The 67,671-nt window shown below is 35.6% G+C and overlaps 5 protein-coding genes across 8 annotated transcripts in view; 1 reads left to right on the forward strand and 4 right to left on the reverse strand.

The window, feature by feature from the left end:
• LOC113495741 (facilitated trehalose transporter Tret1-like) overlaps positions 1 to 2,464 on the reverse strand; it is a 3,335-nt gene extending 871 nt beyond the window's left edge. The window contains exons 1-4 of the mRNA XM_026874652.1: positions 2,071 to 2,464; positions 1,486 to 1,621; positions 528 to 673; positions 1 to 448 (exon numbers count right to left, since the gene is read on the reverse strand). The exon at positions 1 to 448 is cut by the window's left edge and continues 871 nt beyond it. Of these exons, the coding sequence (XP_026730453.1) occupies positions 1 to 448; positions 528 to 673; positions 1,486 to 1,621; positions 2,071 to 2,115 (775 nt within the window). The 5' untranslated portion in view covers positions 2,116 to 2,464. The remainder of the gene's footprint in view (positions 449 to 527; positions 674 to 1,485; positions 1,622 to 2,070) is intronic.
• Positions 2,465 to 6,214: 3,750 nt separating this feature from the next.
• Positions 6,215 to 9,156, reverse strand: LOC113495742 (facilitated trehalose transporter Tret1-like). Its single transcript, XM_026874654.1, has 4 exons — positions 8,751 to 9,156; positions 8,213 to 8,348; positions 7,616 to 7,761; positions 6,215 to 7,532 (listed from the first exon to the last, which is right to left on the reverse strand). Exons 1-4 carry the CDS (start codon positions 8,787 to 8,789, stop codon positions 6,345 to 6,347), a joined length of 1,509 nt encoding a protein of 502 aa, XP_026730455.1. The 5' UTR covers positions 8,790 to 9,156; the 3' UTR covers positions 6,215 to 6,344.
• Positions 9,157 to 12,851: 3,695 nt separating this feature from the next.
• LOC113495858 (facilitated trehalose transporter Tret1-like) lies at positions 12,852 to 26,163 on the reverse strand. The gene is made up of 4 exons (XM_026874854.1): positions 25,657 to 26,163; positions 17,475 to 17,610; positions 16,055 to 16,200; positions 12,852 to 15,729 (listed from the first exon to the last, which is right to left on the reverse strand). The coding sequence occupies exons 1-4, from the start codon at positions 25,690 to 25,692 to the stop codon at positions 14,596 to 14,598; spliced, it is 1,452 nt and encodes a 483-aa protein (XP_026730655.1). The 5' UTR covers positions 25,693 to 26,163; the 3' UTR covers positions 12,852 to 14,595.
• Positions 26,164 to 34,084: 7,921 nt separating this feature from the next.
• Positions 34,085 to 39,190, forward strand: LOC113495833. 4 transcript variants are annotated; one of them, XM_026874803.1, is made up of 5 exons: positions 34,085 to 34,476; positions 36,592 to 36,891; positions 37,235 to 37,412; positions 38,018 to 38,255; positions 38,637 to 39,190. In XM_026874803.1, the coding sequence occupies exons 1-5, from the start codon at positions 34,363 to 34,365 to the stop codon at positions 38,767 to 38,769; spliced, it is 963 nt and encodes a 320-aa protein (XP_026730604.1). In that variant the 5' UTR covers positions 34,085 to 34,362; the 3' UTR covers positions 38,770 to 39,190. The 4 variants fall into 4 exon arrangements, with proteins under 4 accessions (XP_026730604.1, XP_026730605.1, XP_026730606.1 ...); XM_026874804.1 differs by having other exon boundaries at positions 38,652 to 39,190; XM_026874805.1 differs by having other exon boundaries at positions 37,235 to 37,397.
• On the reverse strand, positions 38,956 to 58,296 carry LOC113495832 (facilitated trehalose transporter Tret1-2 homolog). Its single transcript, XM_026874802.1, has 4 exons — positions 58,030 to 58,296; positions 42,617 to 43,140; positions 41,636 to 41,771; positions 38,956 to 40,946 (listed from the first exon to the last, which is right to left on the reverse strand). Exons 2-4 carry the CDS (start codon positions 43,130 to 43,132, stop codon positions 39,730 to 39,732), a joined length of 1,869 nt encoding a protein of 622 aa, XP_026730603.1. The 5' UTR covers positions 43,133 to 43,140; positions 58,030 to 58,296; the 3' UTR covers positions 38,956 to 39,729.
• Positions 58,297 to 67,671: the final 9,375 nt, after the last annotated feature.

Consider the following 67,671-nt stretch of genomic DNA (forward strand, 5'->3'; position numbering starts at 1 on the left):
CTCTCTTCTTTATCGTTTTGATAGCTGACTTCACGGGATTTGGTTTCCTGCCGATCATCTGCGTCGCTTTTGCTTTCTCAAACTCCTGTCTGGCGTGAATCATTTCTTCCAGTTCCTCCTCTTCGTCATCACCCCTAAGCCATCGGAAGACATCCCGACACTCCTCGTACTTTCCTTTTGTGACGAGCCAGCTTGGGGACTCTGGGCAGTAGAGGGTCATAACTAAGCTGAAGAATGAAAAAAATACGCAGACCAGCGCGGTCTGCTGCCAGCTGATGAAAGAGCCCAAAATGTGCACGAACATGATACCGAAGGCTTGAGTCAGGGAGACCGTTGTGAGGAAGGCTCCTCTGTTCTTTGGGCTGGCGTATTCTCCGATGAGGACAGAACGTAGTGGAGAGAGCATGCCAATGGAAAAACCATGGAGTATCCTTCCAACCAACAAAGGCTAGAAACAAAAGAAGACGAGTTAAAGTATTGTTGGTTCGGAATGAATTACTTTTGATTTAGTTAAATGTTGTGGTTACCTCGAATCTAGTAGCCATAATAGTAGTGAACCACCCTATAAGCGCAGGCATGGTGACGGCCAGGTGGGCGACTCTTCTGCCGAACCGGTCCATGATGGACGGCGTGATGAAGCTGCCAATCAGCTGGGTCACGCCTAATACTGATGCTGAGCAAAAAAATACTAAATGTCAAACTCTTATCCTTAGCTTCGTTTCTAAGGCTGTATTTTATAAACACTTTTAATCTGTTTATTCATTATGTATGGAAAGCATTGTTATAAAAGTATTTTGACACATATAGATAGCTGTATAGGTCAGTAATCATGTGAACACCAACTGATTGCAGTGTTTCTTGCTTTGTCATTAACATGAGGTTTTAGATTAAATATTATAATAAATAAATATTATATATATCATTTATGCGGAGACGTGGACCCTACGTGAGAGCGAGCGGAAGAGGATAGACGCTCTAGAAATGTGGTGCTGGAGAAGAATGCTTGGGGTGTCGTGGAACGAATTCCGAACAAACGCCTCCATACTGCAGGAACTCGGCATCAAGCAGCGTTTGTCTTCCGTAGTACAAACTCGAATCTTAAATTTCTTTGGGCACGTTTCCCGGCGTGGCGATGAGTCGATAGAGCGCCTAGTAGTGCAGGGCAAAGTTGAAGGCACTCGGGCACGAGGTAGATCGCCTATGAGGTGGACGAACCAGATAAGTGCAGCTGTGGACAGTTCCCTGCACGTCTGCACCAGAAAGGCGGCCATCAGACAGGAATGGCGGCGTATAGTTAGGCGAGCCACTAACAGCTGAAATGACGACCACGACCACGCTGCCAAGAGTGCAACGACTAAGAAGAAGAATATATATATGTCTGGGCAGTTAGTTGAAGATTTTTGAAGGAACACAGGACGGACAGAAGATGAAAAACATGCAAATCTGGCAAGAAATTTAATCCGATGCTTTTTTTGGAAAACTAACTTAGCCATGATGCTGCAGTCTTCGATATCGGTATCTCCGAGTCAGGGGCTAGGAGTTGTGGCAGCAGGATGGCAGGGAAGCCGAGTGCGCAGCCGTGGCCGATGATGTTGCTGCCCACTGCCGCCGTCACGAAGCACTGCGGAAAACTACTTGCTTAGAAAAGAAGGAAAATATTTTTTCCTCCTCGAAGATTTACAAGCCTGGTTCCAAGACTGCTGGCACAAATAGCTTTAGTCTTGAATTCGTTCGATTCATTTTAGATCCTGGTTTCCAGAAGTTTTAATTTTGGGCATGGAAGGATCCGGTTAAAAGAGGATATCAGCCTTTTCATTGTAAAGCTATTTTTATAAATTTAATAGGCAAGTGGGTTTCTATAAAGTCCTCCATGAAAAATTTCTCGCGAAGTGCTTGCTCGTCTCCATCCGTGATCAGAAAGCTGGTAAACTTTTTGCACAAAGAAAAGAAATTGCCATTAAATGTGGCAATGCTGCTAGTCTTCTCAGCAGCTCTTTTTTGACACATTTGGAATAGTTAGTATAATTTATTGAAATTGAGAAGAGCATAAAATATTAAGATAAAAATTACTTGTTTAACAAACGGTGACACCCTACTTTTCCGAGTCATCTTCATTCTTCTACTTTTCTTATTGTTGATGTACAACTTGCTGTTTTAACCTCAAGGACGCCTCTAACGGAGCTTAACACAGCCATAAAATTTTCAAGTCTTCCGGATTCCCAACGATGTTTTGACTCACCGTTTCAAACAATTGATAACTAATTTCATAATAATTTTCACACTTAAAAACTACAAAATTTATTTTAAATACTAATATCACTAACAAATAATTATCACAAGAGGAAAATATCAAAACTACTCCATAATTTTGTTTAGTGGCACACTACCTGTCACATATTTGTGACAAAAATTATGGAAGTTACATCTAGTCAGATGAGCACTGTACGAAACTCACAAGTATAATAAATAAAAAAATAGGTGCATTTTGGCTTCATAACATTAAATAGATAATTCTGCTCCAATGACATTATTATAAACATTGATTTGTGTGTGTGTTGAGATAATACTATAATAGTCACTGATATTTGGCTCATCAGATAATTTTACGCGCTTGGATAAGCTTCACAGTGGCACAGAGTAAGTGGAGGGTAACAGACGTAGTATTTGTTTTTATTTACCAGCGGTTTACTCACGCTTCTTTGTCGAGCTATCCCGTCTAGTTTCAGACGCAATCGGAGCTCTTAATCATGAGCTGACGCTGCGGTAGGGTAGCAAGGCACAAATGCGCCATGGGAGCGTTATTGCAAAAATAAAGATGTAGTTTCGAAAAAATCCCATTTGTACACACAGAAAAAACACGCTTTTCGCGGTGTTTTCCTTCAGCGTTTCTCTAGTCCTCTAATTTATGATTTGATGATCGATGAATGTTCCTAAAGATTTAATAGATTAACTGAGATAAGTATATAGATCATCAATTTGACTGAATACTACATGGTGTGTGGTTGATTTCACTCCAAACCCACGGAGCTCGCACGACGTGCTCATCGGCGCGGTCGGTTCGATCCCCGCGTATGGCAAACGAATTCTTGTTCTGAGTGTGGTTCGACTTGAGAATTAACGACACAAGAAAAAATTCCTTAATGTGGAAATCGTTTCTATTTTAACCAATAACGAATAGCTAAAGATTACAGGATTAAACCAAGTATGCTTAAGAACACTCATGATAACTAGAAGACGTTACCCATTGATTGCCGTTTAACGAACCCCGAAATTCGTACAGGTATTATCTAATCATTTAGTTTAAATAGATAATAATTAGTTCCAGATTTATTTATTGTTACAGTTTGTGATTATTATCAGGAAGTGGAAATTAACTAGAACGATAAGACTACTTACTTTATGGTTTTCAGAACCCGCCTACCTAGGAAATGTTAAGATACATATTTGAGTTCAAAATGCAAAAAAAAGCGAAAAATGTAACTGAGATTAACTGATGTATGAAATTATAATAAAACTAGCAAATGCGCGAGCTCCGTTTCGCCACCAGATGGTTTTCCCGCCTTTCTGTTGAAATTTTTCCTGAATTTTCTTTGCTATAAACCTCACGGAGCCCAGGGCCTTTGCAACGAATGCAAAACCGTGGAAATCGGTTCATGCGTTCTGGAGTTATATCGTCAGGAAGGGAAACCCGACTTATTTTTATATAGTAGATTGGGATATTGGCGGGAAAAAGGGGAATGATGACTAGTGATATATGCTGGCCACGGTAAACGATTTAATTTCAAGCAAATAGTATAAAACATAGTTCCTTTAGTTTTTCGCATTCGAATGAATGGCAATTACATTTTTTACACTTTTTGCCAACTCAATAATCGGATATTCACTGTATGGAACGTGAGTGTTCAGTCCTGTATTGAAGTTCCAATTCTTGTGTTGGAAATTGCTTACGAGACTACGAATAGTATCATTATTTTAATCCAATTGCCATTCTTTCATCGTAGTAGCGGTCTGATGCGAGCCTGACTTTGAGGGATCCTTGCAAAGAGGGAATAGAAAAATAAATATTTTTTGCCCCGTCCGTTTAACACTAAATATTTACATATTAAGTCGAATGCTTCATTGAATATGTTAAGCCTCAATTATGGTCAAGATTAAGTTAATAATCCAAGAAGCCTTAGTCTTAGTGTCGTCGTGTAAAAATATATTATCAATACGAATCGCGTTCCTGGATGGTGATCGCGGATCACGATCAAGATTGAGTGTTTACGATGTTCTACTATTGAATTGTTTTCATGTACAAATATTTCTTTACTAAAAGGTTATAAAGAATTAAATAACCTTTTTCAACGCTCATTTATTTTTTATTTTTTGACGGCTTATGTTGTTATCTATACTAATCTATACATATATATAAAGCTGAAGAGTTTGTTTGTTTGTTTGAAGCTAATCTCAGGTTCGAATTGAAAAAATATTTGTGTTGAATAGACCATTTATCAAGGAAGGCTTTAGGCTATCTAGGAGCGAAGATACAATGGAAAATGTAGAAAAAAAACAAGGAAAATTATTCATCTTTGAGGGCTTCCGTGCATGAGCTGCGACGGTTCAAGATCTTCTAACCACGTGGATGAAGTATATACATAAATCTCTACTGTATCTACATAGATTAGACTTGTGTCCACTGTCAATCGATCGCAAATCACATGATTACACTCGACTCGAGTGCGATGTGGAAATTGTAGATTGTAGAATGATTGCAGATTGCTTTCTGTTCTTTGTTAGCGATCAAATTGTAATGCGTCATGCAATAGATAAAGTGTGTCAAACAGATATCGACGAAGTCATTCGGATAATGCCGAAAATATCGTAAGAGATAATCCAGCAATTTTAACCATTTTTCCGCTTCCTGAAATTGGAGAAGGACATCATAAAAAAGTAAATGTCCATCACCATGGTCCTCATCCGCAGTCATGTTGAGGTTCAAAACATGGCATTCAAAAGTTATTGTAGTCTAAATAAACTTTTATAGACTTACATTATCACATAACATACATCCTCAGGAGCTCGTGGCTAAGCTATAACCGCGTAAGTGATTCGATCACAGGTTAAGCTATGCTTGACGCGGTTGGTCCGTAGATGGGTGACCATCTTTGTCATAACGAGTTCCTCCGTGTTTCGGAAGGCACGTTAAATTGTCGGTCCCGGCTGTTATTCCTACATCTTTGACAATCGTTACAGGTAGTCAGAAGCTTGAAAAAGTCTGACAGCCAGTCTAACCAAGGGGTATCGTGTTGCCCAGGTAACTGGGTTGAGGAGGTCAGATAGGCAGTCGCTCCTTGTAAAACACTGGTACTTAGCTGAAACCGGTTGAACTGGTAGCCGACCCCAACATAGTTGGGAAAAGGCTAGACCAATGATGATACATCCTACTTCACACATACTTCCTATTAATTTTGGACAGCAAAATATGATTCTGAAATTCGGATAATTGAATTCAATCAATCACTTCATTTGTATTTAAGGCCGCTGCTAAGTATTCAGAATGTATTTATCTGTAGAAGAATATTTCATTATTTTTAATGTAGCGGAGGGCCCTCTTCGGGTATGTCTCGATTCGAATTCATAAATACTTACGTCTGAAATTTCCAAGAGAAAAAACTACTATGCTCTTTTTATAAACACGCCTCATTCTAAATTTATAGGTAGGTGTTATCCATTAACACATCCATATCTTAATTTGATGCTTAAGTATTTATAGAAAAATAGTTTTAAACAGCTTTAGGTACTAGGTACGTTATAAATACAGAAGCTGAAGTGGTTTGCTATGTATCTCCATCAAATATATCACTTCAAGTTCAAGCTCAACTAAGTGCTTCTTAAAGATAACTGGTTGTCCTCGCATTTGTTTTGTTGTTTTTCCACTTACAATGTGGCACATGTTTCAAACTACCAAGCTGCTAGGTAGTAAATACATAATAATATCTATCTACATAATAATTACGAAAACACTTTTATATCATCATCGTATTATTACATACCTCAAACAAATTATGATGTTCTAAAATTATACTCAAGTTGAAATTTAAACATCAATGGCCAAAAGGAATCAAGATACATGTATAAATTTTTCAAATATTTAATCAGCTTATTTTTTAAATTGACGCCGAAAGTAATATATAATATAAAAGGTATTATCTCGATAAAAAATCAAACAAAATTAATAATTCACTCGCCATATAATATCAATCTCAAAGTAATAGGATTTACAAATATTGTATACTTACAACTTACACAACTTATTCGAATAATATCCACTTATTTTAACTAGAAACAGTTCAGGCTTCAATCTAATGCAGCAATGGAGTACTGAGCCTTCGCGAAGACATGTTCCGCTTATAAGTAAGAACGGGACAGGACTGGAACACCATTTTCTCTTCTATCTCCCTCGGCGCCAGCGGCCTGCCCCGGAACTCATCCTCGATCTGCTGCAAGGTCTTCCCTTTAGTCTCTGGCAGTAAAATTGAGATCACCAGCAAACAGTACGTGAGAAGAGCCGCGTATATCGTGTACGTACCGTATATACCCACACTCTCGACTAAACCTAAGAAAGTTTTAAGGACTACGAAGAAGGAAGCCGACATGGTGGCCAAGCTGATGCTTCCTCCTATACTTCTATATTCTAGAGGGAACACTTCTCCACTTATCACGTTTGGCAGCGGCAGCATGCCGGTGGCGACTGTAAAGAACTGCACGTTGATGAGCAGAGCCGGGATCCAGACGGCGTCGTAAGTCAGCAAGCCTTCCTTCCTGAGATACGTGTAGGAGGCTATGGCCAGCTGACTTACAACACACAGCCCTCCGGTCAGGAACATCATGGTTCTTCTCTTTACTTTGTTGATTACGAAGACAGCTATAGTGTTGGATATAAACCTCTGCGTGTCCAGGAATATCATCCAGAAATGTGCGTTGACACCGGGACCCATGATCAGGGTTATAATAGTGGTCGAGTAAGCCGCCATGGTGGTGCCTCCAGCGAACTGCACCATGACGAATGCGTGCATCATTAGTATGATAGGTTTGTGGAACTCTTTCTTCTTTATCGTTGTGATAGCTGACTTCATGTGATTTGGTTTTCTGCCAATTTTCTGCGTCGCTCTTGCTTTCTCAAATACCTGTCTGGCGTGAATCATTTCCTCTAGTTCCTCCTCTTCGTCATCACCCCTAAGCCATCGGAAGACATCCCGACACTCCTCGTACTTTCCTTTCGTGACGAGCCAGCTCGGGGACTCTGGGCAGTAGATGGTCATGACTAAGCTGAAGAATGAGAAGAATACGCAGACCAGCGCGGTCTGCTGCCAGCTGATGAAAGAGCCCAAAATGTGCACGAACATGATACCGAAGGCTTGAGTCAGGGAGACCGTTGTGAGGAAAGCTCCTCTGTTCTTGGGGCTGGCGTATTCTCCGATGAGGACTGAACGTAGTGGAGAAAGCATGCCAATGGAAAGGCCTTGGAGTATCCTTCCAACCAACAATGGCTAGAAAAAAATTGGTAGGTGAGTTAAAATATTCTTGGATTTGGAATGAATAACTTTAGATTCAGATCAAATGTTTTGCTCACCTCAAAGCTGGTAGCCATCATAGTGGTAAACCACCCAATGAGCACAGGCATGGTGACGGCCAGGTGGGCGATTCTTCTGCCGAAACGGTCCATGATGGACGGCGTGATAAAGCTGCCAATCAGCTGCGTGACGCCTAATACTGATGCTGTGCAAAATCAAAATATCCATCAATTAGATCAGGTCTTAACTTGACTGTTAAAGCAGCATTTCATTACTAGTCTAAGGTTATTAATTATGAAAAAATGTTTGAATTTGATTTGACCTACATAGATGATACAAAGATGTTAAGCGGAAGTAAGCATCGATTAGGTTTTGGTGGTTCTTGCTGCTTCTTCTCCATACGAAGGGAGGACATTTTGGAACCTCACACATAGAGCCAAGTTCTATAACCTGACGATTTTGAGGTACTTATTTAATACTTAAAGTTTTCCAACTCAAAAATATGAACGTACGACAAAGACAAAGCTCTAGATATTTCTGAAGAATGAATAAATAAAGTGAAAACCCATGATGTTTTACTTCATGGTAGAAGCTTAGGAAAGTATGCTACGAATGACAAGAAATGCTATTTGTACATGTTAATGTTTTGAACTAACTTAGCCATGATGCTGCAGTCTTCGAGAGCGGTATCTCCGAGTCAGGGGCCAGGAGTTGTGGCAGCAGGATGGCGGGGAACCCAATGGCACATCCATGCCCGATGATGTTGCTGCCCACCGCCGCTGTCACAAAGCACTGCGGAAAATTTCTTGGTAAGCAAAGAAGAGGTTCTTCTTATACTACGAAATTATTATCTATAGTGAATTCAAAGTCAGTTTGTTCCATGGGATACTTCGAGACTACCCATAATCTTGATGGTATTCGTTAGTTATCATTGTCAAACCAGTCCCCATATCCGGGAGCTGCAAAGGGTACAGGTTGTGTCGAATATCAGGTTGTGTCGAATGGCAGCCTCGTGCGTTGAATAGTCATTACACAAAAGTGCTTACTTTTTTTTAACTTTAACACGGTACCCAATATTTTGATTCAGGAGAAATTCGTTTGCGTCAAACCTTTCTGTTTTTGGTTTAATTTTGAAAGTTGATTCAATAAAGTAATGAAATACAAAAAGTGTTAAAATTAAATTAGATTATTTACTTGTTTAATAAACGGAGAAACTCTACTCCTCGAAGCCATTTTCTCACTTTAAAACTACAACATTTAATACTATTCCTAATATCACTTTCAAATAATTATCACGAGAGAAAAATATCAAAACAACTCCATATTATTGTTTCAGCGGCACTAATATCACAAGTCTTGTTCACAGCGATTAGCTGTCACATATTTATGACAATAAAATAATAAATAACGTCCACTGTTTATCATTTTAACTGCACTCAAAGGATTATGGAAATGATATCTAAAGTGAGATGTGCACTGTATGAACCACACGCGAATGTATCGAGAAAAACTAACACTTCGTTCATTAATTTGTAATTAACTTGAAAAGATTAATTTGATTGATAATCCGGCTCTAATTACGTGATTATAAACATTGATTTGTGTGTTGCTGGGCAGATAATGTTAGACACTGATTTTTTGGCTCGCACATAAGATAATTTTACGCACTTGGCTATGCTTCATAATTGCGAAGTGTGGGTGCTCGATGTAAGATTGATCTGAATGAAATCCACTTTCTTAACTCTATAAAAATGAGTTTTTATAATATGTGATCTGTATCTGTAATATTATTGTATTAAAGTAAACTTGTAAAAATACTAAACTTATACAGGCCAGAAGTTTATCCAGTCCTACGTTATTTTATAAAAGCTCCACGGGCTCTTAGACTATAGGCTGTTGGACTCAGGACTATAATATACCTGCTGATGGACTGTAGTAGGGACAGTAGTAGTAGGGTGATGAACACACATGATAACTCCAATTTACCAATTACTTACCGTTTAACTAAATCCGAACTTCAAACAAGTTTTATCTAATCATTAGTTCAAATAAATAGTAATTAGTACCAGATTTATTTATCGTTATCATTTGTGATTATAATTAGGAAGTATAAGGTAACTGGATCAAGAGGGCAACGTTTTTATTCTTGAGAAACTACAATCATAGTAACACCTCTCGTGGAATACTTGTAGTTTGCAGTTGTGGAAGTGGGACAACGCTCTATATCATGTAGAGCGGCATGTCTTGCCCTCTTGAAGCGAGTGTAGAAGAATGCTGAGAAATGCCGCTGGTCGTGCTTGTACCGGTATAGCATCAGCTCAGCTACCTCCTTTTGCTACTATTATACGTTTCAAACGGTAGTGCTAGGTTTAAGTGTTTATAGTGTAATTTTATGATATTATAGTATCTCGGTCTAGTAAGGATTAACGTATTCTTTTTTACTTTAGGTTTGGGCAGGCTTACATGGCCTTGCACCAGCATATTTGCGGCCGAATTCAGGACATTTGCATTAAAATCTGGAGCGCCATTACTGTAACGGTTGCCTCGTCTTATACCCCAGTCTAATTTGCTACTCCTATACAAATATAGTATACAAATTTCTGCATGTATCCAAACTTTACAAAAAACATTTAGTTATTTCTTTCTCAGTTATAATATTTCCATCGTTGTCCACTCAGCTTAATCCAAAGCATCGTGTGATAACATGTACAATTGCGAGCGAGGAACTAGGCGACGCGTTTTGTTGTTTTATCGTATTGATAAGGGGAGAGCTATCGAGCAGGTGACGCTGCCCCACGCCGCTGCAGCGTGCTGCTGCTCAGACAGAATCTAGATCGAATTTGTTGAAACTGCTGGTCATTCATAATTGTACGGACTATGTTTTTTTTCCATATTGGTGTCAGGAGGTTTACGACGATGCCTTATAAGAATGTTGCAGGCTCTGTGAAAAAGGGGCAGGGCGCTTGTAGCGGAGCCACAACTACAGCAGTCCTAGTTTATAAGTAACGGCGGTAGTTTCGCTAAAATAGTGGCAAGACAATTGCACATTTACTATTTATGGTTTCTTTCTTGGATTATTTTGATTTCGAACGCTAGTCACACTTCTGGTTCACACAAACTTTGTAAAATTTGGTTTGTCCTAGTGAGCTGTAGTTTGCTTATAGGTTTATTTTTTTGTACTAATCAAGTATAAGTGACACGCTATTCCTCATTGACGTACGACATTGCGTTCCTATCCATCTCAATATGCAGCTTTGAAATGTGCTCTGTAGGATTTCTGGAGACTTTAATCTGTGAAGGAATCTGCAACGCATTAAAATAACTCAATTCCTAATATTTGCTAATATTTTTTCAATAAGGCACTTGACCAAACAGGGTAGTGTAGAAAGCTGCTAAAAATCATAGTTATCTAGAGTCAATCATTATTGTCTAGAGCTTCAAGAAAAAAACTTTTGTTATAAACTAGGTCTTTTCCATCAAATTAAAGATGGAACTAGGAATTTGTTTATAAAGTTGTATCATAAAAACATTTACTTATTTACTTACCTTCAACATTTGTAAATCGTCTAGAATCTTTACTGCAATCTCCAATCTATGTAGATCAAGGACGATGATTTAAATATAAATGTGATAATGTCTTCTTCCAGACAGACTTCTGATCATAATCTAAGCTGTCGGAGAGTTCTCCCTTTATAGAAAAAATAGAATTTATTGTCTTGAATTTTGTCTGAAAAAAAATGCCTTTGTGCCCGTATTTAACTACGTGTTACTGGAGAGGTAGGTAGGCACTTTTTCGTAGTACAATGACAATTACCAAAAAGCCATGTTTTATTCAATGTACTACTAAATTGTCATTTCCATTGATATTAATGAATTAATTGACTCGTCAACAATCATACTGCTTTTCTAATGGATTATGTTAAATATTGTTACACTTTACACTACTTATATGCTACAATAGCAAAAAAAAATCTCACCAATCAAATGAAAATGATAGTGTAGAGAATCATAGGTACGTTTATGGTGTTTTATTTAGCTAACTCAGTCTGTCTGGAAGACGAGCCCAACACAGTTCCGAAAAAGGTTAAGAAGCTTAAGAAGTTATGTTCTGTAATTATATTACTTAATACAGTTGATGTGCTGTTTACTGACAGTTCTATGACCTAGGGTCTACCGCCACGTCTTTCAGTGATCGTAAAAATGGTTGGCGAAGCTGACAGCGCGGCGTTCTCTTGCCCAATAATAAAGTTTCAGAAGGATCTCTCAGTTTTCACCAGTTAATGATATTTTTTAAGTAGTGATTGGTGAACTCAAGCTTTTGTTTTGTAGTTTTTTTTACTAATAATTTGGGGACTCCCAAAATGTATCTCTGATGAGCTTTTCTTCTTGCTTATTGTTGTGAAACGTTTCAACGGTTCACCTACATACTTGTTTATATACCTGATACTGTCTTGATACCTTAATAATTATAATCTATTTACGACACTCAAAATGGCAAAAGTGATAACTACGTCATAATCTCATTTTGACAATTGCACACGATTACAGCTAATACTTTAAATAAAAATAGCTATAGAGTTGGGATAAGTATGGCTTAATTTGAGCCATGATTAATGTGGGACTATCTGTAAATATGAGTTTTAGATAGATATACGTTTTGATAAGACATAGTTATCTTGTGTAACGTATTTTTGGCGATGATTACGCATTTGATATCTGGTATCTTGAATTAGGTATGTAGTATCTATAATGGTGTTGTTTGACGTCATTAGACTACTTTTTTACGTAAGTTGTAATTTTGAGAGTCATGTGCGGACTAAATGGGTAGTTCCTTCCTTCCTGACCTTGTTGTGTTTTCTTTGGCACCGCCACAACACGCTTTTTTGCTCCATTCTGTTATGTTCGTTGCGCTATCACTAAGTCCCTTTTTCACCGATTCTTTCCACTTCCCATTTATAAACTCACTTTTCTTGTTTGTTTGTTGTTCCGGTTGGATTTTTGCAACTCAATTTTGAGGCACTTTCCAATAAGCTAGCAGGCAGAAATTTTCAGGGTAGCTTCAAACCCAATGACAATGCAATTTACAAATATAAAAACGATTAAACCGATTTTGATAAAATTTGAATGGAATAACATTTAAACACGTGGGTTTTTAGGTTTTTGAAATCTATTAATTTATCACATTTTCACCCAATCCATCCAATAGAAAGGTTGAAGCTACCAAATGCAGAAGTTGTCTAACTTTATGGCCTATTTATAAAAAACCAGGAATTTGGAAATAAATTGTAAGACAAGTAGAATAATTACTTCATTTATTACACAATTTATACAATTATCTTAAGCGGCTATTACAAAATATCACATGAATGTAAAGAAATGCTGATGATTCCTTCGCTCATTTATCTTCTAATCCTTATTGCCTATTAGATTAATTTAATCTCTACATTATTGAGATACTCGCTATTGAGTAGGTTATTGTTCTCTCAGCTGCAAGAGTTTTGGTAACTTCTTCTTTGTAAGTGCTTCTACAATAGGGATGATGACAACTCGTTAAATGGTCCTCACCTACTTTGTTGAATAATATCAGATACCTAGGTTTTTTTTGTTGTCCCGATAACATACATTGTCAAAATTACACTTCTGTTTATCTATTTTGCTAAGTCGTAACACTACAAGCTGCCTCGCCGAAACTATGTTTTACATATTTAACATTTAACATTTTTATTAACTATCTGACGGACTAAATACATTTTACTTTTTACATCCAGTCGTCATCCCTATCCATGAAGCTTGGCTATCAGCTGCCGTTTTTTTTTGAAAGCCTGAGCCTTGGTTAGAGAGATACTGCTGAAAACGAAAAAAGAAACGGTCAAGTGCGAGTCGGACTCGGACATAGTTTCAAAGAAGAATGCTCAAGAAGTGTGAACAAATACCCTGCCCGGCTCAAAAGAAAACCACATAAAATAAAGGCAATTATAAGTACATAATTAAATACCACATAGTCATCGAAATCGATGACTTGTTATGTGAAATTGCTATTCGAATTTTCACAGGGGTAAAATATAATGTATTCTATAAAGTATGGACCAGTTGGTTTGATCGTGAAAAGGTGACGCACGCACATGCTCACAAACACACTAACGAACTTGCATTTTTGTAGTAGTGTGATGTTTTCTATGTTGAAAGTGATCCAAAAAATCATATCATAAGTGGGTATTTATTTAGGTAAATAGGACATTCAATTTGCTGACCCTAATTTTGCGATTCCGATTGGCGTTTCCAAGAAAATAAATAGCTTTGAAACTGCTTGCGCGCTGCCATCTATGGGGTATTTTATTACTTAAATGTATCTATATTTTGAGTAACTTTTCTGTTGCTCCGGGCCTGGTTTCTTCTTTTGAGGATTGTCTTTTGCCGTTGACGTTAATTCACATCGACTTTCATTTTTATAATTTTTATCACCATGTTTGAAAATTTTAACTAGATATCATAATTTGTGTCCGACAGAGATCCTTAGAAATGGGTTACAATCGGGTTTCATTTTGAGCCTTTGGATATGCAACACTCTTATAAATAACGAGTTGTCTCAAAAGATTATTAACCTGTGACCGTCCCTCAAATCTCATGTTTATTTCTGTGATTGTGTTGTAAATATTGTAGTCAACAAATCAGAATCGTAAGTCCATAATATTGCAAGGTATTGAAGAAAATCAATATTTTGGAAGCCAGTAGAGTAAAATGTTTTACAAAAACAATCTCGACGATCGTTTTCTACTTTTAAGAACAAGAATTGTCTTTATTTTTAAGCAGGATTGGAGGCCATTCTATTATATTCTGAACATAATATATTTAGGCTAGCAAATTCTTTGTACATCGTGGCACAAAACTGAGGATTTTCGATGCTTTTTTGGCGTCCTAAATTCGCCAAATCATCACAAAGGTCTACAGCCTGAGTTTTCTTTATAGATTTCTATAAGCATAGCAGTTGCTTGCCTCTTGTCATGATTTATCAATTTCTTGCTATTTTCCCGCTATTTTATCAACTTTCATCTTTCAGCTTCTCTATATCTGTTTTTCCTTTCAAGTTCTGTCTGACTTCGATATCTTCAGCCTTTGAAGGTTTTCCTCTGAAGTAGTCTTCAATCTGCTGAAGTGTCTTCCCTTTGGTCTCCGGTAACAAGGACATTATTATAATAAAGTTGTAACACATAATTCCAGCATACACCGCATAGGACCCATGCAGACCTATGCTGGCTATCATAGCTGGGAACGTTTTAGTGACTAGAAAATATCCAGAAGCTATGGAAATTATACTGATGCTGCTTCCGACACTTCTATACTCCAATGGGAAGATTTCTCCAGCGATGACGTATGGGAGACAAACCATACCAACAGCTACGGTAAAGAATTGTATGTTTATAAGTAAAATTGGCAGCCATATTGCCGTGTAGGTCATCACTCCGAGCACCTTCGCGTAAACGTAGCAAGCGATGGCAATGTTGCTGAGGATGCACAGACTGCCGGTCGCCATGAACATGGTCCTTCTCTTGATCTTGTGGACGACATACACTGCTGTGACGTTCGAGATGTTTCTCTGAATGTCTAAAGCTATCATCCAGAAGTGAGGGTCTACCTCTGGTCCAACCAGAAGAGTGATCACAGTGGTAGAGTAACAGGACAGCAGAGCGCCTCCGGAGAACTCGCCCATCATGTAACTGTGGATCATGATAACTATAGGTTTATAGAACTCCTTCTTTTTGAGCAACACCGGGAGATCCTTGAAGTTGGATATTGTTGCTCTGTTACTCTCACACCTTGCTCTTATCATTTCTTCCAACTCTTGTTCTTCTCCATCACCTCGCAGCCATCGAAAAACTTTCCTGCAATCATCGTATCTGCCTTTAGCAGCTAACCAGCTCGGGGTTTCTGGTGTGAAGAAGGTCATGAGAAGACTTGCTAGAGGGAAGGCGAGCACGATGAAGACTGTCTTCTGCCAGGAGACGAGGGACCCTATGAGGTGCACCAGTAGGATCCCGAAGGCTTGCGCCACGGATACCGTCGTGAGGAAGGCTCCTCTGTTCTTGGGGCTGGTGTACTCTCCGAGGAGAACGGAGCGGAGTGGCAGCATCAGGCCAAACGATAAACCGTGTATTATTCTTCCAACAATCATTGCCTGGAAAAGAAAACATTTATTATGTTTAGTTATTAAGCTTTCATTAATTCATGAATTTTCGAGACCGCCAGGAGACGTCGGTTGATTAGCTTTATTGTTTGCTTACATTACAGTCAATTTATGTAGATTTGGATACTTTTATTTTCTGTTGAAAAGTGTTGTCTTTTAGTTAAATGAACAATAACTAAATCGCTTTGTTTCGAATTTTCCTCTTATTCATGGTCTAACTGGTCTATTGTTTACTTATCAGTATATTTATCATATTTTTTAAAAATAAAAAATAAGTTAATCAATTGCTAAGCTGTATTTTTAAGTAAACTCTTACCTCTAAGCTCTTGGCTAGCAGTATAACAGTCCACCCGATGAGGATGTTGGCTATCACCACGAAGTGCGCCACTCGCCGCCCTAGCTTGCCCATGATGGGCGGCGCCAGGAAACTGCCCAGCAGCAGCGTAATGGCTGTCACTGATGCTGGAAAAAGAAGGTAAAACATTACTGGAAATAATTTTACCATTTGTGCTCCACGTTAGCTCATTAATAAGAACTTTGGAATTTAGAACATTCAAAATAATGGGAAAGTGTTTAAAATAAATAACATTTTAAATATTTAGGAAGTTGCATAAGTAATAGCAAAATCACTTAATTTTTAATTTCCGGTATACATATAGCCGAAGGTGGATGACATCGGAATAAAGATACATATAAATACATGATGGTGAGTAGAGTCCTGGACAAAATTAAATATCCTTATTGTAAAATCATCTACTGGAAAGATACAAGAATATGAGATTAATGATTCAGTTTTAATGATAACTTTGCATAGCGTGTGATTATTAATCATTGCCATTCTAAAAGAGCAGTAAAACATTGAATTAAGGATTTAAAATACATGAAAATTTATGTAAATGCAACTAATTATACAATTCTCGGTAAAAACAATGGGTAATGAGGTTGAGAGATTTTCTCAGGCAGGTTACGGACAATGTTTGTTAGGATAGCAGAGATATGCAAACTGCGTGGAAACTAACAACTAATGTATGGCATTAATCACGTCCAAATGTTGATAAATAATGCCGATTTGTTTCGACTCCAGCTTTTAAATTTATCTTACTAAGAATTACTGATCAGAGGAATCTTCTTCCGCCGCCGGAAAGCGGGTGAAGGATGGTAAAACTGAATGCAAATTGAGTGGTCTTTACTAAAGAAAACTTGCAAAGATTGTTCAAATAATTCTCTTTACTTATAATACATTTTCTGTATTTCATACAGCGAAATAATCACTGGCAATTCATTATAAAGTACGAAGATACGGTCAGTCTGCAGTTAATGTTAAATAGATAATTATTAATTAGGTAATCATATTTATTTTTCAAAAAACATTTTCAGAACCGTGAGAACATGTGATCTGGAGTGACCGATGTACATAAATTAAAAAATCAAAACCTTCGTAAATCAATCCTACTTTTGTTTTATTTAAAAACATTTCTATTGATTTCAGGGTCAAATCGTAACTATAAACCAAATAAACAATGGGCAATATACTTTTAAAGTACCTATGTCATCCACTCAAGAAAATAATCAAATCCCATTTATTCCAGTTATTTCACAAAGTAGCACTTTTAGAACGCCAAATTATCATCTTTCCTACATACATAGCACCCGGTATCGCTCAATATCAAATTACATAACTCTAAAACATCGCTGGCTTGATTCCTACGTAAAATTAAGTATATCATGGTACTCACCGATCCATGATCCCTCTTCCTCGGTGAGCTTGATGTGGGAGTCAGGGCGCTTGAGCTGCGGCAACAGGATGGCGGGGAACCCCACCACGGAGCCGTGCCCGATGGTGGTGCTGCATACTGCCGCAGTCACGAAGCACTGGAACAGAGCGGTAATGGTCTTTTAATATTCATTTATTAGCATGGATTGAAGTTGCTCAGGGTAGAAACGTCGGAAGTCACATAGGGAAGACTTTTTTGATATCTATTTAATTTTTAGATACGGGTGTGTTCCAATACCACAAAGATTAAGATGTACTATTGTATTTTGTTTTAATTTGTAATAAACTTAAGTATATTTAGAGAAATGGTTTCGTTTTAAACAGGATATAAGTTACATAAAATCAAAAAGTAACAAAAATATCGTTGAAATCCGACCACTTTCTACGTAGCACAAGAAGGTCATAATTAATGAGGTTATCATAAAGTCTTATTTTGAATTAGAAACCAGTTTGGCCTCAGTATAAATTAGTCTTGTTTAATCCAACAGTTATTACTATCATAATACTTATTCAAATTGTTAGCAAATTCGTCCTTGCGACCTACCTCAATGTTAAATAGTTTAAGAATATATTAAAACAGCAGGCAATAGAGATTAGGGAAAACCCTGACTGTTGATAAGAAAAAATATTTCCCATTTTTCGTAGACTAAATAGTACATTTTTTACATCCATTCCGTTTCAAAAGAATGAGATTGAGGTCATAAGATAAAACGCATTTGCAAAAAAATACAAATATTTTAGAGTAATCTCATACATTGAGAAGATAGACCGGTTCGATAAAAGCGCTAAGGAAAACGTTTTGATATAACGTATTAGGTCAAAATCAGTTCTTTTTTTCCAACTCTTTTATTTAAATTAAGACGCTTCTGAGGTCAAATCTGGATCGCAAATCTTAATTAAAACCAGTTATTTACATCCGATTGTGATAAAATTTTGCATACCTACTTATGCTTAAATAACTTCAGTGGCAATGCAATGTTATGGGTCTAACGAACTCTATTTTTTTGTGAGGGGTGAAAATCATACGATTTCAATTCACTCCGAGTTGAGAGATATGTCGGACTGTCGCTGACCGATACGCTAGAGTCGGGACCGCTCACGCATGCTCAGCGCGACTCTGGCAAGCCCTTGTCGTTTTAGACTTCTTCTTTAGAAGTGCGTGTAAAGACACCACATCAAAAGATTCTATTAAGGTGAGGGTCACCCCTCACTTCTCATTTTCGTCTTTCAACCTGAGCGAGCTTACTACCGAATCTCAGAGCCTGGCAGCACCAATATGGCTTCTTCTTTTCGTATGGTTGATGTACAATCTGGTGTCAAAGTTTTTAAACATACTCTTGATAAAATTTCAAGTATGCTAATTCCTCATGTTTCCCTTAACCGTTTTTATGAAGTTAGTGATGATTACTTTGTAATCACAAATTATGTCTGCCGATTGGGCCATAAACAAATGCAGCAGAGTGACCTCTAATGAAGAAAAGTGGCAACCTGTCGTAACTCGTAAGGCGTATAACATCTACCTGAACCACTACATAAGGAACACGACCTCTCTGTCTAGAGGGTAGCGGATAAGAAAAAGAAGAATTCCTCAATTCACACGTAAATGCGAAAAGACCTTGGATCATGCCAGGATTTGAACCTAAGACTTCTGACTTGGCAGTCCAATAGTCATACCAGTAGACTATTCCTGGTATTCTACAATTAACTACATGACGTAAGATAGAGACTGTTCGTATCTGTTAGCTTTTATTTTATGCCTTATTTTAACAGAGACTATGGTTTAATATCGGAGCCAGAAAGCCATTTGATTCCTGGGGAACAACCTAAAGCAATCCTAACATCACTATAGTTTTTTTTTTATTTACCCTCACTCTACTTAAAATCTAGCATTCAAAAACTATCAAATTTCGTCTTATTAACTAATTCACTAATGTGTATCGTATGAGAAAAATATTTGCAGTTCACATATTTGGCTTTCTCAGCAAATGTGCTGAGTGACGTTTTTTTATTCATTTAAGTTTGCATTCAAAATTAAGACTTTTTGACATGTGAATGTTTAAAAAGATGTCAAGGAACCCGAAATACCATTCCAAAAAATTTGAAATCCTTTTTCTGATAAAAATAAACATTTACAAGAATCTTTGGAAACTTTAAATTAGTTTTTTGGTTTCATGCGGCTTATTTCTTTTCTGTTTTTTTTTTTTATCAGAACTTGCCCGGATCTTATAAATAACAAATTTATTTTTTCTTTTATTTAATATAGTAGGTCCTGGTTTTTTTCTGCGGGTTATCCCGAAAGGGTAACCGTTGACCCGGTACATGAAGGGCAAAGGAAGGAACATGGGTGGGATTTAGTTAGTAGGAGTCTGACACTCCCTTTCGCTCATTCTAAAGGGTAAGGAGTTATTTGATGATTTTCTTTCCAAAAAAAGGTCCTGTTTTAATGTTACATTTTTTACTATTGAAACTTCGAATTATCATACAAATTAGTTAGCTAATATAAAAACTTGTATGAAATAAGAAATATTATATGAAAAAATAGCTATTATCTTGCTTGATGAGGTTCTTAGAACGACGTTGGAAAGCTCTATTGCATAATTCGCATAACCTAGTTTATGACGGAACCCACATTACGACCGTGATCTTAAAACCACACGCATGTGTTAACCTTATCGACTCAATGTCACTTCCCCTTCAAGGCAAGTCACCTAACTCAATACAAACATTTAAATACACAACCATCGGAGTTATCCATCATAGCATCTATAAAATGAACCTTATGGTCTATACAACAAGGGTGATATAATCTGGTCGATTTGACTAGGTGGACTGTATTAGACATTTGCATAATTCACACGCCGAACAATGTGTGATTATGTTTCGTTTTATACTTACTGACCATCTCATTTGGTGAGCCTGCTAATTAAAATTGTATACTTAATCCGACTTGACATTTGGTAACTACGAGTTTTATGCAATATTATAATAAAAATATTATACCAGTCAATAACTTTGAAAAAATGATATTGGTATTTAGCGTTGGCATCGAACCTGCACTATACAGACCCATGCAAAGCACGGCAACGCCACAACCATGTTATTTGTACTTTATTAATTATACTAAGACACCATCTGATAAACAGTGAAGGTAAAACATCGTGAGGGAACCTAGATTCCAAATAATGCTATCTGAAATTGCCACTCTACAGTGATCGTAGCCGTGGTGATCAATGCTCAACTCCTTTTCCATTCCTATATGCGTTCCATTGCTGGGCGCAGGCCCCTTCCCCAGTGCCGTATTATCCATAAGGCACTTTAGGCCAGAGCCTACTGGCCCACTATGACTAGGGGCCCAGCACTCCCGATAAAATAAAAAAGAAGCCAAGGTAAAATACCCCACATTATTGAGACTATAAGATGGGCAGTGCCTGTCTAAATAACTGCGCCCAAAGGCATCTAAAAGAAAAGCCCGATAAATTTGTCACTGAATCAAAATAGTTTTGATCAAGGGGGCCTCCACTCCTTTGTTGCCCCGAGGCCTCTGGGCCCCTAGACCCGGCAATGCCCTTCCCATATAGGCCAAGATTGAGCATCGGTCACCGCGTTAGCTCACTGTGGGTATAACATCTTAGAATAACCAATAAGGACATATAACTTTTTTACAGTCACATTAAAATTTTGCCTGCATTAGGATTCCGAATATCCCTTTTTTTTTTGGGGCTTCATTGTTACCGCGCCTTATAAAAGAATTTCACGGTGAATTCAGCTAACCGGAATTAAGCTAATGTAATGTAAAAAACTATTTCAAAGCCAACGGTTGGAGCTGATATTCTTGTGTAAGGCCTATCGGACTGTAAGTACTGAAGCTCTGCCCGTCCTAGCAGGCGTTTAACCGGTTAATCTCGAAATACAACGACGCGCGGCTATGTATTATTCCACTAGAGAATTTTTGAAATACGACTTCCTGTTTTATCGTGACCGTAGAAAGATCGACAGATTATTTAAACCACTAACGGGCGTCTCCGAGGAACTGATGGCAGGTTAGATCGGAACCTTCTATTAAGGGCCGACACCTCTACCAGTTTTTTCCATCCGTTCATGAGCGGCTGGAGAGGACTTGGATGGAGATTGATCATTGTGTAGCTCAGTTCCTTACAGGCCATGGTAACTTTTCGTTTCACCATTATGTCAGTGTTCAACAGCAAACAGTGAATATGAATATGGCAGGTTGAACGTGACATCTTATTAGATAGTTTGCAGCCGATATCCGGTGTTGTTTACTGCGGACCATGTTGCAACAGAGCAAATTTCCGTGCTTTCAGTCGTTTTTGCCATACCTATCATTTGAATCAAAAAACAGCTCCTAAATTATAGGACCCATTAAATTGTAAATTCCCGTGGTGCCTGATAACTGAGCCTAACTCAGTCATCAATCTCTTTTCTTTGCTACAACTAGCTATTTCTTCTCTTGTCTCCTGCTTGCTATGGAGGGAAGTGGAACATTTTTTCTAACTCCTCCTTTTCACTATTTCTGATTAATTTAGTTGCAAGTTCCAAGGCAGTTAAATGTTTCCCCCTGGGACACACCGAACTTAAGTGTTTCGGTGATTTTAGTTGGTTTCATTGTAGATCCTGCCTTACAGGAGTTGCAATGGCGGGCATGTGTGGCGGGCTAATATTAAAAGCTTTTGATACAAAAAATATAAGAAACAAGTAAATATCATAAGCAATTTCAAACTCCTGACACCTAATCAAATTAATTAATCACTAAGTACTCAGGATTGTTCCACATTGATAAAACATGATATTATTCTAGTTCCGTGTGAACTAGAACAAAATACATATATTTCGGAGAGACTTCCGCCGAAACATCAAGAAAGGAAACACAAGTAAAAGTTGTAGAATTTACTAATGATGGAACCAGCCTTCAGCGGAACTAACCGTTTATTTACGACTCTAGGTAAATTCTATGGAAATCTATCTCACATTTTGGAAAATGGCGTATTTGAAATAAAAACTTTTGATTTTGATTTTAGGAGATTTTGTAATATTAATGTTAGTTTTTTTAAACTTCTGATGAACCTTGTTAGTAAAATAGCGCTGTTTTTCAGATTTTGTATTTGTGTTGCTGCTGCAGATTGCTCCATTTGATATCGTGATAACAATCTCAAATGGAGATTGCCATTTTCCATCGACTCTTCATATTTTATCAAAGGCTTAGGAAAAATGCACTTCTGCCAGGTTTCAGAAAATAATAATTGTGAGTTTTCAGACGCATAAGGATCAGCCATACATAATTTTACACATTGATTGACACAACGTTTCACCTCCACAACTCTCAACAACAACTCATAACTGCAATTAGGATCGCTTTGTAAAATATTTTTAAGATGAGCTAAATACTTGACGTAAAATAGTTTTACCGCAAAACGGTAGCCGGCATGATCAAAAACGATAAAATACGAATGTTGTCCTATCGGTGTAATATAAACAGGAAAGCTTTTCATATGCATAGATAAGGTTTGTCTGTATGACTAGCACCGGTTATCACGCTGTTATCAATGAAGGGATATCACCATAGTCTGAGTGTATTGTTCCTTTGAGGTAAATATCGGTAAACTCGCATATTGAGCACATTTTTATGTGCGATGTAGATGGCAATGAGTTGTGTTTGGCTGTTATTTCGAGCTTGACCATTTTCATTGCTAATTGTAACTTGTTTTTTGTTTTGAAATTAAGTACCTTTTTGTTAATCGAATTGAAAAAGGAAGAGGTTCTTAATTCATAGGTATTAAGGGAGGTAAGGATTGGATAAAAGATTTTGTTGATTATTTTTTCTTTTAACACGAAATAGATGTCATTTGGTCCCCTAAACATTTTATCAAGTATGGTACAGTAGTTTTTATTTGAAGTCGGTTATGAGCTGATTTTTAAGAATTAATTTTGATTATTTTATAGTAAACATCTAGTAGAAATTGTTCATGGACTATAATTAAAACATTTATAAAATTATAAATACGCACCAGTTATAATTATAATAATTAATCAGATAGCAATAATTATCACACTAATGTTTGTTATTTTATTAGAGCAGCCTAATTTAAATAAGTTTGTCATAGATTTCATAGAGAGTATCGTCCGATAAAAACTGTCTTATCAGATTAGTGTCAGACAAGACACACGTGATTGACACGTCTGCAATATCCCTAGAGCTTATGATATCAATGCAAAAGATCAAAAATAGATAAATTTAAATACCAGAATGAGGAAATTTTGAATAAAAATAAATCAATTGCGATTAAAAATCATCTGATTACTCTTACGATAGTTGTCGTAACAAAAACTCTTGATGCGTTATAGAATTGCTTATAAGCTCTTTTTTATCATTTTCTGCGTGTTGAGAATAAATAATTTGATTTCAATTATATATAACTTGATATGCTTTTGTAGTTTGCATCATAATAACTTTAAATCATTTAAAGTCAACATCACACTTTCAGAACAAGAGCCTCTTTATTTTTCACTAGCTGTTGCCCGCGACTTCGTCCCCGTGGGTAGAAGATATAAGTTATGATTTACCAATACCTGCCCTGTTCTTTATCACATTTTTCATTATATCTTCGCTCCTATTAGTCGCAGCATGATGTTTTATAGCCTAAAGCCTTCCTCGATGCATGGTCTATTCAACACAAAAAGAATTTTTCAATTTGGACTAGTAGTTCCTGAGATTAGCGCGTTCAAACAAACAAACTCTTCAGCTTTATGTATTAGTATAGATATAGATTTATAATAATGTAAATGTTCAAATCTACTTTGGATTGTTCATTTCTGTTCATAGAGCGGAGGTTGAGCATCAACAAGTCCTTTGGGCCCAGCCACGCCCTTGTTGGACCTATGGGTTACACTAGCCTTTAAAAGGACCGACACCATCCTTTACAGCTAATTGCAAATATTTATTTTTATAAATAAAAATGAAAATTCCAGCTTCCATATATAAACGTCATATTTATCCCACTGCTGGTCACAGGCCTCTTTTCATCAAGGTTTGAGCTTTTGATCACAACGCTTGTTGAACTGCGGGTTGGCGATTTCAGATTAAAATATTAAGAAGCAAAATGTAACTTTGAAAAAGTCACATCGGTAGGTACTTTGCCCGGGTTGGGATCGAACGTGCAAATCTATCCGAATAACCGCAACTTAATATATATTTTTTTACTAAATCTACTTTATTTTGAAACAGACAAACCAATTAAATATAACTCCAATATTAATTACAATAAAGTTTAATTCAGGAATAACAGAAAAACTAATCAATAAAATATCTTACAATTTTTTACAAGAATATACAATTTTTTGCCTAATGTTATTGTTTTTACGTTAGAATTGGAACTGGAAAAAAATTATAAACAAAAAAATTTGCATCAGATATTAACAATAGTTATTTTATAAGAGTGTTATTATGATATTTCCAAGGTTTCCCGCAACACCAGCCAATAATTATGGTGTTATATACTTTAAATGTGAGTTATTCATATGTGTAGTTGATACATAATTACATAATTACCCATTTAATAACACATTGGTAAAGTGGTAAGATGGTTTAGGAGGAAAACTGCGGGGATTTACGTATATTATGTTATTTATTTATATGATATTTCTTCTATGGGTAAATCTGTATTTAAATATTAAGATATCTATGGTTAGTATTCTAGCGGTATTTTTCAATATTCTTTATCAAGAAACACATAATAAAATAAACAATCGAATAACTGTAGAACAATTTGTTGGCGAATATCGCGCTCTTGTAAATTTAACAATAATATATTTTTTACTCATTTAATTTTAGTCAAAAACTATTAAAGTTATTCAGCAAATATTTCGTCAAATTTTAATGACTTTATTGTATTAATTCAAATAAAACTATTAACATTCCATACGTTTTAATTAGTTATTAAGTAATTAACATAATTATTAATTGTGGCTTTCTTTTATAGATTTTAAAATTACGTTAGGATTTTTTAGTTTAGTTAAATTTTTAGACAGGCTCAAAAAAGGGGCGGTTCATATCCTCAAACGGTATCATTGCAAAAAAGGAACAAATAAAAAAGAGACAGAAGATGTTGCCATAATTAAAAATAACAAACCTGTTTAAAAAAAGGCGAAATCCTTAATTTAGACATTTAATCACTAAACAGCGTAACACAAACAGACTCACACGTAATATTAATATAAATATAATTATTTAAGCTACCGACAGCTCAAACGACGGACACCTCACAACTGAGCACTTCGGCTAAAACCAATGCTTAATACCCCAGCCCCCATCCCCACTCGAGTTTCAACCGTAGCTGATTGTAACACGGTTCATTTTAGAGGTGTTCAATAGTGTGGCGCCGACCGAATAATAATATGACCGGTTTCGTAAATACTTGGTTACATTATGAACATAGTTGTGACCCCGGATTTGCTTATGTACGTGATTCGCGCGAGATGGCTCCCTGCTTGCTTTGTATGCGGTGAAGGTATTTGTAAGAGTGGCTGCAGAATATCGAATATTCTTTACAATAAAGTTATATATTTTAAAGTCTAACTTCCATAACAAACTCTAATTAGCTGGGTGACGTTCTGTCTCTATACCCATCGCCCTAACAATCATTTTTAATGTGAAAAACAACGCTCAAATGTATGAAATTGACATTTCGTTTCGTTAAGTCACGTGACATTGACCTGTCATCTCCATACATTTGAATTTACATTAATGTTAACGATTTAAGGAATCTCTCTAGTCTAGAAGGGTTTTCAATTTATCTCTAAAATTCACGTGATTTTGACGAACGCATGACAGCTGTGTTCGAGAGTTTGCATTACGTCATTTTTGATTAACTTTGTAAATATGACTTTTTCAAAGTCAAGGTCAAAGGATAAGGATAACAGATTACACAGGTGAATAACATAACTTAATCTTTTTATGAATCGAATTATATTTTCCAAAAAATCTTTAGATAGGTTTAAAGTAAAATCCTTTTAAAAATAGTTGTAAAAATATACACCGTTTTTGTGTTAAGCTTACGCCATTGTATTAAGCTTCTGTATACCTATATAGTTATTTAGTAAAAGTTTTCATTAACCTAGCCTCTCAAGAATATAGTTTTCTACAATCGTTAACGTCAATGAAACACGCAAATGTATGGAATTGACAGACCAAAGTCACATGGTATATCGAAACGTAACGCATTCCGACATTGATCATTGTAAAATTGCTCCTTGTTGAGAGGCAGAAATCAATTGTTATGAATATTAGACAGGAAAGAAGATAAAAGAAACAAAAGTGCATTTTAAAAGTATCAATAAACAAAATCTTTCAAATTTTATCGACTAACTCCTGAAATATCGGAAACCGGCAAGTATTATAAAATGCTCACCGAACAGCAGGAATTAGTATGGTCATGTAACATCTTGTTATTGGGTTATCCACCCTGTTCGGTTCACATGCGTGCATCATTTACACAAGTATTGCAAGCGGATAAATCGGTTTCTTTTGAACTTCCTTTAAGATTTAATTGTAGGGTATAGTGAGATCTATAGGTACTGTGTGATTGAGGAAACTGATGCAACAGGATACACAATATTTTAATGTATGGAGGCGTTGCAGAATTTTGAGACTGTGATACTCGCTTTCTTGTAAAGCGACATCGTAATCGGTCCATCCGTTCAAGAGCTTCAATGCCACAGACAGACATGCAGATAAATATTTAACTATATTGATTCTTTTCGTGCTAGTTTTAAAAGTATAGACACACAGAAAGATGTGCTTATTAGTAGATAGTAAAGTTACCGTTAGTCCTTTGGGGACAAATCCAAACTAGGATATTGCAAGATATTAAAATACTGGTGAGTCAAGATATTTAAGTCACCGCTACGCCTGATTTGCAAGGCTGTATATAATTATCTCTATAAGATAGCTATCCAAAAATAAATGTGAGTGATAAATGTGTTTAAATGTGTTTTTGCTGGATCAAGTATACAGTTGAATGTTATTGAATCATCCTTAATAACGTCGTGGCGACTTTTTTCTATCAGAGATTGTAGGGAAATGAAGTATCTGCATCGACTTAAACATGCCGTCCATACCTTTTCTGGAGTCAGAGGATACGGGGATCTAATAGGGTATACCTATTAGCTATAGCTTAAATGAGGATCAAATCCAGTCACATGCCCATCATTGCAACTCTTTTGAATTAGGATTAATAATAATAGCCAACGAAAATCACCGAACACTAAAGCGTGGCGTGTCCTAGGAAAACGGTTTTCTCTTTCGGAAGAAAAAAACTGTAAAAAGTAGGAAAAAAATCTACATAAGTCCACAGCGGGACGGGAGACTAGAAGAAGTTTGCTATAACTGAGAAAAGACAACAGCAATCGAGTAAGGCCGAGTTGTAAAGAACCACGGCTAATATATATAGTGAAACTTCTTTATGGAGAAAAAATTATCGTCAAGTTTCGAGCGAGGGTCGAGGCGCCATATTTATTTTTTATAACTTAAATGGTCCTCAGATTATAGAGTGGAGCGGTGAGTTAAGGTTTTTAACTCTTCCTTTAACAAATTTTCCTTCGTAAGAGGAAGAGTTTCTTAATTCGCCGGTGTTTTATATGTAGCAAATACTCCGAGATACAAGTATCTAATCAGATTTAAGTGATTTTTGTTTGATGCCATTTAGACTTAAAACATCTCATGGTCTTGGGTCCAGTAATTTTTTTAATGTCTAAATGTTATAAATTATAGATAGCGTAGTAATCTTATCTGTGAAGAAACTTGACGGAGTCAACAGAATCTTTCGAAATATTAGAGTATGTAGATTCAAAGACAAATAATGTGATACAAACAGACCTACATAATTATATATTTGTATAGTATTGTCTTGTATTCAGTATCAGTATTAACTATCCTGCTACTTACGGTCAAGGGCAATCAAACGAATTGTGAGTACTGTCGCGCTCAGTGGTGACGCAAATTAATTAATGATTATTTTTATATGCTTTGCGTGAGAAAATACTGTAATATATAGGTATATATAATATTATAACAAATTAAAGATAGATAGAATATTCTTTATTGCAAACCACATATGTATATGTGGTCAGGTAAAGCTTTAGAGTACTGATGAGATTGAAAAGACGAAAAAAACGTGTTTCTTTCGCAATATTCTTATGCATTTAAAATGGTTTCTTTTTAAAAGACCAATTTCTTGGTATATTTTGTGTGAACCTAAGACTACAACTTATATTACCTATAATGTATTAGGTAAATAGGAAAATTTATGTTAACCCTCTAATAGAAATTGCTCCTTTCATGTATAGCATGAAATATTATTATATTACTTACTGTTAAACATTTAATTATCTTTCTTGTTTCATAATAACTCTACATGATAGTTATAAATTAAAAGTTTCTATAAAAAATATCTATGTTCCCTAGTGTTGTATTTTTATCGCTATTCACTTTTGTACGTAACTGTACTTGTCTATTGTTTCAATGATTGGCAATTACAAGTATTTCTCACTTGCCTCGTGTGTACATGTGGTCGCGTACCCCGGGGCTATGGGTTCGATTTCTATTACAGATAACATTATAATTATAATGTAGAGCTGTTTAATTACATTTACATGTCCTTAATTAAAATTGCGAAGGTTTGAAAAATAGATTAAAAAAATTACCGATGACTTTTTTTTTAATTTTTTTCTTAGAAGACTAAAGCGACTTTTCCTATAAAACAAATTAAAAATATGCTAAAATTCAAGACAAAGGTCCAAATAAAACCCTTTTCTTATCTACCATACTTTAAGCAGGGATTTCTGAACTGTATTTTACTATATCGCAGGGCATGAAAGCTCCTATTTAAAAAATTATAATTGTAATTTTATTTTTGCTAGAAAGTGAAGTTGACTTTGTTATAAATGCCCAAATTAGAAAGAAGAAGGTTATTATTTACAAATGTTTACCCGACACGCAACAATGTCTTTTCAAATTGATGTGCGCACTACAAAATATATTTATCTGTTCTCACACGGTCTGACAAAATACCACAAGGAACTGGACTATTCGATAATTTTTCAAGGGTATAAGGAGGCAAGTCACAGGCCTAGTGGTTCTTCAAGACTCTGACACCAGGGGTACATAAACCATTCCCACCGGCTCGCACTGCTGGCTGGTGGAAGCCCAAGGTCGGTGTATGAAGGATTGCAACGTATTGCCATTCACCGACAGAAAACCGCGGATGAAATAGCACGGTGGTTCAGGTCTAGTCAGCAAGAGTCTGACACTACCCATTTCCTCTCCCGAGGGAGCATGAGGATTCTCCCGGCTTACCAAAAAGGGGTGCGTAAACTGTACGAGAAACAAAACGGTCAAGAGTAAGTTGGATTCGCGACACAGGGTTCCGTGCAATAAATAGTCTATAGAAAATTAACCCCACAAAGAGATTGTAAAAATCGTTTTTTAATCTCGGCGTTTATTTTCATTTATTACACACGTTTTCACTCACACTTTTTAACATTGTATAACCAACCACCTTTAAAAACGCAACGCGAGATAAATTCAAAAATTGCAAGCTAAAAATACCATTTCATCGGAACATAACAAAAGTCCTATTTATTCAAAAACAATTGTTTATGGACGTCATTGGCGACTGCTTAATAGTAACACTCAATAAATACTTGAAACAATTATATTTATACCGTTTTAAACATGATACCGTAACGAAATCTCTCAAAAGGCTGATTTTTCGCGAGTACCGGGAAAATGCGTCAAACTGTTGTTCTGAACGTTATGTAATTGAATTTTGTTAATTCCTTGTTTTATTTTCATAATTTTAAAAATAAAGGCTTTTGTTTCTTTCTTTGGAATTTCGAATTACTATTGTATTTTTATATCTGCATGCTTTTAATACCTATTACACACATTGCTTTTATAGTTTTAGGGGTCCGCCGCAAAAGGTTAAAAATATGTTTATATTATGCCTGGGTATTTTTTTTGTGATAATGTTTATTTAAGCCCCATGAAGAGTTTACATCGTAGAGTAAGGGAGTATTTTTTAAAGAAAAATATTTTTATAGTTTCTACACCTTATTTGCTTTAAAAAAACGAAAATGGATTTTTATTGACCTTCTAGATAATACAGGTGACAAAAAACAAGTTTTAAGAAGAAAAAATGATTTTTTTTTCAGTCACGCCTCGATCAAAGTCTGTGCGTCGACTGACATTCCAGGATTCGATTCCCGTATTTATTGTAGGAGCACACCTTGTATCAGCTTCCGTAAGTAATCAGTGGTTGGCCTCAGTTATATAGTTAACTATATGAAAAGTTGACCGATTTTATTAATGAATATAATTATGTTTGCAGACGTTTATTAATAGTTTTAACTTTCTCCTGTAGCTTTGTCATAAATCTTGGGTAGGTGAAATGCCCAGATAGCGATTAAGCTGAAATTTCGCATGCTCGTTTATGTTGCGAGACTACGCAATATAATAATAACGGGTGTATTTTGCCAAATTGAATATAATTGAAAGGGGGGTTTAAGGTGGCTGGAAGGTTAACTTGATCACAGATCATTTTATTATGTTAATTATACGTGTCGCGGGCAACAGATAATTCATTAAAATACAGGAAAGGCTGTCGCTCCAAGTAAATATACTAATACTGCTTGGAACTGACACGTAAATACAGGTAAATACTGGGAAAAGGCTTAGCAGATAAAATACATTATTACGGGAAGAACCTTTGGATCGCGAATGGATATTTCTAAAGCATCTTTATCTTCGAGAGAAGATCGAAAAACCTACCTAATCTATACTAATATATAAAGCTGAAGAGTTTGTTTGTTTGTTTGCACGCGCTAATCTCAGGAACTACTGGTCCAAATTGAAAAAATATTTTTGTGTTGAATAGACCATTCATCGAGGAAGGCTTTAGGCTATAAACCATCACGCTGCGACTAAAAGGAGCGAAGATACAACGGAAAATGTGAAAAAACAGGGCAGGTATAAATCATAACTTATATCTTCTACCCACGAGGACGAAGTCGCGGGCAACAGCTAGTTATTAATATAATCAATATTAAATCCGTAATTGTCTCCACGAATAGATTTCTGCCATTCAGACCAATATTTGCGGAACATATTTTGCAAGGTTCGTTACCATCCTAACGACTATACATCAATCTGAATATGCCGAGGGGATGGGCAGAAAACAAAAAACTTATGTCATCGGAAAACATTATTGATGTCCTATGGGCATTTCATCAAACCGCGTCACTGTACAGTTTAATGGACCCTACACATAAGCTGTTTGAGAAATGAGAAGATAATGGCTTGGTTAATTTAGAATTTTTTTAAGATTATTTGGCTGAATAGGTTTTGAAAATTAAGTATAAGCAATGTATGATAAATTTTTTGCATCACCCCAAGTGGCACATAACAATCATATATTTTTTTTTTTTTTACGCTAATTACTCCGTATTTTGTATCGTAATATTTTTAGTATACATAAATGCTAGCTACCTCCAGAGGTATATGATTGATAGGATAGGAGATTAAGATAAAATGGATAGCCGAGTGGTATAGATGACCACGCCAAACGCACTGTGCACGACGACGTGACGCGGCGGGTTTGATCCCGTGTTGCACAAACATTTGTATCATCCACGAACGTTTATGTATCTTTGTACATGTGAGTGGAATGTTTGAGAAATCTCCCGGGACATGAAGATTGAATGAATGAACATACCTTAGAAGACTAGATATTTCGCAAATAACAATACTTAAGACATAGTTAAGTCCTTATTCAAGTTCCTAAAGGGTATTGCGATTTATGAAGTAGTTCTAACGATTTAAATATCCAATTAGTAGATAAAGATCGTAATGCTAGTTATTGTACCTAACATAATTTAATACAATTACAACAATAACTTGTTAATGTTACGGTAAGTTTACTAATTATTTTATTTTTTATGTTGTTGCCCCGTTTCATGTCTCGCAGCAAAAGTACTTGTGAAGTGGTAAAGGGTGGGCAAATCTGGGTGCTGTCTATTTGAAAATCAAGAAATTCTAGGTAGCATTTAAGCTCAGAAAGGGAGTTTAGCATACAAGCCAAAGTCCTAGTAGCTTATTTTGAATAAATAACTTTTGATTTGACAACAAATTCCCAAATTGGCTGTCACCTTTTAGTAAGCGGGACACCACTATGCATTAACTAGTGCCCAGGGCCCCGATTCTGCTATTTACAGCGGCCGATGAATGAATGAAATTTGGCTTAAAATGACAATTTTCTCTTAAGCATTTTTCTACACAATAATTGTAAATTTAGTACGAGACGGTACACTCAAGGTCAATACAATTAACTTCCAATTATTGTATTGCTTAAGAGAATTGGAATAATATCAAATTTAATCCAATTGCCATTCATTCATCGGCCATTGTAAAATAGCAGAATCGGGGCCCTGTCTCCCTTCCACAACAATATTAATAACACTAAATCTAATTCTCTAACGCACACATACACACATACAAATTAAACTATTTCTTTGATTGTTGAACATTACATAAAATTAATTTGTTTAGTCGTAGGCGGTGGAATTCAATTGTTTTTATTCATTTTGGTATTAACCACGCACGTAATGAATGGAAATCGCAATAATATGATACTGTATTGTAAATGTTTTTAATGTTGGACTATTTGTTTATAATAATAGTTACTCGTTTTGACATTCAGGTAGAATTTCAAGAATTATGTTGTACCCTTGAATTTCATTCTCAATATTTCACAAATGTTTCATCAAATGGATTAACATACATCAGTGAAATATGATTATTACATCAATTAATTGTAATTGTCGTACTCATACAATATGGGTACGACAAAAAATCCATCAGAAAATGTATTTTATTTTATCTCATTTTTTTCGATTCCTTGCTTCTTGTTATAAACGTTGTTTTACAAATAAACTTACCAACTAGGGAAATAATCCAGGGTTAGGAAGGCGTCATTTGGTCCAGTCCTATATCCATCAGTATATAATCTATCACTTAAGGTTATAATTGATGACATCGTGTGTACAGGGTCCGTTACAGCAAAGCTATCACAGTTACGACACAGCGACTTCGGTACATGATGCTAACAGTAGTTCCTGTAATAAAAATTAAACCAAAACTATGGAGTCGGTATTGGTGGTGTAGGATTTTTTGCGTAGGTTGTTTATTAGGTTTGTATTTTTTTAAGACTGTTTTTTGACTATGGTTGATATAAGAAAAGCGGTCAAAACCAAGTCGAACTTGTGGGTTTAAGTTTTGAGCCTTCAACGACAAAACACACCCGAGAATTTCTCAGGTGAATGTTACCTAAATTCTGATAATCATGTGATTTTTATTTTTTCAGGAACTTGCCTGAAACTTGACAGCACCTGTTGAAGTATCCTTAGCAACCATACATGTATCGGCACGTTTTTAGATTTACATTCGTAATTCGGCAGGTAGCTAAAATTCTGTATTTTTACTGAATTATTACTTTTATGCTATACCTACTTTCAGTTTTTAACATTTTACGATGATATCATCAAAAAAAAATTAACATCATTCGTCGAAAAGCAAATTAACTCCACAAATCTTTGCATTTGTCCTGGGATAAATCTCCCAAAAAAATCAACACCAAAAATCCCTCCCACAAAAAATAAAATCAACAAAACACGTCTCCACACCTCCCCAAACCTCACCCACCAAGGAGTGGTCCTCCACGCTTCAATAGCGCTCATTCTCCAACGAAAACTGACGGCGGACGAGCGTCTTCGTCAGACACAATATGTCCCTAGCAGAAGGCGCATCAGACACCGAGCATACAGCCAGCAGACAGGAGGAAGACAAGTCGCAGACACCCACGGGCACCAAGAAGAAGAACAACGATAAAGGAAGACAGGTCAGTCATAGAATAGAAGTAGAAGTTCGGTCAGGGTAAACGGTTTAGGGAATTTTGAGCTTTTAAAGTAAGTTCGGAAGTGAAGCTTAAGTTGTGTGTTGTTTTGGGATAATTCCTTTGAATTTGAATTTTATTTTGGTTGAAATATATTCTTTAATAATTTTCTTTCGATATAGTTTATTGTAAGCCACTTCATTAAAAAATAATGTTTCATTTTTGTGGTCACATTGAATTTTTGTGTTTTAATTAATTTGGCTGTTAAAAATAACGCATTTTTTTGGAAAATATATATCGCCGAATAACATGGACTATGTATAGCTGTGATTCTAAAGATAAGTTTTCTAAATTTAGTAGCAATTACAAAACGTATCTCTACAATCACATCTTCATAGTTAGGCTTAATATTGTAGTTCCATATTCTATGGAATCTATATTCTCTATAGTGTGTGAAGCATTTTTGCCAAAGTCCCATTAGCTATGTTATTCCTAAAGTTTCTGTCGTTTTACATCATTCCCTTATATTTCGTAATAAGAGTAATTTTTCACAACGCCATCGTGGCTATAATTACTAAACATTAATGCATTATCCCATTCATTACTTTCCTTTATGTTCTGATTCGTAAAACTTGTTAGATGTAGACGATTATACTCCATAACCTTCCAAAGTATGTTGTACTTATAGTCCATAGGAATGACATTTTAGAACCGTGCATCTAGAGCACTTACAGTATCGTTTTAAAAGTGAACGTAACGTTTGATAGCGGCCTGCTTGAAATGAAACCTTTTTGATTTTGATGCTTCGGTAACTAAATCTTGTTGTGTCTTGAAAATATTCAATTGTTTTTGTAAAATAGTTTATTTGATCTATTTATCATTTTGAATTCCTGTTATCTTGGTATTAACCTTTTTGTTTGAGTTCACTTTCACTGCACTATTCAAAGTAGATCTATTGGAAGTGGAAATTGCGTATACCCTTATATGTAATTTGAGTATTTATTTTACAAGGAAACCAAAAATAAATAAGACCACCAATAGCACCTACGCCATAATTAGTAACTCCATACATAATATTACCATTAGTAAAAGATTTAATTTCAATTTTGCCCCTTTATGGGAAACCATAGGATACAGATGCTAAAAAGCCTACCCATAATTATCTTTAACCCATTTACTGAAGGCCAAATATTAACTAATTACATCTTTTTAATTAAAAGCTTGATAGCCCTCTCTAAAGTTCCCATCTGGTCTAAAATTGGTTCAATAAATACTGGTCGAGTCACACTATAGGAATTAACCAATTAATGAGAATCACCAATTTATACCATATTTGGTTTTATAGATCTCTGTACCAATGTATGGCAATTGACGGCAATTTTGTCTGTTTTCATCCAACCCGCCCACTTCCAAACTACGTAATTATACATTGCCGGTTTTGTGTGTAACGTCTCTTATAATTGGGTGCCTCCCACGCAATGTATTGCGATCTATATGGTGATAATTACGATTTAAGGATTTTAATGAGTCCGCTTTGTGATAGTTGTTTTTTTTTTCATTATTACCAGTGCTAACGAAGATGCGGTCCAATTAGGTACAAAAAATATCACATATGTTACGCAATTAGCCATGCCAATAATCTAGTTCTTTTCAAATACTAATTCATAATGATAAATCGTCCTGAAACTTTTGACAGCCGGAAATTAAAAGAACAATGCTACAATCAAGGTGGGAGCATTTCTTGCGCACGCGCACCCTATGCTCAGCGATCCAGAACGCAATTATAGATCATTACTGTCGCAACACTATTCATTGGATCTATTGTATTCTTATTAGTATTTTTCTCGATCATTCATAAATCGATTAGGAATAGGTTAAATTGATGGGAGGACTAATAGTTGTCTTGTTATGGGTGTACAGTAGTTTATCCTATTGTCTATGGATGGTTAATGACTAATTGAAACTGTTTAGGTAATTTCAGATAAAATATCGTTCACAGGGTCCTACACGATTTAATGCATACATATACAAGATAAAGATCAATCTTAGATAAATTAAACTTTTTAGTAAAATATTTGTTTAAATTTGCAAAAAGTAAAACATGACTGATATCCTTGCCAGATGTCAGACTCTTACATGTGGAAGGAACAGATCCATACTCTGATGAAGGGCGGAGAGAGTGAGTCCGATATCTCGGACTCAGAGCACTTCCTGACCAAGGGCGCTTTCCTCCTCACTCCCTCGCACGGCCTCAGCATGGAGAAGGCTTCAGCCATTTGCGAGAAGATGGAGTTCAAAGGCTGCTTCTCCCTCACGAAGACCGCTACCGGCATCCTCTTTAAATTCTCCAGCGTTGATGACTACCAGATGGTCTTCAAGAAAGGTTTCCATAAAGTTACCGGCTCCAGGTTCTATAGGAAGGTAATTGGTTTGATATTTCTAAAACGCTATTTCTGTAACTTCGCTTGGTTCTACATCGCCTCTCTCCTTTTCTGTTTCTCATTCTATTATACTGAGATTACTTTATTAGAATTTTCCTCTTCGCCCTTCGCCTATACTATATCAAAATGTATATGCCAACAATCACGATCTATCTCAGAGTATGTGTTCAATATTTTGATTTAATCTTTTTAGTTGTTTCCTCAAATTACTAGTCCATGCTAAGTAAACATTTTTCTAGAGCCACCTTTTCCGCTTTCCTTTTAAAATTCTACCTTCCTCAACTGAATTAGAGTTCATTTTCTGACACACCCTGGTCTTCTAGATCGCGATCCCATGCAGGCCTCAGAAGACGTTCACGATCTACGTGTACGACATCCCGGACGAGGTGCCGGAGGAGGACGTCCGACACGCCCTCTACAAGTTCACCTCCGTCGTCGAGGTGGTCAGGCTGCACTTCAGCGGCTCGCCCAAGGATGGAAACACTGGTTGGTACTCTATAGGTACCAGTATCGCACCTTTTCTTCTTTTGCTTAATGCTTGTAGTTGTAGTTATTTATGATTCCTTTATCTCGTAAACGCCTGATAGTTTTGTCATACATATCGAGTAAATTAATTTTGCTAAAAAGTAATTTTATATTGACATAGGTCCACCATGCAGAGGCTTTGTTGAGAACTTTAATCTTAAATGTGATAGGATATTTACCAGGGTATATCCACGCCTTCTCCATGAAATAATGTACATGGATGGCCTAAGGCAGATAGAAAAGCAATGTATTTTGTGGAGTTGTATTTTGCTGTATCATTTCAATAAAATACTTTCATAATAGTACCATTTTGGATAATTAATTTACTCCTACTGTACAATTGTGAATAAGTCTACTATTATTATGTGCATGCTAAGTAGTTCTGCCAGTATGTCTTTACTTGTGATTTAATGCTTTTCGTGTATCGTAGATGTAGCTGAACGCAAAAGCAGTTCGCATGCACTCTGTTTCAAAACTCTACCTCATTTCACAAATGAAGGACTTAAAATACCAGTTCTTACATCCAAAAATTCTCTATTACATTTCTTATGAATTCTATCGCCCTATCCATCCTACTTCAGGAACCTCCACTCCGAAGCCGTTGGAGAAGACATCCTCCCGCGCCCTCACGACCATTGACGGCGAGCTGGTCAGCAGCATGATCCCGAAGGAGGCCACCAGCGTCATCCGCGTCACCCTCGCCAGCATCGAGGAAGCCAACATCCTGCTGCAGAACGGACTTGACTTCTACGGAGCCACGTTCTTTCCTACTGAACTCGCGACTCCGGCGCAGGCCGCGAAACTTATCAAGCCCAGCAGGTACTTTAAAAGTAATTCTATCTTAAGTGCGCCTTCAGGCTACTTTTCAAATTTTAATGAATGGTTCTATATGAGCAGTTTGAACATCATTTTGTGTTTTCAATCATAATTGTAGTAAGTACCGTTTCCTCGTGGGATTCTCATGGTACGTAAAATTATTAAAGGAAACTGATTTTTCTACTGCTTGAAAATCGAGATTATTGGTTATTTTTTTGTTACATTAAAAACGTAATAACTCCGTTACTGACTAGTAACTAAATCATCTTAATGTAATGATATTCGATTGAACTCTCTTTAAGTTTGACCTACTTACTCATTTCGAACTGCACACTCTCACAAAAAAAGTATGAGCACAAGCACAATTTTAACATGGTGTTAAAGTTTGGTTGTCCCCAGGGTCACGGGAGGAACCGTCTCGGCCAGGGTACGTGATCTTCTGCCAGTGTTCGACCAGCAAGGCTTCACCAAGTTCGCCCCACCAGCATCTCGGCTGGTCAAGCCAAGGTCCAAGTAAACCACGAACATCTCACCTGTCATTGGACGAAATTTTACGAATCACTGAGAACTACGACTGCGCTGTTGCCAGACTTCGCTTTTGGGATTCAAAACACATTTAGACGTGTCTGATATCGCCAATGACAGGACATCAATGGAAGAACGCTTTGGATATGGAAAACGAAACGAAAATAATAACAAACAATTAAATTTTCATTAAGGATGATTGTATTAATATAACTAATAATGTACATACAAGAAATTACAAAAAAAACAAGTTCATTTGATTCCAAGTACTTAAGTTGTATGACAGAATGAGTACCGAAATGCATTTAATAATTATTATATTTAACTTAACTAAATAATGTGCCATTCATAGACACTATTTTAATCTCAGTTTTGTTACCAATTTGTAATAATAAATGTTATTTCTACATTAATAAGTTGTTTATTTGATATAATCCCAAATTCTTTGGCGTTTACCCATAGATGTAACTAATTTGATTAAATATACACATAATAGTTACTGCGCAGACAACTCGGGCATTTTGGAAAGAGATTGTGAAACAAACAGTTAAGCACACGAACCCACATAAATACCAGTGTTGCTATCCTAAACATTTCGTCTTAAACATGGAATGTTACAAAACTGTCCTAAAGTACATCATAACATATTCATTCATAAAGTTATCGCGTAGCGTGTAAATATAATATAAATTGGAATAACAATTCTTATAAATATCACTCTTTGTCTTTTAAATACCGAGATATATTTGATTTAGTTCCCTTCGCTTCCCACAACAGGCATTACGATTTGGAGACAAACTCCAACTTAATTAATTGACTACCTAAATATCACAGCTTTTTATATTATATCGCTTATAGCGAACAACACATTCTATATTTGTACATTCTCATTCATTCTTGCTCGTTCCGTCTTTAACATTATCAGCACCATCAAGTTTATACACTCTACTATTTATACTTTAGGTCCAGCCGGTCTCTTTCCAAATTTGAATCTGTCTTCAATCTCTTGCAAGCTCTTGCCTTTCGTTTCTGGTAATATAAAGTACATTATAACAGTTCCTACGAAGGCTACCACACCGTAGAACAGGAAGGTTATCACTTCGCCAAAGTTACTCATCATACCGGGAGCGGTTTTGACCACTGTGAAGAATGCAACGAACGTCGTGGCTGAACTGATGCCAGACCCTAACCCTCGCACTTTAGTCGGGAACACCTCTCCACACATAATCCATGGTAACGGAACCAGCCCTATCGATATAGCGCAGATGTAACACATCAGGCACAACAATGGCAACCATGACATATTTTCTGGCTTCCAATAAAGGAACATTGATAGCCCGATCATGGATATTGAGGTCCAAATGCCGCTGATAAAGCATAAAGGTCGCCTGCCGTATTGCTTGCATATTATACACGCTATGACGGACATGACGACTCTTAGTGAATCTATAATGAGCATGGCAAGGTAATGGTCTATGCCTTTCCCAACGGCCTTCTCGACGATTTCAATAGAGTAAAATGCAACCGCGTTCACTCCAGAAAATTGGCAAGTAACGAAGAACATAATCATGATAGCTAAAGGTTTTAATAGTTCAGGACTCTTCAGGCTTGCTAGTTTTTCTCTTCTTGTCATACGCGGCGCATTGTCTGCGGCTTTCTTATTATCAATAATTGCTTTCAATTCCTTTTTTGCATCATCTCCAAAACCTCTTAACCAGTAGAAAGCTTTCACTCCTTCATCAATTCTTCCTTGTGATATCAGCCAGGTAGGACTTTCTGGGATCAGAGTGAGTAAGCCAACAGCTGCGATTGGGAATGCACAGCAAATCATAGCAGTGTACTGCCAGTGTACGAACGTGCCTATAATGTGTGCGACTAAGATTCCTAGAGCTATGGCTAATGACACGCCGGCAAGGAAGAATCCTCTATATCTAGGTTCTGTAGTTTCTCCGATGTAGACTGGGATGAGAGGTCCGAATAGGCCAGCGCACAGGCCGGTGAAGAAGCGGCCGATGAGCATGAGGCCGAGGTTGTTGCAGGAGGCGATGAGGATCCAACCGACGATCATAGGGACGCAGGTGATGTAGTGGGAGGTGCGCCGCCCGAACTTCTCCATCATCCAGCCGGAGACCAGGCAGCCGGGAGCCATCGGAAGAGCCGCCATAGCCGCTGTAAAGAAACAACATTGTATCAAATGAAATTCACTTGCTTAGATCTCAAATCAAGGAAACTAAAGCATAAAATCCTGAAGCCATTGCTGTTAATATGCTAAAAAATCGTTCAAATGTTGTCAGTTAACAATATAGCAGCAGTTAATTGTTCTATTTAATTAATAAGACAGCTTAAGTAGGACAAACATGATAAAATTACGCATCGCCTTATTACATATGTAGAGTCATAGTTGATAATTATGATGATTAAAAATCACGCACACTGTTTGAGATTTATCTCAGTATAGTGGAATTTGCAAATATTTTATTAAATAGCCATGAACAAATGCCAATTGTTATTTCAAACAGTAGTAGTACGAGTCGTTTTAATATTTTGAATTTCTATTTTAATTTTTGTTGTTACTTCAGTAATAAAATAAATTAATGAATAAAATGCCTATAGACGGCTCATGGTTTTTGATACTATTTATTAATGGCGAAATTTGCATAAAAAATTGTATAAAAGAGTTAAACACGCAAGTAATTCAAGTTCTAGTTTTCTAACACGTCACTTTACCAAATTTTAAAAATATAAAAAATTTTGTGCATTGTTTTAATTCATTCTATGTGTTAATTTCTCTGCACCTTGACCTTACACAGTACTTGTACTCTACCCACTAACATAAGGTGGCAATAATTTGTACCAACCTATCCAGGATGCGGTGTCTTCATCAGAGGGGATGGGTCCATTATCTGTCTTCAGCTGCGGCAGCAAGATCGCAGAGTAGCCAGACGTCAGACCATTGACGAAGGTCAGTAGGATCGGTACCGAAGCTGCCAACGTCTGAAATACACGTCTCCTATTAAGATTTCATGTCGTTGTACTTTTGATAATACATTTTTATTCGTCACACCTGCTTGGAGGTTTCCCTGACTGATTCGGTGATGACGTTTCATCAGGCATTGTGAATTTGAGTTTTAAGGGCCGGTTAAGAAGATTTCATTGATAATTTAGTTCATGATAAGCAGGTTATAAGCCATGTTGACTTGTTTAATCACAAGAAAGTGTCAACAGTCACGATGACTTTCGAGTATAGTAAAGAAATCGATCCCATATACTGGTCTATGTCTACCCATAAATAATTCAAATGGTTTGTTGAACTCATTCTAGAGAATAGTTTTGCGGAATCGTGTATTTTAAACTCTGAATGTAAGTTAATTTACAATTTCGTGGGAAAATTCAAAGCACGACCAGATCTGATGGATCTTTTCCGTTTAAGTCATAGCATACAGTAGGTATAGGTACAGGTAAAGAAAGAAAGAAAGTATGGTATTGTATTATTCTGGAAATTATTCCACTACTTTACAAAGAATGGTCAGTCGACTGACCTTCACACCTTGGTGAGAAATAAAAGGAAACCGGATGATTATTTGGACTTTTAAAATCCGTGTCAAAGATGTTTGTTTACGTGAAATGAGACCATGACCGAATTCCCAATTGCATTTAAAAGAAGGTAGAAATAATTGCAGAAATCAAATCAGCTGGTGTTGATAGTATTACGAAATTATGTGTAAATTACAAAACAATTCCATTTATAATAAGCTTCTTAAAGCCGTGCTTTGCTATCATTTTAAATCTTTGACGATTTCTGTTAAATAACATATTGAAAAAATAAAGTGACATTTTACCTGTTTCCACAACGGCGAATATCGGACGACAGTTTTAGAGTCAGTAAGCAGAGATGTGTCTTTCTTCTCTCCATTCAAAGTCAGTCCCAAAGAAGAGTTTGTCATCTGAATATTCTGTAGGTAATTAGACATTCTTCTGGATGTTCTCTTGTCATCTTTCCTGTCTTCCATAATTTTGAAATCTCCAAAACTTTTTGTGCTTGCATTTTTGAGGTTTTCTAGCTTTCTGGTCTCTTCACTCATCACTATAGTTGGTGCATCATCATCATCGTTGACTTTATTTGAATTGTTGACAGCGACATCAGTTTTCTTATCGACATTGTCTTGTTCTAGTTTCTGCTTTAATTCTTTAACATCAACTTGTTGTGGTTCATTTCCAGCAACATTCTCATTCTTGTTCTTATCCTGAGTGATGTAGTTAGGGGAGTCAGTTATTAAGTTTTGTTCATCAGAAACAGCGTTGTTGTTTTCGAACGTTTTTGCTTGATCTTCTTTTCCGTTTTCACTCTTAGCCATATCTTATTCTGTAAGCAAAGAAATATTGGTTTTAGTGATACGTAAATCAATATTATATAATATGATGCTATTGATAGTCGTGCATTTAGTTATCTAACTTAGACATATACACATTGATTCGTTTCCTTATCTAAGATTCAGCATTGCACTTGACATCATATCCAGACATATTATTTGCTAAACCTTTATTTGTTATTACTATCTTTCAGAGATAACTGTATTTATATTGCCGATCTGCTCATTGCTCATACATTACATAATTTCAAAAATATTTGTCACTTCATTGTTTGTTTTTTAGATTTCCATTCTAATGTACCGTCGATTTCCTAAAGTGGAAAATTGTCTGAGGCTATGTAATAAACGATGTGTCATATAATTGATCAAGTGCAGTGTACTAGCAAGAACAATGGCTTGCATGTCTTGTGCAATAAAGGGTTCAATGCTAATCCACTAAACTGGTTTATTGTAAGCGTTAATATATAGTAGTATCGATTTGTATTATGTTATGAATACGTTCATATAAATGACTGAACTAACTTTACATTTATTTGATTGATTCTTTCTTAATTGATTGTTATTTCACCTAATTCCATTGCTTTACTTTCATAATCTTTAATAATATTAAACTTAATTACACAATTGGATTGTAAAATCGAGTCGTTGGCTCCTAATTCAGACCATTGTTCTCTTTGCTTACTTTGGTTGGTTATTTCAGATTTTTACTATTACTAGCTTTTTCGTCCATTGGTAGTAGTTTACAAATTCTCGCTTCGAATCTGCACACACAAATCCGATCGTGAACTAGATATAAAACTAAGATTATAACAATAAATAAGACAAGGAAGTAAATGTGGGTGTGTACAGATCCAACTAATCAGTGTTTATGATGACATAAAGCCAAAAAAAACTAAGTACGTCTAAGCATTAATGTGATCGCACGGTCGCCTGGTGCCGAACTAATTAAGAGTTGGTGATAAACTTGAGGTCAGTAAACAAGGGTCATGTGACTGATACGGAATCTGTTCCTATGTCCAGCAGACGGGGAAACGGGGGAGGAAAATGTTGCTTAACGTCAGCTCTCTGAGTATGTATGTGTGTGTGTGTGTGTGTGGAAGCGTGACAGTGCATTATACGTTGTCTCTTTTCAAACGAATTCAGTAAATAGGAGTTTCTGAATTCGTCTGTATTTTGTTCTTTTTTATTTTTTCACTTGGCACTTGGCTTAAAAAAGGTGCAATTTGGTACCGTAAATTTTTTATCAAGATTGGATTTTGTTTTTGTATCCTTGTTAGGCTTCAGGATTTCAAAATTGAAATATGGAAACAATGTCAATTGATGACTGACATAAAAATTATAATAGAATACCTTTTACGGATCTAAGTATCTAGTAAAGTGTGTTAAATAGTTTAGTATTAGATAAGGTAATGACTGTTACTTGTAAATCGTAACGAGTTGTAGGTGTTTTGTATATAAACAATACACTTGACATATATCCCACTAATGATGTCACGTGGCATTGTTTTGGTACAAGCAAACATAGGTTTAAGTAAAATAATGAAGTTGGGGAAGAGTTTTTGAATGTTAGTATTTAATTAATAATTGTATGGATAATTACATTCATAAGGGAATGGTCAAACCAGTTTTGGACCAATCCTTTAACAATAGCTAACTCTGTGCTAAGATTAATAATGATTAATATTCTACACGAAAGTTATTATTAATAATATCAGTGTCGGCAATTTGTTGAATTGTGTTTTATTTACCTTGTTAAACAAAGAAGCATTTTAGTAAACTAAGGATATAAAAGAGAGCTATAAAATTCAGATATTTATTACCACGTAGCAATCATCGATAGCCAGATATTTTTCGAAGGAAAAAATGCTAGATACCATTTTTTTGGCTAGGCGAGAGAAGGATACCTACCCTCCTTCTAGGGGAGGAATAGGGTAGTGTCAGACTCTTTCTGACTAAATCTGATCGTGATTTCACGATAGTTCATCCTTCTTTATTTTGTCGTGGCGATACATAGCAACTCATAAGACATCGACCGCGGAGATACATCAGACACCTGCGATATTCACATAAGTTCTAAAACACGTCGGCAAGTCGTAGCGTAAAAGTTAAATATGGCCATTTACCGTATCTCTATTCTAAAGCTGTTAAAGTCGACTTTAGCACGTAGCCTGTCAACCGTTCCTACATTCCAAGCCCGTCGTGAGAACTCATCAAAATTCATGTTATTTTACGACAAAATGTTTAATATGTCATTATATCCTAATGGTACGTTTATTTATTAGCTAAAGTTCCCAGAGCAACAAACTATCAAGTTACATAATTAAAGCACTGCTATTTGCATATTGCCCTCATTTCGATAGCATTTTAAATCAGATGTTTTATTCAAGACTAGATTTTTTTCTAATCGAAAATCACGTGAGGTTTTGATAGGTAGTAACATACCCGTTTTGCTAACAGATGACTAATCTAATGTAAATGACGTAGCATTTTGTTTTTGGGTGACTCTGATATTTTAATTTTTACGAGAGATTATTGCTTTAGATCACGTAAGAAGCAGTAGAAGAAGGTGACCATGATTGTAATGAAGGCATTTGACGCGTTTGGATTACCAGACAGAAGCAAGGGCGCGGGACTACTGAAAGGTAATTAATGATGTTTACCCAGCAGTAGTAGTTTCAGAGTTAATTGTCAGGCAAAAGTGTGCTTACTGCAGTGGTAAAATCATATTAATTAAATAGATATTGGTCTTTGGGGATCTCTTTTCAAATAATCATGACTTAGATTTGTAAACTCCATAGATTTTAGCAATTGTATATTCTAAGGCAGTAGATATTAGACTTAATTTGACCTTTAAAAGTTCTAAAACCATGTCTCAGTAATTTTCTTTATTACGCTATTTTGCCTGCAATTTTTAAACGAACCTATCCGGTAATTCAAAACAGTTTACAAATAACATCATTGATGAAATAGGAACTGTGAAACAATGCCAGCATTCTGACGTAGTATTTGATGGTTTTTGAAAGAATGTGCGTGACGTAGACATACCGCGGCTACTGCGGGAGTCGTGCCAAGAGGCGCGGCTTGCGTTACTCCGTCATACTGCGTAACATGATTTAGGAATTCTATATTATAGAAATCTAGACTATCTATGAGGTAATTTATAGGTGGTTTCAATATATTGTTTGCTTTTATGAAATGTTATAGGTAAGCAGAGCAGGATTTACACTGGAGATGAAACTTGCACAGCCTATTTTGCTATCGAAAGAAAAATTTTTTGGTTGCATAGTGCATTTTACTGCAGTTTTCATAAAAAACTGGCTAAATGCTTCACTCTTGTCCTCTTCTTCTTCCTGTTCTTAGTCCATAGACTTTGACATTTTATTTTATTCACCATTTATCCCTGTGACTTCTCACCTCAGTATTTATCTCCTCATATCATCTTTCCCACACCAGTTCGACTCGTGACACCACGGCCGCGCTAGCCTTTGATTAAGAATTCCAGTTGAGTGTGAAACTAGTGGGGCGATTCCAAGTAAATCATTATTCAATAAATAACTATGAATTAATTTCACAAAATTTATAAAAAAAAAAACTACGTGGTCATATTATGAATTCCGAAAGAAACTTTTACTATCTTTATGATTGCAATCAACTGTCTCCAGAAACTAAAATAACGGTCTGACATGTAAAATAATATATTTAAAGTAATGTGAACTACAAATTCTTAACCTCGAGTAGAACCGTTTATTTTAATCAAGGGTCATCCATAATTAAACTTGTCTGTTTATTACGTAATCAGTTAAATCATTTCGATATAGTTGTGATAACTAATGTTGCTGGTTATTTGTCTTATTTAACTAACTAGTATTAAGTTTAAACCAAATTTGTCGTACGACCTTAATATTAATTACTAGCTGTTGCCCGCGACTTCGTCTGCGTGATTTTCAAGATGTGAAAAGCTATGAAGTTTAACAATAACGATCATCGCAAAAATGTAATGCAATATTGAAAATGAAACACTTTTTTTTACATTTTAAGCTTGCTTTTTTTTCTAAATTATAATGAATCTTGAGCGGCCCAAAGACTATCAAATGTTTGAATCAAACAGATTTCATCTTTTTCGATACTATCCTGGTGTCAAATATTTCACAGCTCTTTTAATGACTTTTTCTTATTTAATCCCAAAAAGAGGGGCTTATAACTTTGACATATCTGCCTGCCTGCCTGTCTGTCTGTGACATCATAGCTTCCGAACGAATTGTACAATTTTAATTTAAACGTGAATTATGTGCGAGTGTTCGTTAAGACATGTTTGACAAATCATAAAATTATTATTGTACTGTAACCAAAGAGGTAAACCAGAACCATATTACTGAGGCCCCGGTGTCCGTTCGTCTGTCTGTCACCTGGCTGTTTCTCAGGAACAGTGATAGCCAGACAGTTGTTATTTTCACACACGATGTTTTCTGACGATATAAATAAGATATCAAATTATTTTTGTGGACGGAGCTGGTGAAGTGAGAGTCGGGCTCGGTAACTGTGGATGCTACATAGTGTCATAAGATATAAGATTTTGCAAAATTGCGCCCAGATAAACGGTTTCCTCAACACGTTATGTTTGATTGTCCTCTTAATATTAAAACTGATCTTCCTCACAAACATTTGGAATATTTCCAAAATAAAAAAGTTGGTAAACGTGTTATCTTGGCCCCCTGGTGTTTTGATCATGATTTGCCTTTAAATTGCTGATAAATAAATAGCGTGAAAAAAAAATATGTATTTTATTCGTTAACCTACGTGACGATCATTAAAGTAAAATACCGTCATCCCTACTGCATAAATGGAACTTAAATAAAGACTACATGAGGTTGGTTATGAGGTTACGCTGTCGATACCGATAGCCAAAATGAATTTTCCAGACATTGTATGACGGATGTAAGTGCTGATAGCTACACGCTATTATCAGCCTTATTGGAGAAATTTCCAAAAATATGTTTCTAATCCTCGTCGGCTTAACTTTGGGATCTCAGAAACTCATTCAGTCTCGTTCCTTCCCCTGTTTTTACCAGGCCACGAAAAAAGAAAATTTTAAATAAGTAGAGATTACAATAAATTGTTAAAGGAATCTTTGGAAGGGCCACGTGTGCGGTCTCTGTAATGTATGGATGTAGACAAATCAAATCGTTAAAATATTGAAAAATCCCAGTTATCAGTAGACATTATTCTATCAATAGATACGTAATGTCAAAAACCTTCTAGCGTACGCTCTTATTCATTGATAGCTTTGGTCGTACAGATCTTTCACATTGCGTACCTATTATGAAGTTTTTATGCAAGTTTTCTGGGCTTTTCTATCCGAAATACTTTTGGCCTATGTAATGTTGCAAATTTAAGAAAACATTATTTCATTGTTTGAAAGGCTTTTTTTTGTTTGAAAGTTTATATTTTTGTTGCTAGTAATTACAGATGAACCAAGGTAATATAATTAACTGTGTCGTTCAGTAATTTATTGTTATGCATAATTATAGATGAGATCAATGTAAACTACATGCAGCTTTGGGTTGAGTGTCACTACGAATTTGTTTATCTTGAAGTAGCATCGCCAACATTACCGAGCTAAAAACATAGGTATATACACCTATCGTAAATAAACACAAAATCATATTACGTCATTCCACATTTGAACTTGAGTAATTTTAGTACACCAATAAAAATAAAAATAATTTAAGTTCCTTTGTTTCAAGAATGTACCGATTACGAAGTAACATTTGCATCAAAATAATAATAATAAAAGTATTAATAGTTTATGTTTCTTTTATTTTAATTATTGTCGCGCTAGGTCTACATTAGACTTGAAAGAGAATAAAATGACTGATTTTGTGAAAATGATTTACTTTCGAAAAAATATATTATTGCTCTGCCAAAAGTCTTAAGATAAATAGCGTGATGTTTTTTGAGTAAATTGATGACCATGCTGCCTACTACTCAATGGGGTGAAAATACACTTCATAATTGTATTACACGATGTTACGGGTGAGTCCAAAAATTTAAAACTTTACTGCTCAAGCCCCCTGCATAGTAGCGTTATGGTTTTTGTATATTTGTTGTATCATGTCTACGATAAGGTTCATGCAAAATTTGAACGAAATATATTCAGTAGTTTATGAGATAATTTGATATTTGTGTATAGATATAAAAGGCTCCTGCTCACCCCCTGTAACGAAAAGCGAGATAATAAGTAAAAACTATGTTGACCGGACCTCTTGTTGATATTCTCTGAAAATATGAATCAAATCTATCCAGTACTTTCCGAGATCTTTCCGGACATACATACAGACAAACAGACAAACAGACAAACAGACAAAAATTCTAAAAATCAAATTTTCGGTATCGGAATCGTTCGTAGACCACCCTCCAATTATTCTTTTTTTTAAATATTCAATGTACAGTTTTCACTTTTCTACAATTTTATTATATGTATAGATAACTGTGATAGAATTAGTTTTATTCACCAACACAATAGTTTACACACAAAAAACTTTTCAGAATTCAACGTTGAACGCACGAAGTATTTCAAACTTTTCCCAAAAATACTTCGCCAAGTCATGAGAAGACTTACTAATCCAAATTATTTAATCGAAACAAATCTATCATATAAATATCTACAATCAAATAAAAATAAACTGTCGGTCAGTGAACTTCAAATCACAAATTACGTGTCAACGCAAGCAATGTTGAATTAAAATAAAACGGTTGCTATGCCAGTTACTAGGTATTGAGAGACCGGTATTGCCAGCAAGTTGCGATATTCTACTAGTAGCAGGTGAAAGGCAATATTTCGTAAGGATGCATATGATTGCATGCATTGCAGTCAGACTGGATGCTAGCCTAACATTTGTAAAGGCTAACCAATGGTTATTACTGACGGGTTTCGCACGATCGGCTTGGGGGCGCGGCAGGTGAGGGCCAAGTTTAACATTGACCGCATATTTGTTGAGTGAATTTCATCATTATTTGCTACCTGATTTGTTTGCTTTTGATGCTTCTATCGGGCTTAGAGTATTATTTTATGGTAATTATGATAAAAATAGTGAATAAAATAATGAATAAGCGTATTTCACACATATTTGTCAGGTTATTTTAACTATTTTTTTTTTAATATTTTCTCTGTTTGTCAAAACGAATACAGGTACAGAACTTGGCCCAAATCACATCGACTAGTTTCTCGTTTGTAAGTAGTTTTAGTGATCACATGACAGTTGAGTTGGTGAACGGTAAATACACTGGTTCGACCTGTTTGCCTGTCGCTAAATATTTATAGAATTTTATACTTTTGCTGGGAAAATCCACTTTTATGGCGGTTGGTTTAATGTTGGTTGGTATGTGGGTTATGTTAACTATAGGAAATGGACAAAAGACTGGTCATTTATTTATACTACTTGAAATATGTAGGTAAGTTGTGCGTATGTATGGGCCCTACATAATTTGGAACCGAAGCTTCACGTTTGTTATTTTTTTTTTGATGAATCGATGATTAAACCCATACATTCAAGTTACATGCACAGAGATCCCGGGCAGACTTAAAACAAACATTAGTATATCAATCAGAGTAATGCTCCTCTTATTCGGGGATCGAACCAACGACACGTCCTGCTCTGTGGGTTTAGAGTAGTGACTAAACCACTCGGCTATCAGTTATTACGATTATCTTGTATTTTCTTTATAAAAATCAAAGAGTTTTAGAGCTTTTTTAAACATTTGTCTTTACATTTATATTTGTAAAAACTCTACGTGGCTTTAATTGGAAAAACCCCAAAGCTATTTTCCCCGTTTCAATGAACCTAGATAATGCTAAACAAAACATCAAAAATAAAACACTTAGGTATTTCACAATATTATTTAAACAATCATTAAAGAATTTTCCCAATCATTCTAAACTTTTCTCTTAATGAAGTCCGAGCGGCCTTAATCTGTTGGAGTGTTGCCAGGTTTTGCTGTGATGAATAGGTACATATATACATAGATAAATAGTTGCTCTGAGTCAGCTGCCGACCCCCCACTGTGCGTCGTGGTGGTCTAGATGGGCATTTGTTTTGGCTGCAAGTTTGTAACTCACTGCTAGCTGATATTCATGTATTTTCTTTTCTAAAGTTTCTGGTTAACTTAGACTTAATTAAAGGAAATGAGGATACTATATGATAGATATAGTTTTAAGATTGAATTTAGACAAATTCATTTTGATATTGATTAGTAAATGGATTAGATTTGATATTTCATTTTCTTAATAATTAAGGCATCCCGCTGGGTTAATTTTTTCCTAAACGAAAGTTTTGGCTTTAATCGCTAGAAGTAAAAAATACTTTGTTGAACATTTCGTATAAGTTCACTTCGCGGTTATCATCCCTAGCAACAGTTTCTGCTGTTGTGTTTTGATCAGTAGTATTTGTATTTGGCGGGATTCATCTCCGTGCATGCCAACATCCGCTTTCCGCATCGAACATGTCCAATTTGGCTAATACTGTTATACTGTTACCTTTGTTTAATTCTTAATGTACTGCAAGGCATTTATCAGTTGCTAGGTGAACTGTATCTCTAAAATTATTAGATCACATTATTTTTATAAAGCTCATTTTTGATCGTAAGCTTTCCCTTAAAAACATGTAATGGTATATAAAAATAAGTCTAGCCCTTTGTTAGTTCCATTAAGGCTCTTTGTACACGAGTCAATGCAGTCTCCGATACCAGACGACTTGTAAAAAGTTTAAAATAAATGACACGCCTCGCGACACGCGACTTCTCTAATAAACTCAAGATGCACGTGTATATACATGCGTTGTTGGGGATTAAAATAGGAAAGTAGATAACGTTTAGCATTGAATCAAGTGCGAACGGAAGTGAACTTAATTATGAGTTATTTTTATAAGGTTTTTTTTTAATATCACATTCGTAGCTTTTAAAAATATTTTTTTCTAAGCCCATATTCAGTTTTCAAAAAATTACTGACCTCTTATTTTTGTAAATTAATCTGCCTGTCTCTATGTACTCCACTTATGTGACAGCCAAAGTAAATCCGTTTCCAGTTGTTTTCCGACCTTGTTCATGGGCAAGGTCTTACAGAAATAACACTAAAATTATCGCAGTAACACCAGTTAGTGATTGCGTGAGGATGTACTGAAATAGATCCACAGCTTTTCTGCTGCGCCCGGGAATTGAAAATTTCCCTGTAGTCTTGAACTTATAAGGTAAGAACAGCCTGTAAACTTGAACCTTAGAAATTTTTGACTTTATTTTAATGGCAGAAGCATGGTAAAGAGATGACATTTGATTACCCAAACGATGCTATAAGACTTTAGGAATAACGAAAGTAGAGTCTTTTGAATAAAACTTTCGGCACTAAATAGAGTAAAAAAATAATTAGTTTTCCGTCAGAATTTCTGTGTTGCATTTTGCATTGACAAATAGTTGAACAAGTTTAATTCGTGCCAAATCTTTTAAAACAAATACCTGTTCAATTAGTGAGTTAACTATGCCAGTAGGGTCATATTGCGATCAATCATATGCAGCTGATACCCGTTCCGTCACAGTTTGTGGCTAACCTCGCGTGACTGTATTTGTTTAACAAAAACATCGCAGCGAAAGGCGTGACGTATCGTGACGCGGTATTATCTATTTCTGGAAGCCTCCACCTCGTAAAGGGAATCTTACGGTGTGTAAGCGAGATAGAGTTCTACGTTATGTAGAGCGCCGTCTCTATCATACGATTGCTTTAGAGTTACTTTAGGTAGTGGCAGGGTGTCTCTACATATTTCCTTCTTTAATTCACGTTATTTTGAAGAAAGGATTTCTGCTATTACACGGAACAATTAACTATCAAAGTGCAACTGATTTCTATCATTAATTGTAGAGTTATTCGCGAAGAAGTTACCTCTAATTAAAAATATCCGTAATTCAAGATTTTGGTGAGCTTTTAGTGATCGCAAACTGTTGTAGTACATGCCTAAAATTATTTAACATTGTCTAATAATCTCGTAAATACTGATTTGATATAAATGTGGAAAGTACAACTTGGTGCAGGGCATTGCATATATTATTTTATCAATAATATTTAATAAAACAAAGATAAAGTTTATGATCTCAGATATAGAGTAAATGCCACAACAATAGAATCACACATTATCTTATTTTATTGGCATGTAATATAATATACTTAAGAGTAAATATTGATGTGAGTTTACCGTATCTTAGGACTAGACCTGTAAGAAAGCAAATGTTGAAGTGACTTACATAAATAGCGGATAAACAATCGAATATTTATAATAAATACCAGAATATGAACGTCCCACTGCTGGGCATAGCAACGATAAATAATGGCTTTAGTCTTAGGAGCGAACAAGCACCTTTTAAACCGACTTTCGAAAGGTAAAGGTTCTCAATTCGTCTGTGTTTGTAGTTTTTTATGTCGTTCCGACATAAGTTTTAATTATATGAACCGTAGCGTAGTTTTTAGTTGAAGGCGACTGTATATTTTGGTGTTAAAACAATATTTAAGTGTAACTGTGCACGTCAAGAAAAAGACCAGTCTTCCTCGTGTAGAGTGATTTGTTGCTTCCACAATCATAACAGTCTCATTATAAAAGATAGTGATAGCCCCCCCAGGAACTCTACCATATCTCAAATGATGTAATAACCACCCACAATTTCACTGAACTCTTATTAAAAACATGACGATCACAATACTAGCTTGTGACGAACTTATCTCTCTTTTAATTTGTAATTAGGTCACACTGCGTAATAATCACACTTTACTATGTAACCGATACATACACTGATACATGTTATCCCTACTAATATTATAAATGCGAAAGTAACTCTGTCTGTCCGTCTGTTATGCTTTCACGTCTAAATCACTGAACTGATTTTAATGAAATTTGGTACAGTGATAGAATTGACCATGAGAAAGAACATAGGATAGTTTTTAATACGGACTTTGGAAGAGCTCTCTTGACGACGGGCGAAAAGCTAGTATACAATAAAATCAATTCATCTTTGCGCACGTCGCGATGTGTGGGTAACCGTTGTTAATACAATGACGTTGTATAAACACAGCTTTCATTTGTGTGTCACTGTCACAAAGTAAAAAGCTTTTATAACAATTGCTGTCAAACGCACGCACACATAGAACAGGACACAAATTTGAAATATCTTTAGCACTGTAAGTCAGTAATGTATTTACGCAAGAGAGATTGTAACGTGTTTTTTAGGCGTAATAAATAAAGTTTATTGTCATTTTGTGATCAACATGTTTTTGCATTGTATTATTAAACGGCCCGGGCGTTGGAATAAATACGAATAGTGAGACCGTTCGAATAACTTGGGTCAAATGTCTTTACTGTATTTGGTAATAGAGATATTTTCGTATAGTTTGTAATTTTAAGTAAAACTCTACTAGGTCTCGATACAAAAATACCCGCTATGTTTGGCTGAACCTGTTAGTAAACTTAATACAGGATCGCGGAACTCAAAAATCTTTGTCCAAAGCGGGGATCGAACCTTTGACAAGTTAGTGGATTTGGAGCGTATTCCTATTCTCGTGAAATCGTTCTTAGGTAATTTGATTTTGAGTCACATAAAACCACAATTTAAAGGTTCTTCCAGAAGACTAAATTTACAATTTACATAAATATTACTTAAGGATGTACTAAGCTCCACATCCTCTCAACTTTCATCAACGCCTGTTTCGTTTGATATTACGAAACTATTTTATAACAAACTTTCTAACAATTAATATTGATGGGATTTTATCGTAACTATAAAAACGCGTGAGATTTAAACTTATTATAAACTGGTTTCATGATGCTTGTGCGTACGTATAAAAACATACATTATTTAAGATTAAAGCCTTCCGCCTCATGTCCAAGAAATATTTAGACTACCTAAGAGATAGACAGATCTGGAAAACAAAGGAGAGGCCTTTGCCCTGCGATGCGATCTAAAATATAATTATCATAATATGTATTTTCTCCTCTATCTACTGCCCTTCACATCCATAATATTCCTGATTTCTTCATATCGTCTACCTATCTCATCACTCGAGACTTCGGAAGGCAAGAGGCAGGGGAGAATGGCATAAACAAAGGCAGGCATACCCAGCAGTTATTCAAGACTAATAATGACGATGATATTATTATACATATACTTCCGGATTTAATTTATTTAAATCGTTTGTTGTGAAATTGATATCTGACAACGCCCCCCTGAATAATCATCATCGGCCTAGCCTTTTAGAAACTATATTGGGGTTGGCTTCTAGCCTTACCAGATTCAGCTAAGTACCAAGTGTTTTACAAGGAGCGACTGCCTATCTGACCTCCTCAACCCAGGTTTGCTAGCCTACACGATACCCTTGGTAAGACTGGTTGTCAGACTTTCAAGCTTCTGACTACCTATAACGACTGTCAAAGATGTAGGAATAACAGCCGGGACCCACAATTTTACGTGCCTTCCGAAACAACGCCCCCCTGAATCATGATACCGAATTTTAGGTATATATTAAATATGCCTAGTGTTAAATGTCTTATTAGTATATACAGGGCTTATATGTGTATATATGTCTACACAGGGTCTATAGATCCTGTACTAATTACTAAGTAATAAGTAGAGATTTTCGTCTTTACTCAAAACCAAGTCTTAAGCCTTTCGTTTACTCCACAATTAGAGTGCACTTTAATACTAAAATCTATTTTAGTTCACAAAACTCGTTTCTTCGTTATTCAAGTAATAGCACTAAGGTACATGCCTTAAAGACGGAGGCTATTACCATAAGCAGTATAAAACCTGTCCACTATGAATACAGACTTGAACCTGCATATGATATCCATACATACATATGTTTAATTTATATGTATACATGCAATGTGCGTTATATTCTCAAGCCCTAGGTATATCATGATACTTCGATAACTCTACTTTTATCTCAAGGGCTTTCCAGGCGATCACGTTTAGTTGTTTAGTAGGTTTAACTCTTAATGTTTGGTTTTATTCAAACTATTTGATAGTTTAAGCCGGTTTGATGGGTTCATCAAACAGTTACTTGATTTAAAAAATATTTAATTCAAAATGTTTAACAAAAACTGTTTCTTTGTAGTATACAATACTAAGTTTCGTTTTTCTATGATATTACAGAAATGAATTAATATGCTAGTGCTTTGTTATTTAACTGAACATTAGTGTTAGTAATAATTCATAATTATTTCTTCAACTTCAAAGTATCTTAAACATACCCCATACATCAAAATTGATTTAGACATTTAGAAGTTAAAATAAAATTTTGTAATTTAGAGTTAGAGAGCTATATACCTACACCTATTTATGTAGGTATTTGTATGTTTAAATGAACACCTATTACTCATAAAACTTCCTATATCACTGTCCTATATCACCATGTTCAGGTTTCCCAGTTAGTAATTTAAATTACATTCATGCGTATTAATTGTTTAAAAGTTGCGTGTTTTATAACTGCGGAAAAGAAAACTGTTCTTTGGTTCATTTTGATTAAATTAAAAAGCTTTTTCTGTCTATTTATTATGTTTTCATAGCCAAACGACTAAGGTTTTAAGATTTTTCATACATGAGCTTGCACTTTAATTAACTATAGTTAGTTTAACAGTATTAGGCTACTAAGTAACACCTTTTGAACTTCAAGATTACTTTACAAAGCATCCTGACTCACTCGCTCTACACCATTTCCTAAGTGAGAGCTGTGAAGAAGAAAGGGCGAAACAAAGTCCTCAGCGGCATAGGAAAGGCGTAAATAGACCAATCTGTACAAGAACTAGTAGGTAAATTAAGATGTTAATTTAGTATTTCAGATTAGAAAATAATGTGTCAAGATAGCCAGCGTTTGTGTATGACCAAACGTTTAAAGATTAAAGATAGGCTAACGTGTTCCTGCCTGTCGTCGGTTCGATTCCTGGTCACGCAATTAAGACTAGCCAATCAGAGCATGTATAAAACAAAGTGTGTTAATTGTAACACAATACGAAATCTTTAAAACCTTGATTTCATTAATTTGAGATTTTTAATTGTAGAACAATGTCTGAAGATCAATTATAATTATTAAGGTAATAAATATGTCGAAATAATAAGTATTTATTAGTTTTTTGACGTTAATCCTCTTAGCAACATACAATAATTGTTAAATTGTGAAGTTATAATGTTCTTTAAATTAAATATTGAATTAATGACTTATAAGTCATAGTTTCCCTTTAAGGTGTGACTGACACTATTGTTAAATTCATTTTGAAAGAAATTTGCTTTTCATCATTCAAAAAATCTTGTGCTAAGTAATTAGGTAACTTAGTTTGAGTTGTAATATTTTTTTCGTGTTTTATCTGATTAGTTATAGCAAATAATACTAATCTATTCTATATAAATTTCTTTCTGCTCGGCAAAAACACTTCTCATGCTAAAGATTGTACAAATAATATTTATTTCGATAAACCTTTGTCTTTAAAACTAGGGTGCATGGATGATTAAAATATATAGGATGATAATAAATAATAAAGCGAAATTAAAATAAAATTAATGATTGTAATAAATTAAAAACATAAAAACCTAAAGCCAACTTTCACTAAGATAATCGCACAATTGAAAAAAAACTATATCAAACACATTTTATACATAATTCAATATCTTTATCATTGTATAAAAATAAGAAAATAACTTGACATAAAATAGTTTTGTCTAAACAATACAACTACAATTCCAAAATCGAATACAGATAATTTTCTAGACATTTCTAGCACATATCACTGTATCACAGACTCGAAATCACGACACATAACTATCACAATTTTTAATAACTATAAAAATAATTTACCAACCTTTTTAAACACACCACTGGCGTAAGAATATTAAGTTCACTTAAAAGCACGATGTATTTGATAACTTGTGTAATGTTAACACGACCGTATTGATCACGCGTCTGAGAGCGACTGCGGTGGACGAAGCCGACGGCGGATCATAACCCTTAGTGCGGCTTGATGCGCGTACGCATATCGCGTAGAGATGGGACGTGCACGCAATCGCGTCGATATCGCGACACGCAATTCTAGGAATTGTATCGAATTGGTATATAATAGAATAGTTTAGTTAGGTATGTGTAAAAGTGATGGTATTTTTTATAGTTATATTATACGAGCATTTGAGCTTTTAATAAATTTTTTTATGAAGAAGTAAGCTTTCACTTCTTAGTATAGATTTTAATAAATAAATATCACATGACATATCTCAAATACATTATTTATTGCGACTGTATTCCGATGAAAACGCAAACGAAAAGAATACCCTCATTTATATGAGAAAATGTGTAATCCCACAGCTGGGCAAAGGCCTCCCTCAAGTCTTTCCATTTTCCTTGTTCTAGAGCAAGAGTGACCCAACCCTTCATGAAGGAGTCAAGCTCATCATGCCGTCTATTCTAAGGTCTATCACGTGGTATTTTATGTTTTTGGGGAACCTATCATCATAAACAAAAGAATAAACATTGTTTATTTATAAGTTATTTAAAGTAACTAAAAACAAAAGTAAAAAATATCAAGTTACATGCTATGAAATTCTACAACTTTACGGTTACGATTTGTCTATTTATACTTAGACCTAAGCAGGTTAAATATCTCGTCTAGGTAGATATGGACATAGCACTAGCCAGTCCAGTTCCTGAGTTTACGGAGTAATCTGAAGTTATTTAAAACCTCCGTTATGTATTGCCTTGAATATTTCTCTACTTAAATTAACGTACGTGTTTGATGTAGATAACAATTATAAAGATAGAGACGCTTTCCCTGTGTAATTAAAGAAATATTAAAAGGCTCTCCTTTTTCAAAACATTAAAAAAGGTAGGAATAATGGGATTCTTTATGCAAGGTTATTGTTTTTAGGATAACAACCAAGAATGCTTGTTAAAGGTTGTTGGAATCTTCAGAGAATCTTTTATCTGACACATACGATGATACTCGTAAATGGATGTCTTTAAAAATATGTGCCGGTTACTTACAGATAATTTAAAATATAATTTTCGATTACATTCAGTTATTGCTTCAAGAGGTCTCTACATAACCTAATTCATACATCGATATCAACTGAGTATCAGCACAATACTAAATCCATATCTCGTCAAAGCTAGTTCGAAGTCCAGGGCTCCTTCGTAGCCGGACTTTGGTCCAAAAGCCGACTTTACACACATTCAAAATAATACTTATTACGTAAATCATTAACCTACCACTAATTATTTCAAAAATATACAAGAGTACGCATAAACAAGAGTCACCACGCCAAACCCAATGCATGCGACATGTCTCGGGTTCGATCCCCGCGTAGGACAAACATTTGTGTGATCCATAAATGCTTGTCCTTAGAGTCTTCATGTTTGTGTATTAGGTTAAGTTTAAGGGATTTAGCTGCTGGGGAGTTTTATGCGGCGTTTCTTCTCTCACTAAATGACTAAATGACTTCTCAATAAATGACTTTTTATTTTTATTCTGAAGTTTTTAATGCGGGAGTCGATTTTTTCTAAGCTTTACTTAATGAGGTGGGTTGTAGGTACTCTAGAACGCCCTAAGTCTCGAAGATTCTGACTTAGATATTATGAATGAATGGAAGTTGTAAGAAAACAATAGTTCTTTGTGCGAAGCGTGAGCTCTTTGATTTCGATGTCTGTGGGACTTCTAGTGACTAAGGAAATGGACAGAGGGCAATGATAAACCTTGTATTGTACAATTTATAGATGTTTACTTGTTTACATATATGACTACTACATGACATATGGCTGGCAGCGGATGGATGCGGCTGCCCAGGACCGGGATGGTTGGCGCTCTTTAGGGGAGGCCTACGTTCAGCAGTGGACGGCAATAGGCTGAGATGATGATGATGATGACATATGACTATTACAATAAATCAAGAAATGACATTAACCTGATACAATTTATATGACGGGCCATCTGTCTATTCCCAAATTGTATTATGCTAAAGTTCCGTTTTTATTTTTCCGTCTCCGGAGATTAAAAGCGGAATTGCATTATTTCTCCGTCTTCTGTCCGTCGATCACCAGTCTGTTTCTTATGGATCGTGATTTGTACACGATTAAATTTTTTGAAGCATAAAAATAATAATCGAAAATTTAGGCTAAGGAACTGTTGCTACGGTCAATTTGATGAATGACCACTTTTATTTCACTTGTCATGGTTACTAAGAAATCTTCAGTTCTGCCAGTTCGATTCCCATTTTACCCTTTATAATTCCGTGTCTTACTACTACACTCATACAAAAAATCTTCACAAAAACATTTGACAGTGTTCCCAATAAGTCACGTGATATAATTAGGCAATTATTATGACATCAGAACAATGTATTGCTTTTAATTAGATAACAATTAACGCTCGTGTTTTATAAACAAAGGTGCTCGCTTGATTTAACTAAGTCATAATAGATAAATTTATCGAGAAATTTCTTTTGAAGTATAATTGAATAGTACCTAGTTTTGTAAGGATGAATATCTATGTGCTTTCCAAACGGAAATAATGTTAGTTAGTTTCATTGTATTGTCTTTGTGAATGTGGTTTTGTGCCCATTCTGTTTCTGCATGTTATTGGAGAACATAAAGTTGACTATGAGCTGGAAGTATCGCCGTTGGACTGTCAAGTCAATGTTCTTGTGTTTGAACCCTGCGTCAATGTATTTTTAAATTCATGTGCTTATAATAAAGTAATACCTTCTTAAACAGTAGAGGCAAACATCGCGAGGATATCAATACACCTGAGATTTTTTATCAAGATTGTATTAAATCATGCCAAAGACCTAGAAGTGGGTTCTCAAATCTTTGGCATCAGGATGTACATCAAACATATGAAAAGGAGAATAGAGATGATGACTGGGTATGAATAAAATCAATTTAGTTCCTCAGATCATAAAAAAAAAATATCATAGACGTATTTTTGCCACTTTTGCCAGTTGCCAGAACAACAGAAATGACGAAAGATAAACTGGTTTAAAGTTTAAGAGAGTTGGCTTTTGACGTAACGAATTCGTAAGACTGCCGAAGCATTCACTCCAGAGGAGTCCATCCTACAGAAGGCCCTGAAAGAGATGGCAAGAAGTAATGAAAGCATATCACAACTTTAAATAACTTTAAAACTAACTTTAAATACTAAATAAACAAAACAATTATGTTTTCAATTATCATTGTAGTGACTTATTCCTCTGGTAAAACCATGACATGACATTATATAAATATGGATTGCTCATTATAAACAGTACATAAACAATGAGATGTTCGCTCAGTGGCAATATTTATTCATTTCCACAATAATATCTTAAGCTCTACAAATATTGAGTTTAAAATAATCATGTTCTTCTAAAAATAAGGTAAAATTATATTTATCTTGTCACTGTGAGTGTGGAGGTTATCAGTTCTTACTAGTCACGTTACATGACGGGGGGTAAGATAAAATAGTTCTAATACTATATCTAGGTCTCCCTCTGTTTTTTTTTTCGGATTATAAGCTTGTGACTCCAGCCTCACCAGCGACCGTGTTAGGAGATGTCTAACTTGTTTTGAACAATTTGTCTGCCGTAGAAAACAATGTTTTAAAAAACAATTATATAGTTTTCGGTATTTGTCATTTATTTAGTTGAAAAAGAACTGTTGGTTTATTGACTTTTAACAAACGTTTAATCTTTCCTGTAGTCCAGAAATGCTCATTAAGTCAGTTCTTCTCTTCTTTACTTAAAAACATGAATCCCTCATCAAGAATTTAATTGTAGAGCCGGGGGGATTCCACAAACTGTTTTGCCCGACTTCACACCAGCCATGATTTATACAAAAACAATCACTTTCTTATTAGGTTAGAATCTTGGAATAGAGATTGAGAATCTTGGAGAATAGAATGGGGGTTCAGGGTGTACCCCGACTCCCATTCAAACAAAATATTCTGAAACACATCAAAACAACAAATGAACTGCAATCCACAAATAATGATCTCCAAACTGTCCATATCACGCCCCCAGCCACCGAGTTCCCTTATCAGCTACGTCACGTATCACCCGAGTGGGCATGGAGACAGTGACGCCACTCGTATCTTAATATTCGCAACACTTACATATGTATGGGGTTATCAAAGTTACACAAACAATGAGTTCACTTGTCTTGGCGATTTAAGGCGGGTGTTTATGGAGACTAAATTAGAAAAAATATCATTTATTTTCTTACATTTAAAAAGTGTGTTAAGACTATCAGTTGAGAGTCTCTTTGCTTTACCCCATCCTTCTTTTTCCAGCGCTTTGCTATTCTAGCTTTTGAGAAAGCCCATCCCACCACGTATACCTAGACCGGCCTCTAATTTTTGCCCCTGAGCGGAGATAACACAACCAAAATAATAATAGTCCGTTTCACCCAAGGTTTAACTCCCATATTTTTGACAGCGATCATTCTTTATTGAGAGAAAAGACTATCATAGAATCTTCCACTTAGAAATAAACCTGATGTTCAGGAGTTATTAGTAACTTTCGTTCGTAGGATACATAAGTACTGGACCTTTTTTTCCAAAGCACGATTCTTAATTCTGAAGAGAAGAGAGAGTTTCCTACGATGCCAAGAAACCATTAAGACAAAATAAAAAAGCCTTTTTTTGTTAATATACTGATCTTGTGCAGGTCTCTCCAAAACTTACTATTTCCCGCGAAAAACTAATTCTTTGCTGTCTATTTTTGGGGTTTAGGGTGGAAAATCTATATACCACTATACATTATGCGGCTAAGTCGAACATTCATCTACAAAAATACTCCATAGTACCATTTATGCTCAGTATAGAGTACCAAAAAGTTGTCATAGTGATCGCTACAGCTCTTGATAGTGGTCAAGTCGCTACAATGTCTACTCCGCCTTATTAAGCATTGCTATATTGTTTTCTTATCTAATACTAAAATAGGCATGAGTAAACACGCGTGTATCTTGGAATCTGACCTCCTTGGGGGTAAGGAACTGCGATCAAAAAGGTTTCGCCGAAAATTGGGGTAAAAGTTTATTTACATTTTATGATACATGGAAGGAGATTAAGGTAGAATTAAGATGAAACTACTGAGTACCAGTGCGTTACAAGGAGCTGCCTGTCCGTTGTCAATTTCATCTCATTTCATTTCATTTCATTTCAGTTACTTGGGCAACTCTGGGACCGGCTCCGGGACTGGCTGTCGGACTTTCCAGCCTCTGACTACCCGTAACGACAGCCACACGAGAAATTGGTTATGAAATAGATGGTTAACCATCCACGTATCCAACCCTGACAATCAACTTGTGCCTTTATATGTTGGACTCGAGCCTAGAGTGGAATGTCCCACTGCTGGGTAAAAGCCTCCCCACTATTCTTCCGCTGGTCTCTCTCATGAGCTGCTTACCAGTTAGACCAGACCGATAAGAATGAATCTAGGTCATCCCGCCATATCTGTCTGGGTCTGCCTCCAGGGACCATCGTGTCATGTAAAACTGAGTTTTAATTCAATATTACATAAAAAATAACAGCTTAAAAAATAGGTTAACATTCTAATAAAAGTAAAATGTTAATCGAAGAGTTAAATTTAACTTTTTTTATAACGTAACCGTAGCTCTGTCCTCCATTTATATTTAAAGAATACGGAAGTTTGTGTATTCGAGATAAATAACGTTGTTTTTGTTACGAATGTAAATAGTGCGTAGATGAATGTCCCTCAGAAAGATTGACTGTAGTAAGTTAGCACAAAAAATAGATTGAAACGAGAATAAATCTGTCTGAAGTAAAAGTAAGTACGTAAATTGTTTCTTTTTTTGTAACAATTTAATTAATATTAACAATTTGTTTTTAGGATTTCGTACCCAAAAGGGTAAAAACAAGCCTATCAATGAGGTTCCGCCGTTTCTCCGTCAGTTCATACGTCTGACACAAATCCAGAGATAGATAGACTGTGGTAATTATAAAAACAAATTCGGGGATACCTCCAGGCCAATTTTTTTGTCACCCACCGGTTCTACTTTTTTGACTATTTCCACTTACTCAGTGCCGACGTTGTATTTGAAGGATTTTGTATAAATCTATACTTTCAGAGAAAGATTAAAAGAAGTAATCGTAATTGAACTTAACTACTTATATATGTTTACAAATGAATCGGTGAATAAAAAAAATCTACTTCTCTCCTGACGTAGTTTGGTAAACATTTTGTTCTGAACTTTGGAACATTCTTGGTCGGTACCCTTTTGTACGTAAAAAATATGGAATGTACATCACATGACTGTCATTATTACTATTATTTAATACCATCCGGGTTATTGGGACTGTATAAAAAAAACAAATTTTCCATTGTGCTTCAACAATAAGAATCCATTTCGATATTCTTTTCCGCGTCCGGAGTTTTCGCACGTAAGTTATGGTAAACAAATTGTAATAAGAAAAAAATATTCCGGTTACTGGTATTGGTCTTAAAAAATTACTATTTTTTTAACTATTAAAGGGGCCATGAAGCGAGTCATACTTGGCACCATTATTTTTTGACCGATATCTGGCGTGTTATCACCTCGCTAATGCACGGGTAACCTATAACCATCCTAGATAAACTAGCTATCAGAAACAAGATTTTTCCAAATCGTACCACTTATTTCTGTGATTGGCTTGTTCATTCAAACAAACTGATAATTTGAATAACTGGGAAATGGTTAAAGCGATTTATAAAAATGTATTGAAATTATTTTAATTATACTCTTGATAGGAAACCATTTTTTATTATGAAATTTGTGTAAAAAAAATATCTCCTTTATTAGACTCCAGTTCTATTCGACGAATGTTTTAAAAATGGTCTGTTATCATCACAACTTTGATATTTATTTCTACACTTTACGATTTGATCAGATTTGATACTTACATACTACACTCGTATTTCTTATTACACAATATTAAGTAACATTCAATCAAATGGCAGGAGACAGGTAGACTTGTTCATACATGACAATCATGTCACTGACCGATGTAACGAACATTTAATTATAAATATCTATTTATAGATAGAATTTGGTATAATATTTTTTAATCGTTTGAAATAAAAACGTTCTTTTAATTTTTTGTATTAATTTATTTATGGTTTGTTACCAGGCTGTATTTTACGAACGTCGGTAGGTAGACAGTTGAAATTTCCACAGATGTTATTCTGTTCACTATTGCCGCTTTATCGTAAAATAATGAAAATAATAATCGAGGTTGGTACGATCAAAAATTTAATGAGGGACGGTTCTTTAACATTCTCCGTATTAAAGAATTGAATCCTTGTGTCGCGGGGGGTCACAGTCACACACAGCACAAAGTCACCCAGGCTTAGAACAAGCATTTGTGCATCACACAAATACTTGACCTACGCGGGGATTGAACCCGCGACACGACTCGTAATGTGGGTTCGGCGTGGTGACCTCAACCACTCGGCTATCTGTGCAGTCAAATTTGGTAAATTGTATTTCTTAAATCTATTGGGATCTACAATATTCTCGCATACAATATTCAGTTTAGCAATAACAGCGGCTTAAACCCTGCAACTGAGTTGAAGAGGTGAAATTATAGTCATAGTTATGATGATTTAATTAATTTAAAGCACATGATTATTACCAAAAATGCATCTATCATGCGTAAACAACTTTCTTTTGTATACAAATGTACCTTTATTATGGTTCCCCTGAATCCGATATTAAATGAGTTATACTTCCTAGTTTAATTAGAATATGGTCATATTAATGTTATATTGATTGATAACATTGGTTACTACGACTTGATGGCAGAATCACTGATTAGGAATGCGGATTGGAAATAATATGTAAATAAAATGATGTATGTACTTTAAAACGTCTTCCAAACTATGTAACGTGTATGGAATTGATGTTTTTGACCTAGAAAATGAGAAAAAAAGCTAGGAGTTAAGGAGCTATGGTAATAAAGACAGTCACACATATACCGACACAGATTTACACACATAGCGCTCAAATAAACGTTGCGGGGAAAACACTGCAAGACCTATGGAGAAAATAGTAATTAAGTTATAAGCAAGTAAAATCCGAAAAATAATTAAGCATCAGGTAAATTAAGTAAAACATAAAATTGACGTCATAGTGCAGGGGAATACCTGGCAGAAACCGCAGGTACAATAGATAGGTTTTCTGTAGGTTAGGAGGGTCAATCGACAATTATAATTTAATAATAATATTTAGATGAAAACTTGATATACCTAATTAATTTTAATACAAAGGTTCCCGCGACCTTTACCGTCGGGTAAACGAGATAACAATTTGCGTAAGACAAGTGTTAACATTTGTTGCTTGGGCCAATTATCTTATCATAGATTTATGTTATGTAATCGGGAATTTCGCAAAGTTTTAAGGTCATATTCATCAAGGTTAAGGGCTTATGAAGGGTAGAGAGAGTCCGACAGTCTTATTAGTCTTGTTCGTTTTGATTTTAATCCCAATTTAATGTTATTGGTAAAGTTAAATCTTTAGCAAATCGTTTAGCAAAGTAAGTTGCTAAAGCACTTGTGTTATGGAATTCAGATACAACGAAGGTACCACAAACACCCAGACCCGAGACAATGTAGAAATGTGAATTTTTATATTGACCCGACCGGGGATTGAACCCGGGACCTCAAAGCTAGCGGCACCTTGAAACCGGTGCGTACGCCAGTCGTCGAAGTTCAAGTACTTCCCACTCTGGTAGTCTACTAGTATTTTCAGGTCTCGATGGCAAACCATTTCACGCTAGATCCGTATTACGAATTGGTGCAAAAACTTGCATGTTTTTTTCATTCCTGCATCCCCGGATCGTAATGGCTGATAACATGCTTAGGTCTAGAAATATCTAGCTGCATGTTCACAAGTCCAAAATAACGCTAAGCGATGATATATAACAGAGAATACTACAAAAAATATATGTATTTATAGTTTTCTGATTCTTAGTTTTCTGAAGTTTTTCATACATCTGAAATTTTAATTACTTGGATTAGAATTTCTTACGGCAAATGACGTATGAAATAAACGTGATTTGAAGTACCCGCATGAACAAAGAGCATGCCTTATCTCTATGTGGAGAGGTCTTGGCCCTGCAGTGGGTCAATGATAAAATCACATCACTACAGGCATGTGACTATATGGGCACCTGATACTCGTTAGTGTGAGTCTATAGGGGACTAGCTCGCCATACATGTCCGTCATTAAAACTCCTGTAAGCCAGGATCTACTATGAAACCAACGAAAACCACCGAGGCACTTAAATTCAGTGTGTCAGATTAAAATTTTGAGCTTCCTCCATCTTGCCAAAGACAGTCATGTCGCAAATTTATATAGGCCATACCAGTGTATCAAATACGAAGCATTGCCATACACCGACACCAAAACGGGGGTATCTAAGCATGGACGGCTTAGATTTTGGTCAGTTAAAGTCCTGACACATCCCGCGCACTCCCCCGAGGAG

The sequence above is a fragment of the Trichoplusia ni genome, chromosome 7, assembly GCF_003590095.1.
Source record: "Trichoplusia ni isolate ovarian cell line Hi5 chromosome 7, tn1, whole genome shotgun sequence".
NCBI lineage: Eukaryota > Metazoa > Arthropoda > Insecta > Lepidoptera > Noctuidae > Trichoplusia > Trichoplusia ni.

Excerpts from the sequence above, each read along its gene's own strand:
- LOC113495858 (XM_026874854.1), bottom strand. The coding sequence starts at position 25,692 with ATGTCTAAATTAAGGATTTCGCCTTTTTTTAAACAG. Across the intron at positions 17,611-25,656 it reads TTTCGCCTTTTTTTAAACAG|TGCTTCGTGACTGCGGCAGT; the intron begins GTTTGTTATTTT and ends GCTCTGTTCCAG. Across the intron at positions 16,201-17,474 it reads GGAAGAGGGATCATGGATCG|CATCAGTGACAGCCATTACG; the intron begins GTGAGTACCATG and ends TTCTTTTTCCAG.
- LOC113495742 (XM_026874654.1), bottom strand. The coding sequence starts at position 8,789 with ATGGCTTCGAGGAGTAGAGTTTCTCCGTTTATTAAACAA. Across the intron at positions 7,762-8,212 it reads GACTGCAGCATCATGGCTAA|CATCAGTATTAGGCGTCACG; the intron begins GTTAGTTCAAAA and ends GATTTTGCACAG. Across the intron at positions 7,533-7,615 it reads TGATGGCTACCAGCTTTGAG|CCATTGTTGGTTGGAAGGAT; the intron begins GTGAGCAAAACA and ends ATTTTTTTCTAG.
- LOC113495833 (XM_026874803.1), top strand. The coding sequence starts at position 34,363 with ATGTCCCTAGCAGAAGGCGCATCAGACACCGAGCATACAGCCAGCAGA. Across the intron at positions 34,477-36,591 it reads ACAACGATAAAGGAAGACAG|ATGTCAGACTCTTACATGTG; the intron begins GTCAGTCATAGA and ends TATCCTTGCCAG. Across the intron at positions 36,892-37,234 it reads GCTCCAGGTTCTATAGGAAG|ATCGCGATCCCATGCAGGCC; the intron begins GTAATTGGTTTG and ends CTGGTCTTCTAG.
- LOC113495832 (XM_026874802.1), bottom strand. The coding sequence starts at position 43,132 with ATGGCTAAGAGTGAAAACGGAAAAGAAGATCAAGCAAAAACGTTCGAA. Across the intron at positions 41,772-42,616 it reads ATTCGCCGTTGTGGAAACAG|ACGTTGGCAGCTTCGGTACC; the intron begins GTAAAATGTCAC and ends CGTGTATTTCAG. Across the intron at positions 40,947-41,635 it reads AGACACCGCATCCTGGATAG|CGGCTATGGCGGCTCTTCCG; the intron begins GTTGGTACAAAT and ends GTTTCTTTACAG.